This window comes from Miscanthus floridulus, chromosome 8 (genome assembly GCF_019320115.1).
Source record: "Miscanthus floridulus cultivar M001 chromosome 8, ASM1932011v1, whole genome shotgun sequence".
In the NCBI taxonomy this organism is placed as follows: Eukaryota; Viridiplantae; Streptophyta; class Magnoliopsida; order Poales; family Poaceae; genus Miscanthus; species Miscanthus floridulus.
The window spans coordinates 216373453-216443631 of NC_089587.1; the positions used below are offsets into that span (position 1 = coordinate 216373453).

Genomic DNA, 70179 nt, shown 5'->3' on the forward strand with positions numbered 1-70179 from the left:
GGGCACGGGTGCAGCGACATTGGCCAATTCTATGGTACGTGTGGGCGTCACAATACTCCAGCGGGCATGTTGGGCAGGTCGAGGGGTCCTCTAGGGCCTCCGGTGGCTTTGGCCACGGCGGCAGCCTTCCGATCACGTCGGCGGCATCGGTGTGGGGGCTAGGGCCTCGAAGGGGTGTCACAGTGGGGTGTGTAGGCTCTTACGGATCCATGTGGATGCGGCGAGGGTGTCCAGAGCTCAAGGCGAGACTTCCAGTTTCCAGGTGGCCGGTAGGGACTTTTCGGCGGCCACGGCGACATGGTGACGACGGCAAGGCGCGCGGGTCACTATGGGGCTCTAGCGGGGTGGTCACGACGTGCGTGTGAGTTACCCATGGCTTCAGTAAACAGGACGGGCGAGTCAAGGAGGCACCAGGTGCTCCCAGCAGTACTGGCCACAGTGGTCGGTGCTCTGGCCGGTGGTCTGGTGCTCGGACTGGTGGTCGGGTGCTCGGTCCAGTGGTCGGGTGCTCGGACTGGTGGTCTGGTGCTCGGAGGTGGTCTGGTGCTCGGAGGTGGTCTGGTGCTCGGGTGGTGGCTGCGCCATGGCGGCGGCGTCGTGAGCGTGGCATGCGTGCTCAGCTACGGCGTCCGTGGGACTTGGAGAGATCTACAACGTCTAAGGGCTCGGGGGTGGTCGCGACGTGCGTGTGTGCTGTGCTTGTGTGCCTAGAGATCGGAGATGGCCTTGGCCTACGCGCTCATGGTATGGAGCGCCATGGCCGGAGTAGCAAGGTCCAGCGGCGAGCAGGGGAAGAATCGGGGGCTCACCGTGGGTGCTGTGGAAGAGAGGATGGTGGTGCAGTGACGAGTTGCGGCCGTGTAGCTCCGGAAGCAGTGCCGTGCAGTGTCGTCCGCTCCGGCTTGATCCGCGGCAGTGCTCCGAACTCCGGCGTGCTCCCGGTCCTCTTCCCGGCAGTGGCTCCGTTCTCCTCTCTCGAACTCCTCCTCAGCCTTCTACTCTCGGTGAGAAGTGGTTGGCCACCAAGTGGCGGTGGGGCGATGGGACGAGCGCTAGGGCAACCAGGATCGGGGGCTCTTATAGCCGAGCTCGGCCATGGAGCCCGGTGTTCGACGGCTGGAGATTGAGGAGGATCGGAGGCGTGCATCCCATCCAACGGCCGTGCGTGGTTGCATGGGCGTGGCGCCAAGGGGACAAGGCCATGCCCCGGGCGTGACCCCCTGGCCCGCCCCTACCACCGCTGTTGGGCGCCGGTCGCGTAGGCGGTTGAGGCGTGGGTGAGGAAGACGACACTGTAGACGGGGGTGGCTGACATGCGGGGTCCAGCGGGCAGTGGCTGCGAGCGAGGCAGACGGGTGCGCGGGCGTGGGCGACGCGCTGGGCCGGCTCGTGGGCCGCGCGCGTGCTGGGAAGACAGGAAAAGTTGGCAGGCCGGTTGGGCTGGCTGGCTGGCACGGGCCGAGCAGGTCGAGGCGGCTTGCGAGGCCTACACCCTTTCTCTTCTTTTTCTATTTTGTTTTTCATTTCTTCACTTTTGTTTGAATTCGAATTTGATTCTAGAACTTGAATTCCCAGGTGGTGCACCTAATTTATTGGAGTTTTTAAGCATATCACAACTCAAATGGAAATCCAAATCATATTTTGAATTAACAATGTATGCAATACTTTATTTAAATAAACACAATTAACTAATGTCATGCCATGCTTATGTGTTAACTTGGGTTGGGGTTAGACCTAATGCATCTCTTAGGTTGGGTTACTATACATGACACTCATCATCACATGGGAGTTCTAAGAAAAATTTTGTAGTTGGTATTTTTGGGTGTATGGATTTTTGGGTTGTTACAGGTGCCGACGCTTGTACCGTCGACATCCCACAATGACTACAACGACGTCGATATCCCGAAGTTGTTAGCGGAGCAGATCTACTACCTCTACCTGCTACTAATCTGCACTGCATCGACATATACCGTCGTCATCAAGCAGATAGTTCTATGATAATGTCAAACGCCCTACGCGGTATGTATCTACTAGCCACTGTCCTATGTGGTATATGAGGTAAATTGAATTGGCATCCTCTAAGAGGTACGGAACAGATCTCGCAGATTGTTTGGTTACACCAGCCTTGGAGCTGGTCTATACTTTTCAATCCAAAATGCAGTAGAAAATAGAATATGTACACGCAGTACATATACATGCAAGAAGCATGCACATGTACGGAAGTCAGGAACACAGTGACTGAAGCGATCTGGTAGATGCTAGTGGATTAATCTATATATTTTTTTAAAAAAACAATCCTACCGAGAAGGCCCGAACGCCGTACTCATGCATGGATGGATTAATCTTTAATTTAATCTTGAAATCCTACCGAGAAGGCACGAAGACCATACTCATGCATGGGGATTAATTTTTAATTTAGTCTCACATACATGCCCACGAACATGAAGTACGTTATGTGATTTGTTCGTTATGATTTAATTTTTGTTAGTCATGATGTATTGAAGAACCTGTCATACGGTGCTACATATTCAGACCGGATGGTCGGGACGTCGGGCTGGTACTCTCGCGGGCAGGGTTCGAGCTCCCACAGGTGCGCTCGTTCGCCTGCTCGGAGTTAAAAAAATCCCCTCACCTGTCTCGAGTTTCTCAAAGTACAGGCAACGGACCGGCCCACTCACAGGGTAACGGGCCCCTATGTAAGGGCGGGATATGGTGTTCGGGGGTTTTCTCGGCCTGCGTGAGAAGGTCTTCTTCCTTAAGCACAAAGTTGCGGGGACTGTCTGCCCACCGTAGGCCGATTTTTTTTTTACATGTATGTACAGATACGCATGAACGACGTAGCATTGTACGTACTCGGCACATGTACATCATAATATATTGGAAGTTATTGCCGTCCTGAAGCCGGTGAATTTTCCGGACTTTATTAGCGAAACATGAAGTTGAAGTTATTGCCGTCCCGAAGTCGGAAAATTATCCGGACTTTATTATCGAAACACCAAGTTGCTGTCAACGTGACCAGTTAGATGTCATGCAACCATCGGATGAACCTTGATCCTGTAGATCGCAGCTTGCGCCGTCAAGCCGATCTAACCACCTTGAAATCGGCCGTACACGAAGTAGGTATGCATTTGAAATCGGCCATACAAGAAGTTGCATGTATATATGCTTAACCACGAACTTGAATGTTCACTAATCACAAAAAAAAAGAACTTGAATGTTCACTAGCTCAATAATCGCACGGCTAGTTTTTGAGTCTAGTTGATCGCCGCCGTCTGGAGCGGAGGCCCTAACGCAACACGCAGTTGCTCCGCATGCCGTCGTCGACAGGATCAACTTGTATCATCTCTATCTCTATCTCTATCTCTATCCCTATAATACAACACTTCAAATTATTTTACAGCCACCAAACAAATCTCACATCTACAGTCACGACCTAAACTACGTCCACCTCATAAAACGCACATAAAAAAGATGACATTAAAAACGTACGCACCAAATTAACTCTCACGCATTCTCTCTTCTTACTCAGCCACATCCGACGGCCGATATTGTTTGATCTCCCACCCTCAATCTCCCCACTTCACCGCTCCACCCCCACCCACGCGCGCAGACGCCGCTGCCTTCTCTTGCTTTTTCGTTCCCCCCTTCAGCCCTCCGGTCCCGATCCACGCCGCCACCCCAACCCAGGCCTCCGAGCTCGTCCTCTACTTCACCAGGCAACTTGCACCCGTCGTCGCCGGGGAGGGCGCCCCCAGTTCCGCCGTCGAACTCTCCTACCACCACATCGACCACGACCGGAACCCGCTCCCCCACGGCAAGCACCGCGTCGCCGTCAAAAACCTGGTGCACTTCAAATCCTCTGTCGATTGTCCCGTCCGAGAAGAACCGCAGAAACCAGAAATCTGCCGCCGCTTGTTTCATTCACCGTCGGCGCCGTGCGAACGGCAATAATCCCCACCCCGTGGATCCGCCGCCCCCACCCCCACACCCCAAATCCTGTGGTCTCGTGGCTTGTCAGATCCACCATGGCGATGCGATAGCAGGGGACGAGGACGATGGCGCAATGAGACTCCAGGCGGTGAGGCTCTAACTTCTGGTGCCTCCCATCCGATTTAATCAGTAGTATCTAATCCCCTATTTGTGTTGTCGCCTTTTGAATCTAAATACAACAGAAAATCCTCGATCCGTTCGCAGGCTCAGACTCGAACCAGGTGGGGATTCATCCATCCACCATCGGCAAGGAACATCCTGGTTCCGCGGGCGGCCCTTGCCATCCATTTACCAGTGCATGGCGTTGCATCTGCTCATCATTCGAGCCAGTGGATACTGGATCCAAAGGTGAGCAACCGCTCAAATCCACCTGACTAATGGCTGAATACGAGTCTTTCTTTCTATCCCCGTACATGGATATGGTATTTATTTGCTCCCAGTTTCCTACTTTCAGCCTGATTCATTGGTGAGATCCAACAAATATGTTTAGATCTTTTTTGTTTGAACGAACACCTTTGTTTCAGATCTGATCGTGATATAGCTCATCATAATATTTTGGCTAGATTGATGAGTAAAAATTGTTATTGCATATCTTGAGATGATAGTTCATTTTAGATCCAACACAATACATGCACCTGTACATGCTATTTAATTATTGTAAATTTGTTTGTCGTAAATCAGAGAGAAATTTACGATTTTTATTAATTTGCTTTGGGTTCTGTATCTCTAATAGGTTCTTTTATCAGAGCCGGCGACTAATTAAACTGTATGTGATCGGAATGGAATCTTGATTTTGTAGGAGGCTAACCTGAAATTTTCCTCCGCTTCACTTGGTCAGCAGCAGTGGATCCTCTGTTGGTAAGTAGTAGTACTCCTTCTCATGGAGTGATTTTTTTTATTCCTCACACTTTCGTGGGTATTGAAAATTGATTCCTCATCAACAAGAGTAGTATGGATTTTTAGTCCATTTCAGTTGACTCATACATATTATTGCTTCACTGTAGATCAACTTTATTAGTGTTTTTTGCTGCTCTGGTTAGGCGTGAAGATTTGGGAATTGTTGCAGTGACCATACCATCTTAACAATTTTATGCCATGACAGGATATATGATTTTCATCTATTCATAATATAAAATTCTCGTAAATATTATTAGCTCAAATTTTTGTAAATATTATTAGTATTGTTGACGCCCTTCGGGGAGGCGAGGAGGAAGCCATGGTGTCTGCTGTCAGCGTCCCAATCGCCCGCGCCCACGCCCTTCGCGGAGGCGAGGAGGAAGCCATGGTGCCTGCTGTTAGCGTCCCGATCGCCTTGATCGCCCACGCTCACGCCCTTCGTGGAGGCGAGGAGGAAGCCGTGGTGCAAAAGTGTTTTCCGGATTGTATACATGCTCAAATACAATTATGTAAAAGTTGAACTATGAAAAAAAACATTGGTTGTTTTCATGTACATTTTTAAAATAAAACCGTGGCGTTAGCACGGGCATTATACTAGTATCCATGTAGTACGTTGCTGCCGCAATGTGGCTCACTAATTCGATTTATTTGGCAAATAAATCCTCAAGAAATTTCCTGCAGAAAATTGTGTACACGTAAAACAGCATCTATTTTATATATTTCGTAATATCTATTTGCTGATGATGTATATATGCCATGTGATATTTTGTTTTATGCTCGATCATTTAAATGCATTTATCACACATAATGAAATTTATATAATGTAATTATAAGAATGAAATCCTGAATGATTACACTAGAAAGATTGTATAAGGCATATGAGCTCTCTATAAATCCTGCAGATCTTAGACTTATCACCTTTGAGAGGCTCATATTTGTTTTTCCTAGCATAATAAATTTTTGGGATGAATGAATGGTTGGTATTAATTCTGAAAATTTGCATATATCGTAATCCTGAAAAATGCTAGGATGCTTCTAAGAGTATTTTGTATAACCACTAGATTTATCCTGAATGACAGAATTATATAACATGGTCATTTATTAAATCTTAATAGGATATTCTACAACCACTGAAGTGGAGTTGACCTTAAGCATTATAGTTCCTTATATTACTCTCAAAGAATGAGTATGTGACCAAGCTAAATCCCGAAGGTCATATGGGACTCACTGAATGAGAAATTCTAAAAGATATCCTACATTATGATTGCATAATGCCAGAAATATTGAAAATTGAATTTTAAAGCTATATGACCATATGGGATATAATGCTGCTCTATAAACAAATACAATAAGCTTGAAGCTTTGTGATTAAAAAGTCATAGGAGACGAGATGGTAAATAAGACTTTGTCTAATTCCAAAAAAAAATATTTCTTGAAATAGAAAGACCGAGAGCATTGAAGTACTAGAAGTATTCAAATTTATCATTCATAATTACTCAATATCAAATAGAAATTGAGTTAGAATTTTTGGACAGCATTATGAATCGGGATATATGACTTGAATATGTTGTGTTCCTAGAAGGATCATGATTACATATCACAACTATGAAGTAAAGCATGCATGAAGCTGCTAAATATCAAGCATAGAAGCTAAGACATGTAAGAATGGATAAGAATTAGAATATTTAAAGGTTCTCTTGAAAAAGAGCTTAGCCATGTGCTTATAGACTTGTATGTCTTTTGTGGCAGAACAGTTCAAAATAGCACGCTTCCGGAGGCGCTCGTCTTTCACCAGACACTAAGCACCCCGAAAGCTAGCTATATTGAACGGTTCCGTCGAGCATATCCCATGGAAGAACTCGAACAATCCATATTTTTCCTCCAGGATCCAATAATGAGAATGAGTTTACAATACTTAGTCCATTTCATACAACAAGAGTTCTTAGAAATATATTATTACAATACCAAGTTCAGAGTGCAGAATTTAAACAGCGGGATTAAAATAAATATCTAACGATAAGATACAAGGATCCGTCTGTGCCCACCAGAAGAATCCTCCACACAACAGCTACTCCTCAAGCTGCACCTACAACAGGGGTAAATAAACCCTGAGTACATAATGTACTCGCAAGACTTACCCAACTAGTGAAAATAATTTCCCGACTCCAAGGATATGATAAGCTTTATGGCTTGTAGGGTTTCCTTTTACAAAAAGCATTACTAGTAGTGAATCCTTATGTATGTATTTTATTAGCAGTCATGATTAGTTCATTAGCTAATCATTCTATGTAAGCACTTGTTCTACTTTCAAACAAGAGTTGAGCAATCAGATCCTTTTCACATCTTTCATCTTTCAGTTCTTACTACGGTGCTAGATCGTAGACAAGTCGTACCGTATTACACAGCGATTCGTGAATCAATATAGCCCAGTTGGGGAATCAATATAGCCCAGCTGGGTACCCCAAAACACATGCCCCGCTTATACCTCAGGCACAAATAGGACCAACCCACCACTCTCCTGTCAAAGGGATCCAGGTCCCCATCAAAACTTAGACTCCAAGCCCCCACCCCTGAGTCCCGGACTCAGTGTGGTGCTTCGACCTCCACCATGCCCGCCTCCAATCAATTAGTCTAGAAAAAGCCGGACCCACGACAAGAGAGCAACGAACCTTTCCGCTCCCATAAGCAAGTATGTGCTCAGGATAATAAGTCTGTGACCTGACTAGAATCTAATGCAACGGCCGGTCCTTAACCGACACGGACAGGAAAAATAGTATAATCAAGCTATGTCCCATTGGCCGTGGGACACAACCTATTACACCCACCAATACCCATACCATATCCTTGCCCGGTCTCTATTTTTCTTTCACCATTTTATCATGAGAGTGATAATAATAATCATCCATTGTGAGTAACGGTAGGTTACTCATGCTACCGAAAAACCTAAGCATAGCAACTACTCGACCTAAGCTAGTAGGACTCATAGGTAGGTATATCTATGCATTAGTTTTAACAATAAGCCTGTAACATAAATGCACATCACACACACACACACACACACACACACATATATATATATATATATATATATATATATATATATATATATATATATATATATATATATATATATATATATATTCAGTGATTATTAAAAATAAGGGTTATGTATCGGGGCTTGTCTTGGGCAGGCGGGGTGCCTGCCCAGTCAGTCAGTGGTGGCTCTAGGACCTTCTCCTCCACGAGGATCTCTTTCTCGTACTCCTCGATCACCTTCTCAAAGTCGTGGTCTCTGATGGTCACGATATCTGCCAATTCGTTCTCTACATGTATGCGATGATGATGCAACACTTAGTATTTTAGTAACAGCAACTCTTAAAATAAGAATACACATGTTAAGCTACTAAGCTAGCTCTAATGACTAAGATACTAAGCTAATCATTATCTCTATCAAATAGATTCCAAGCTCACCCTACAAGTGCTTAATTTTTATAAACCAATATCATGCCATTATTTATTTAGCCTTAATGGGTATTTAGCTACCATATTAAATAGTCTATTTTAGGGCTACAAAAATTACAGTGAGCACATAATAATACAATGAAGCTACTTTAAAATTTTAGGGTTTTTGCTATTACCAATCTACCACAAAAATTGCTACAATATTTAACCTAATAATATTGAGCATTCTCAAATAATTTAATAGCTTCTGGTATCAATAAGTATATATATGAACTAAATACACTAACAGATAGAGCACAATTTTAGGAACTTAACAAAATTGGTTTCATAATTTTGGGATACCTACATGATTTTATATTAATTACTAAAGTTCAGCTCATAATTAAAAATGAAAAGCTATTTCAATTCTCCACTAAAAAGCTAAACTGATTTCGGCCCAATGCGGCCCACACGGCCCAACACGCGCGCGCGAGCGCGTGGTGGCCCACAGGCGTGGCCCATGCGAGGCCAGCCTACAGCGTGAGGCTGCCCGCGGTGGGAGGGATCCCACGCGTGCCGGTACATTAGCAAAAATACTCCTGAACTATGAGCAAAACAACCCACAGTCCATGTTACTATTTCTATAGACAACGACTTTACAATGGAACCCTCGGATATTTCTCCTCTTTACAACAACAAGGCCCTCGGCCATCCCCCGCACGCTCCGGCGCGGTGAGTGGTGGCATTGGCACTTGTGCCAGCCACACAGGACCCACGCTGACCTATCTACGAGGTCGACGCTCACCTAGGGTTCGACGCGAGATGATGGGCGGCGGTTGCACGAGCCGGGGCGCCATAGAAGGACCTCTCCACGACTGCGGGCACCCTGCGGCAATGATAATGGCGTTCAGGTGAGCCACAGCAACAACAAGGCAGTAGGGGTAGTAGGTGAGCAATGACAACTCACCAGTGACCTTACCGAGAAGCCGGCTCGGCCGGAGATGACCCAAGCGAGGCTAGCCACATGCACGCTACGAGGTGAACGGCGGACCGTAAAGACACGACCGTGGCAGCGATGAGGTGGCACTAGAGCTGTGACTAGTATGCGCACGATGAAGAGGGAACCAAGGCGAGCTAGTGGTGCAGAGGAATTAGCGTGGGGTGAAGTGGTTGAGGGTGGCCACGGTGCGGCGATGAGGGGCCTTAACGGCACGGCGGCGGGCAAAGCTCCAAAATTAGAGCTCGGCCGAGCCGCAATAAAGGCAGGGTGGGGTCAGCTGGAGAGAGGGCATGAAGGCGAAGACGCGAGCACGAGAAATTAATGAGAGGTGCTCGCTCTCTAGATTCACCATGACGCAACATGACGGCAACGAAAAATAGAGGGAGAAAGAGGGAAAGAGAGAGACGGAGCGGCAGGTGGGCTCGGCTCGTAAATGCCTTGGCGGGATGCGAGCGGCGAGCACGAGAGGTCCACGCACTGGCACTATGGACAACGTGTGTGCGCGTCCGACCGGCATGGCCCATGCGCCGTAGTGCCATAAATGCCATGGCGACGACGGCTTGCCCACGTGCGCACGGTAGAGGCAGCACGCATAGGGGCAGCAACAATGCAGAGGTGCAGTGGACCGGCGTGGACGCGACGACGATGCAACGGACGATGCGACGGCAGCGGCAGCATCACGACGTGAGGAGCGTCGGCAGTGCGGACGTGACGACAACGCAACATGGCCGCGACAACACCCAAAATGACAGCGTGAGGCAGAGCAGCAGAGTGCGGGGCTAGTGGCTCGCTGCGGCCAGCCTCGGCCATGCCCAGGCGGCCAGCCTCAGCCATGCCCAGGCGGCCCGACCGGCCAAGCGCGGTAGCACAGTTGACCGCACGAGACGTGGCCATGTGCGTGGCATGAGAAGGTCGCGTGGTGACCGTGCACCCGACGCCAACCAACCCGAGATAATGACACACACGAATTTTAAAGCGTCCAACATGACCAAACGATTGCTTTAGAACCTAAACCATCCTCACCATGCTCAAGATGGCACATGACACTACCAAATCGAGCTATAATACTACACCACCCTTTAATCCAATCTCTCACAATAAATTGCTAAACATAGCAATATCTAGCTGTTGGCAGACTTGAAAATTTCTAAATTTTTTAGCTGAATTTGATTTCCATTTGTGATTTCTAAGCTAGTGGAAAAATTAGCTAGTAATATCATTTTTTGACCGCAAGTATTTCATTGTCATCTACAAAGTTTTTACTTCAAACTTTACTTAAGTATCACATATATGTTCTATAGTATTTTTGCTTAATAAAATTGGTTTTAAACCCTAAGTGATATAACATGACTATCGAATCAACTTTCATTTTGCATTTTAGTTGATCGTTTTAAGTTATAGAAATTGATCTACACACTTTATTATATGCATTAACACATAAACATGATGCTCATGACATGCTTTAGTAAATGATTTACGGTGTAACACCGAGAGTGTTACATCTTTAAAGTTACTATCCTAAAGTATTAGTAGTAGTGGTGATGGTGCTTTAAGTTTTAGTTCCCGTTGAATTAAGTGGACTATATGTAAACTCATACAAGAGCTAATGATTACTTTATTAGCTTGAAGACTAATATGAAGCATTTATATATTCTTAGTTGTAATTCTTACTTGTAATAATATGTGTCAATCTTGCATGGAACAAATAAGTTTTATATGTTTTGCATATAAATAATTGTCTATTTTTGCCCATCTAAATAAGTTTGCAATGATTTATCCACAAAGAAGCCTCAATTAACCATGAAGGTTATAGTTCTTTGTGCACTACTATCATGTATGTAGAAGGAAAACTAGATTTCCTAGAAGCACATGAACAATTGGACTATACTAGCATATTAACTGATCTTGGAAAGATCGATTTAGCCAAGAAATAGTATAATCCTAGAACTAAGTATTTAATACGTTAGCCTAAAAACTAGAAGTTTATGTTCTACCCTAAATATAAAGTTGTACACTAAATAGTACACTGTATATATGAATTTTATGCCATAATCATTGAATACTAGAAGTATGATTGAATTATTTGAAACATTAGGAATGATTATTCATAGATGATGCATGAAGTATATTACTACTTGAAGTAATTATGGCATGAAAAGGAGGAGCAATTTTTGATAAATGCATAAGAAAATATGGGTAATATATATTTAATAGGCATAGCCTTCCTAAATCTATCTTTAAGTGCGTGTATCAGGACTTGAAGTCCTAGCCACGTCCTCTCCGGCCGAGTTAACTTTCTCTACATTGCACGAATTGCAAGCAAGCTTGTAGCTTTGTATTTCGTTGTTATCTATTACGTTGGATTGAATACCAACATTTCACATTACATATGAATGTGTATCACTATGTTGTGCTCTCCTTAGTTGCAACTTCTCCACCCCTGCATGAGTATTAGCATAGAAGCTATATTCATAGCTTGTAGCTACTACCTTTTCCCTTCATAATTAAATTGGCTAGCTAGCACGCTAGTTCTCATTGAACTAAGAAATATTTTGTTTTCAATGCGTTGCATGCATAAGCAATCCATTGGTCTATGGCCAAGTAGCCTAAGATCAGGGAAAGTTGGTTAATCTGAAATTAGCTAAATGGAGAAGTGACACAATTGATGGGGTGAATAATTATGGAATTAAGATGGTGGATAACACACTTAGATGATTTGGGATTTTTTGAAGAAAAGGCATCTGGGAAATTTTGCATTAATGTCAATTAGAAAATTCTAGAAAAAGTTTCATGTGGGTTTGAATGTTGCTTATTTTATATATTTAAAGTTATGGTCCATATTTTTTATGTATGAGTACTTGGATCAAAATTTTGGGCTAAACAATAATGAAGCTAGACAATAAAATAGTTTTTGTAAACTATGATATGTGCAAATCAGGGGGAGAACATCCCTGAGTTTATAGGAATGCTGAACATTCTTAAGTGCACTTTATGTATTATATTCTAGCTTGCTGCATTTAATGAACATTAACCTCGTGTTTAAATATGTGCATGAATATTTCTCATAAAAACTCATCATAGCATACATGAATGGGCACTCACTTGTAGTTGGAGATATATGAATTTTAACTATTTTAAGCCCATGATATGGGATATCTTTTGAAGTATGCTATTAAAGATCTAATATTGGTATTAGGGGAGAGAAAGTCTATTTTGAATGCCAAATATTATTTCCATAGAAGAAAAATGATCTTAAGAGAAAAATATTCCTTGAAGGTTGAAGTGGGAATATTATCATGCACTAAATCAAACAATAGCTTGACTAATGCTCTTGTGAAGCATGAAGCGGAGCATATGCCAGATATTTTTAAAAATGAGAGGAGTAACTTGAAGTTATAAACTAGAAATTATGTTTACTTATAGTAAACTAAATGTTATATACTATCAAGCTAAAATCTATGGGGACGCCTATAGGTTCTAGTTTAGTGTATATTTGTTAAATGAAATAAAGAACAAACTCCTCAATTCTCATGAAGAGAACACCTCACGAAGAAGGTTAAGCACCTCATGAAGAGGATCATCGTGAAGATGAAATCCAATACACTAAGCGTGCACATCATAGTGTTGGGTACGCAGAACAATAAATTATCTCTTGTTTGGGAAATGACAAAGAGATAGAATAATCTCATATTGTGAGAATATTAGGAGAAAATAATAGTTGTCGACAACGCTAACTCTATAAATGTAAATGTTTCTCTTACAAGAATCCGGATCCGGAAAACAAAGTCTATGGCAAAGTTTCTTGTAGCGATTATATCGGGTCAATGAAGAAAGCAATTGAGGTTGAATCTCCTACTAAGAAGATATACAAGTTCTGCTTTGTCTCTAGCAAATGAAATGAGTGAATATGAAATATGCAGTTAGTAAGTGGATTCTGAAAATCCATATAGTTCCTAAAGAATAGAAATAGCAACATATGGAAATTAAATCTCATACTACGTATTAAGAAGTCTAAGGTAGAATATATATTCCTGTATGAATATTGAAGTCTCAAGAAGAGCATGTCCTAGAAGGAATAGAGTCATCGAATGACTTTATAGTGAATAACACTATCTCATTGTGTATATCTCAGAATAATCCCTCATGCAGTAGAGAATATATCTCGTGGAAGAGAAATGTAATTCACCAAAAATAAAAACATCCTTGAAGGAACTAATCCATGAAGGATTTACCGATCGATTCTTGAATAAACACCATTGATCCCTGAAGTGAATATAGACCCGAGAAAAAGAAAATGAGGAATCTTAAACATCATGAAGGTGTCATATAAACACTCAGAAAATGCATATCAAAAGCTAGCAAATGAAGTGTTGATATCCTCTAAACACCATAGAAGGTATAAGAATAGTGGTGATCTTGGCAATTGAATTATCCTCTAAATGTCAAATGTAAGACTGAATTTATTATTTAGTGGTATAATTAAAATCTTGAAGATTTGAAGAACATATAATTTAAAAATCCACTAAGGAAAGAATTATAAGTATTCAAACTCTAGTATAAGTTTGATACACTATCTAGAAGATATTGAATATTATAACTTATTTACCTCCATAATCCTTTGAAAGGATTTTACCCTAAAGGATAAATTTTATTTATTTTGCACAACTAATAAGTGGTCATTATGCATGAAGCATATTGCTCTTGTTTATACTTGTATTATAATTCATAGAAGAATTAGGAGCCATCTTTTGAAAGATATAGTATTATGGTACTGCATACCATTAGTTAACCACACAATTATAAAAAGTGATATTTGAACAATGAAGTTCAAACTATGGCTTCATGAGGGGGAGCATATCTGATTAAATCTACCTTGAAGTAAACCACTAAAATTACAAATATCAAGTACATCATATTTGCTAAAATATTGAAGTTTATGCATAGATCTTGAAGATAAATATCTATTCATGAAGAATAGAATATCCTGAAGAATACATGATCAAGAAGGTTAAATGTTGTACTCTTTTTTTCTATGTGAGTTTTTACTTGAAGGTTTCTCACACAAATTTTTAATGAGACAACATGTGCAATGCAATTAACGAATACGATATACTCTTTTCTCCAAGAACCGTTTTTCCCACTGAATTTTCGGATGAAGTTTTTAATAAGGCATATGCATATCGTAGTAATCGTCCAAGGGGAAGTGTTGTAAAACATACGAACTCTATCCTAGAAATAAAGGAGAAGGTGAAATCCTAATCCTAGTCCATTTGTATGTGGGCTCTTACCAAACTCTTAGACCTTGGTAGGACTATATATATATATATATATATATATATATATATATATATATATATATATATATATATATATATATATATGGGAGCTCTATGTTGTAATGACTAATATTCAGAGAAATAAAGAATAAACTCCCTATCTTTTGTGTCTATATGTTCTATTTTCATCTACTATGTTAATCACGAGAGACAGAGAGAAAAAGATTCTAACCAGTGACAACATGTTTTATAACAAGCACTGCTTGTCGTCCAAAACATACGTGCCTTCTCGTGAGTCGTGACCCGCAACGTTGCATCGTGCAAGATTCATCCCAACCAAATCGTCCAAACCCTCATGTGTATGTACGTGCTGCGCCGACTTGTTCAAGAAGATGCATTGCACGTTTCACTAAAAAAAGGGGCGCGGTGGTTGCCCGGGCAGGGAAACATCTGTTCGTGGCTTGGATTGGGGTGACATCGGCACGTTGTGTTTGACCCGGGAGAGAGGAATGGAATGTCAGGGCAGGCAGTCAAATAATTCTGCGAATGTAATCCGATTCAGGTGGTCACACTGCCGCATCATTAGCGGTTAAGACGTGTGATCTGTGTCTGTGAAGTGATCTGCATGTTAATTATCTGTGTGGTGATGCAGACGTGCACAGGTTCAGAACATGACCAGCACTTTCCTCAACAAGTCTCGTATGGCTTATTGTTGGTCGGCTTGAAGATAATTGCCGTACACGTAGGATGACCAAAGATCACAACATGATTTATCAGCGAATAGCACTAACGATCAAATTGACTTTACAGCGATGTTTACACCTAATGAAAGTTACGTGTGTGTGTGTGACACACACACACACACACTAATTATGTATGATAGTTAACAGATTAGATCCCTGATTCATTGCACGACGACACAAATTTGCTCGACTACTGTCGGTAAGAACAACCGGTTGGCATCTCAGCGTGTTCAAACCACGTCGTCAATCGAGTCACCTGACAACAATTATGTCGTGGAGTGGCGGACGGGGCCACCAGTGCCGACGAACTCACCTCCGCCCGGTGATTTCTGCACCAGGCTTGCTCACAGCTCTCGCTGCAGGAAGACACCGGACACGGACTGCCGGACTCAGCAGGGGCCGGCGCTGGTTTTCTCCATAAAATGAAGCACGTCTCAAGCAATCCAAGTGACAGTTGTAGTAGTATTGCATAATCTCTTCTATCATTGTCGTTTAATAATACATCCCGGTAGAGAGTAAACCGAAGCCCAAACAGAACACTGAAAAAAAAACGAACCGAATTGTACACGGTACACTGGGTAGCAAATGGCGCAATGCCACAACGAAAAATGGCTATCGTTGTTCCAAGAAACGTTTACCCTTTCACGTCGCCGACCTGGCGGCGCCGCGGCCGCCGAGGTGCTCCGGGTGGGCGTGGAACCCTTTGGCCAGCCGGTGAAGGCCCGGGTGCAGCCGGACGCAACCCATTAGGTTCTGCCGCTGCGGCATCGGCATGCCGCCCTCTGCTGCCGCCGCCTTCTTGCTCCGCTTCTTGTTCTTGCCGGCCGAGGCGTGGCCATCGGCAGCCGCGGGTCCTGCGCTCGCCGCCTTCACCGGCTGTTGCACTTGCACCGGCGCGTACTTGAATACCGGGTCCTTGCTAATGTTGCCGGCGGTCCGGCCTTTGGTTGCCCTCCGGAAGAGGAGCAGGTCTCTGAGCCGCCACATCTTCCTGCCGCCGCCATTGCTGGTGGCCGGAGGAGTGGAGGGCGGGGGCGTGGCAGCGTCGGGATCCATGCGAGAAGAGGCTGAGTCGACGCCGCCCGCGTCGTGTTTGGCGCCAGCGCCAGGAGGGGAGGGGGCATTGGCCGCCTTGGCCAGCGCGGCGGCGAACGGGTCGAAGTTGGCATTGGCACTGCCAGGCCCTGTCAGGCGGGCCCGGAGCCGGGGAGACCACATCACGGACCTCGCCGATCGTGGCGAGGACCCCACACTTCCGCTTTCGAGTAAACGCGGCGGAGGCTTCAGAGGTCGGATCTTGCCCTCGTCGAAGAGCTCGTCCGCCGTCGTCAGTTCTTGCGCCTGCGCGGAGGCCTTGTCGAGGAGGACGCCGAAGTCGAAGTCCGCGTCGTCCATCTCGCCCGCTTCCACAGTCGTCGCGGCCACGCTGGCGAACTCGGCCTTCGGCTTCCCTGGCTTCTCTTCCCAATCGAATGGCACGGTGGAGGTGACCATTGGCTTAGACATAGAGTAAGACACGCGGGGCTGGAAACCCACGTCGTCGTCGTCGTCCTTGTCGCCGCCGCCGTTGACGCTGTCGAACTGCGCGTATATGGCGGCGGCCCGCGCCGGGCTGGTGGGAGCGCTGGTGAAGTGCTGGAAGAGGTCGAAGGGGTCGGCGCCGGAGGCGCCGGGAGGGAGTTGCTCGAACGGGTTGGGCGACGGGGGCGCCGTCACCGCCGTGGTGGCCAGGAAGGGGTTGCCCGCCGCCACGTCGTCGGTGGAGGCGAACGGGTTGATCGCGGACTTTGGGGTGTAGGCGCCGGCGGCCGCGTTGTCGAGCAGGAACTCCTGCGGCGGCCGCGGTGACATGATCTCCATCGCGTTGGGTATGGTCTACGGAGATGCACGTCGCGGCGAGGAGCGAGGAGGTTTTGAGGCGGAAAAGAAAGGCGCAAGAGGTGGATACAAACGTGGCGTAGACTAATGTAAACGAGCAAGTGTTGCCTTCTTGGGTTGGGGGGGCTCCACCTCATAGCAAATTTATGCGGTTTCAGTTAAACAGGCGGAAGGGCATTTGCCTGCCCATGGGCCTACACTATGGATTTGGCGGTGTACCGAGGCTGGAAGGCCCAACTTGAGTTTTATTTTTTTTAGAAAAAATATGCTTCGAAGAGAGCCAAAATTGTAGCCATGCCAATGAAATGAAATAAAAATAAAAATGGTAATTGGAATTCTATAAAAGATCCTTTTATTCGGAAAAAGGTACAGTAGAATTCAAAACACCGAAGACAAACTTGCAAAACTCTACATCCCTTCAATGTCCACGCTGAAGACACGTCCAAAAGACGCCAAAATTCCCAAACACTTTGCGTGTACCACAATTCACACCAACTCACCATCAGCCAAACGAAATTCCATAGATCAATCCCAGCCATAAAAAAATCCACCAGAAAAAAACTCAAGATTTTTCTCCTCTCCTCGTCAGCTTCTTTAAGCCCAAGCAAAAACCTCGCCGCCGGGACAGCCCAGGAAACGAACCGAAAGCCTAATCGCAGTCCCACTCCCAGCAACAACCTACGCCGCCCGTAACTCCAATCCAGAACTCCAGAGTCCAGAGGCAGACCGGCAAGCTGGACACCGGCGGCATGGAGCGGGTGGCGTTGCTCCGCACTTCAGGCCGCCGCCTCCTACACCGCTGCCGCAGGGGCAGGTCCGTCGTCGTGCCCGCCGCCGCGGCCTCATCCTTGGCACGCCGGGCGTCCTCGTTCTCACTCCCGGCGCGCGGCTACTCGGCTCTGCCCCGCGGCGGCGCGCGATTCCTGACCGCGGCGGCGCCGCTGCACTGCTCCGGCCGATACTGGCCGGTCGCTGCGCCCCAGCTCGCGCGGAGGCTGTCCGCCCCCGCTGTATCTACCTCGCCCTCTCCTGTGCCCTATGGTGAGAACAGAACTGCTTCTGTTTGGAACGATCTGTAGCGGAACAAGTGGTTGTGAGGTGTGCTATTTTACTTGCAATTGCCGAAGCAAAAGGAGGCAATGTGTTGAATCGCTGCGAACTGTATAGTTGGTTTGGAATGAAAATGATGGCTAGTGTATGGTGGGGTTTCCCTTTGTGTACTGTTTTAGGTCTCATGATTGATTCTTCATTTCTTTGGCACATAAATCATGCATTTGCCCTGTGATTTTTGCTCATAGTGTTGACATGAGGCTGCTGGAGCTGATAGGGCACCACCAATGGAGGCTAACACTCTTAGTGGTTCTAGTACAAATAAAGTGATCCACATAGACTAGGAAATGTTGAGACTACTATTTACACAATGCAAACTATCACTACTTGTGGTTTGCAAAGAAACTTTTCCTTTGATCATGCTTACCTTTATTTCCTCTCCCTCTTCTTTTTTAGCATGGACCACCTTCTCTCTCCCCAAGCATACGTAGCTTTTGCAAGCCACTATGACAAGTGCAGAGCACATACTTTTTTTATCCGATCCTACATGGCTCTTGGGGCTACTAGTAAAAAAGCAGCGTTGGGGAAGGCCAATTTATATGCTACTTGAAAAGAAGCCATCATTCAGCCTGCATCCTTTTGTTATTTGAAAAAATTAAGGCCATATGTTCATCAAATGTGTGATCTCTTTCTTCTGACATAAGCAGATACAGATGACGTACATGAGTATGCCGCAAAGCTTGGATTTGAAAAGGTCTCTGAACAGACTATAGATGAGTGCAAATCAACTGCTGTTCTTTACAAGCACAAGAAGACGGGGGCTGAAGTGATGTCTGTGTCAAATGATGATGAGAATAAAGTGTTTGGCATTGTTTTCCGTACCCCTCCGTAAGTGCAGTTAATCCTTGCTTCTTTGTTTTGTCTATGGTAAATTAGTATTCCGATGTCCATTACACATAGGATTTGCTGTACAAAAAAATGAGGAGGCACATATAGTGAAAGAATGAATCATCGCATGTAAGCTTATTTTCGTGTTTTAAAGAAGATTATTTTTGTGACCAGGAAAAATTCGACTGGCATACCCCACATCCTTGAACATAGTGTTCTCTGTGGATCGAGAAAATACCCTTTAAAAGAACCATTTGTGGAGCTCCTAAAGGGTAGTCTGCATACATTCCTGAATGCATTCACATATCCAGATCGGACATGTTATCCGGTTGCATCAACAAACACTAAGGTAAGACCTAATGACCACAAATGTGCTTGCATCATTTGTTCAGCAACTCTTTGTTTAACATTATCATCGTACACTTGGTTGCTTTCCAGGATTTTTACAACTTGGTAGACGTATACCTTGATGCAGTCTTTTTCCCTAAATGTGTTGACGACTTCCAAACATTTCAACAAGAAGGTTGGCACTATGAGCTTGACAACCCTGAAGAAGAGATAACATACAAAGGTTTGTTTGTTCAATCTAACTTAATAGAGCAAGCAAATTTACATGTGATATTACTTGTCATTCAAAATGCATTCGAATATAAACCTTTAACAATTTTAGGTGTCGTCTTCAATGAGATGAAAGGAGTTTACTCTCAACCTGATAACATAATGGGACGTGTATCCCAACAGGTAAATTAGTGTTCTGTTTCAGGTGTTAAATTTCTTGGCATCTTGTTCGATTTTACTAGCCTTTAGGAGAATGCAATGCGATTGCATATCTTATTATCCTTTACACGATATTGCCCTGATATCTCCTTGTCAAAGGGCATAACATGATCAGGCCCTTCTACTACCTTAATCTATTGCTGAGATTGAACTTTGATGGTTTGACCATATAATTAGTTGAATTTTGGTTAATTTATGTACTATCATTACCAGATGAGACCAGGTCCAGGCCTATAGGTTGGTATATTGCTCTTTTTTTCTGATGAGTTGCTTGACTAAGCATTACAATGAACCTGGGTCCAGAGATGTTGCATTTCACCTGTATTCATTCTGCTTTCTTGTTTAAAGTTTATACTGGGTTTATTCTAGGCTTTAGTACAGTAGGTTGCAGTAACTTTATTAGTATATGCTTCCTTGATAGATTCTTTTCCAATTTATCTGTTTGTGCTAATATACCTGGGTGCTTTTTTTTTTTCTGTTCGTAGGCATTTTTTATGGCCTCTCTTTTCATGATCTTATTTTTCCAGTTGTTACAAGTACAAGGACTAACTTTTCAGAACATTCTGCAGGCACTTTCCCCTGATAACACATATGGTGTTGATAGTGGTGGGGACCCAAATGAAATCCCAAAGCTTACTTTTGAAGAATTCAAGGTTTGTTATCAATCTGGATCCAAATTTTGGATCCTCACTTATTGGTACTTACCATGTCATTTGCTTGTATATACTTTGTACCAGCAATGCAGTGCTTCATGATGTAGTTTCCTTTGAGCTGTTAGCTATTGCTTGGGCCCTTTACTCTTCAGAGTTAATTTTAATAATTGGTGGTTTTCATTGTGATGTATAAAAAAACAAGTGCTAGATCACCTCACCAGATTTCATTCTAGCACCAACAAAAATTATCTTTATCTTTTGGAGTATCACTAAGCTAATATTGGTTGCTTAGTTAGCTGTTAATTACTTGTATGTCTTGCTCGTCTGCAGGAGTTCCATAGTAAGTATTATCATCCAAGCAATGCTAGGATCTGGTTCTATGGTGATGATGACCCAAAAGAGCGTCTACGCGTTCTAAGTGGTAAGTTGCAAATCTAAAAGCAAATACTGATTGTACTCGCATGGCTGCTGTTTTTTTAACCACCTTTTTCATGATCCTCCAAGTTTCCTGTTTCTTATCTCTTGTAAAATGTCTATCCTTTTCTTTCCCCTTTCTTCTGTAGAATACCTTGACCAGTTTGAAGCCAGCCCTGCTCCTAATGAATCAAAGGTTTGGCCACAGAGGCTATTCAAAGAACCTGTGAGGATCATAGAGAAGTATCCTGCTGGTCAAGAAGGTGATTTGACAAAGAAATATATGGTGTGCATCAATTGGCTTTTGTCAGAGGAGCCATTAGATGTAGAAACTGAGCTTGCACTTGGTTTCCTGGATCATCTATTGCTGGGGACTCCAGCTTCACCACTTAGAAGGATTCTTCTTGAAAGTGGTCTAGGAGAAGCTATTGTGGGAGGTGGTGTTGAGGATGAGCTCCTTCAACCACAATTTAGCATAGGCCTGAAAGGTGTATCAGAGGATAATATTCAAAAAGTTGAAGAGTTGGTTATGGAAACTTTGAAGAATTTGGCAGAGGAAGGATTTGCAACAGAAGCGGTGGAGGCTTCCATGAACACGATCGAATTTTCTCTTAGGGAGAACAACACAGGGTCATTCCCTCGAGGCTTGTCACTGATGCTTCGTTCAATTGTATGAATAACTATCTCATGATTTTCATTTTAAGAAAATCCATATGTTTGAAGATATTCATGTAATGTCTTCACAAAAAAAATGCAGGGGAAATGGATATATGATATGGACCCTTTTGAGCCTCTGAAATATGAACAGCCACTGCAGCAATTAAAAGCACGAATTGCAGAGGAGGGATCAAAAGCTGTGTTCTCACCGCTCATTGAGAAATTTATTTTGAAGAATTCACATCGTGTCACAGTTGAAATGCAGGTCAGTAGAGAACTTCTCCCTTCATATTGTGTACACCGAACTAGCTTTTTTATGGCTCAGATATACTTCAAATTTAAACCTTCAATGTGCAGCCTGATCCAGAGAAAGCATCACGTGATGAAGCAGCTGAGAAAGAAATCCTAAAACAAGTGAAAGCTAGCATGACTCAGGAAGATCTTGCGGAGTTGGCACGTGCTACAAAGGAGCTAAAGGAAAAACAAGAAACACCAGATCCTCCAGAAGCTCTCAAGGCTGTTCCTAGTCTGTCATTGCAAGATATCCCAAAAAAGCCTACTCATGTACCAATTGAGGTAGTTCTTTGGCTCGCAATTGTGACATATTTGGCCAATGTTCTGCATTTTTTTTATAAAAAAAATAAATAAATCATGAAATCTAGCCTAGTGTTCTATTTGAATTGTTCCTAGTTCTTAGTTTTCCAAGTAGTTTATGAAGAAATCAGCAGTCTGCCCAGCTTAGTGCTAAGCTAAATATAAACTTGTTATGAAAAATCTAGCCTTGATGGGAGTTACATGTATTGGGCTGCTGGCCAGAAGTTATTACTACAACTTGGTAACGAGGAAAATTATTTAGGAGCCAATATGTGTGTGACGTAGATTTTTCAGATTCCCTATTTTCTGAAACTTTCACCTAAATAAAGAGTTAATGTGACATTGGTGAACTTAAAAGTCTTTTTAGCGGATAGCACAAAATTTCTAAGACAATCTAACTTCTGTGTACCATATGCCTCCTTACCCTGCACAGTAAGAAATTCTGTGCCACTTATTGGTGCAGGCTGAATGCTTCGCTATCTATCAGCAAAAGTTACCAATCGAGTATATCATAAATATTTTTCTCAGGATATGTATTGGGCAGTTGATAATCTTCGAATTATAAACTTTTAAAATTTTAAGATAATGAGTAGTGTTACCTTTCTTTTCCTGGGTAGGTTATATTTCTTTATCTTCTTCATTTTGCTGTTTTATATGTAGACTACAAATTGATGGTAAATGACAAACACATGTAGGTTGGAGAGATAAACGGTGTCAAGGTTTTGCAACATGATCTCTTCACCAATGATGTCGTCTACTCTGAGGTTGTATTTGATATGGGTTCAATGAAGAAAGAACATCTGCAATTGTTGCCATTGTTCTGGTGAGCTGGTTGACTGATGCACTGCTGTTGATCTATCATGAAGATATTCCTGCATATTATATGGCTTTTGAACTAATTATGAGCATGTGTACCAGCCAATCCTTACTGGAGATGGGCACAAAAGACATGGACTTTGTGCAACTTAATCAATTAATTGGTAGAAAAACTGGAGGCATATCAGTTTACCCATTCACGTCATCGGTTAGGGGAAAAGAAGATCCTCTTACTCGCATCATCGTTCGGGGAAAGGCAATGGCGCCACGAGTAGAAGATTTGTTTAATCTGGTATGTGTTTGATAATGTTGTATGTGGACCATATTGGCAAAGGGAATGCCAGGTGTAGAAGACATTCTTGCTGGTTAATTTGTTGACTTGCATGAGAACTGATCTTGTCAGACAATTGCTGCTATCATATTTACATAATGAAAATAAATGACTTTTCTGTTATTTCAGATGTACATCATTCTTCAAGATGTTCAATTCACAGAACAGCAGAGGTTCAAGCAGTTTGTTTCTCAAAGTAAAGCAAGAATGGAGGTAATAAACTGGCATCTTTGTGCTATATAATGTCTGGTTATTTAATACTTTGTCCAATACAGAATCGATTGAGGGGCAGTGGCCATGGCATAGCAGCTGCTAGAATGGATGCTAAGTTAAATGCAGCTGGATGGATTTCTGAACAAATGGGTGGTGTTAGGTAAGATTCTTTGTGTTATATGCACATATGTGGATTGTCAGGTCGGCTGGTTCCCAGAATGGAATTTATCATTACCACCCTGTATGCATATACCCGGAGTGCTCTGTGCTAGACTACTGTAGCTTACATCTATGATTTGGTTTCTTGGTTTATTCTTCTTTTTCCTTTCTTTTGTGTGATGGATTTTGCTTTCAGTGCTTTGAGAAGCCATTTATAAGAAGTGCAGTTGTCTTCAAGTAGCCATAATTCTTATCAACATGCTGCCATGTGAGATATTCGTTTATCTATATGTTGCTGTTGGCAGTTATCTTGAGTATCTGCGGGACCTGGAAACTAAGATTGATCAAGACTGGGTCAGCATATCATCTTCACTCGAGGAAATGAGAAAATCACTCTTTTCCAAGAATGGTTGCTTGATCAACCTAACAAGTGACTGGAAAAATCTTGAAAAATCAAGCCAACATATTGCCAAATTTCTTGATTCACTCCCAAGTAGCCCATCCCTTGGAAGTGATCCATGGCTTTCTCGGCTACCTTCTGTGAATGAAGCCATTGTTGTCCCAACTCAGGTAATGGCTAGTTGTCTGAATGCTTTCAGCAATCACGGAGAGATTATTACTCATTGGCAATTTGGCATATTGAAAATTTTCAATATCATTTTATCCGTTGTTGAAGGTTAATTATGTTGGAAAAGCTGGAAACCTTTACCAAAGTGGATACCAGCTCAATGGAAGCGCCTATGTCATCTCAAAGCACATAAGCAATACATGGCTATGGGATCGTGTTCGAGTTAGCGGTGGTGCATATGGAGGATTTTGTGATTTTGACACCCATTCAGGTTCTATTCTAGCTCTGTTTGATGATTTGTTATTTCAACATTTTCTATATAACTAGTAAAACAATAAGAAAAATGTTCCGTTGCCCATTCATATTTATTATTATAGTTATGTGTTACGCTTTCTGCATGGTAAACTATTCACACATTGCTAAATATTGTTTACTGTTTCAGGAGTGTTCTCATATTTATCATATCGTGATCCAAACTTACTGAAAACACTAGAGGTCTATGACGAGACAGCAAGATTCCTCAGAGAGCTAGAAATGGATGATGATGCACTCACAAAAGCTATTATTGGAACCATAGGCGATGTTGACGCCTACCAGCTACCAGATGCTAAAGGTTACAGCAGGTATGCAAGCCTCCATTTATGCTGCATCCTCTTGTCCAGCACAAATCAACCAGCAATTGATGATACAAATTAACCAACAATTGATGATACCAATTAACCAACAATTGATGATACCAATTAACCAACAATTGATGATACCAATTAACCAACAATTGATGATATGCCTTATCATTGGTGGTTTTGATCGAAACATCTACTCTGATCAGAGCTGACAGTGATGTACTGTAAACTGGCATCTTGTCACTCGTAGGCCTGTTCATGGACAGTGCAGTAGGCCAAAGCTTTAAAATGATTATTAGAATAACTAAAGTTTAGTAAATTGGTAATTTGTTTTGGGGAAATGGGTCCTGCGGCTTGTGCGCCCTGATCGCCGAACACATCTTGCTGCTGGTTGTGATATTGGTTGGGTCGGAAGTTATCATCTTAGTAGATACAGCAACATTTGTTCTGATACATTTTGTTATAGATTGGCTGTTTTATGAAAATACGATGATCAAACATGCATGAACTAGTTCCATAGTCACAAAGTTCTAGGACGATTGAGTCGTGGAACAAGAATCGAGAAATGTGCTATGCTTCTTAAGAAAGGTTTTCCCACTGCGGGGACCAGATTGTTTCCGGAACAGGAATGGTGTTCCCGGGACGAGGAACGTGGCACCGTACCACATTCCCAATGACGACTAGCTCTTTCTTTAGTGTGGGGTCATAGCACATAAATATTATGTAGCTGTGCTAAACATGCATGATGGCTTTTTTTCAGCCTAATGAGATATTTACTGGGCATCACGGATGAGGAACGCCAGCAAAGACGTGCAGAGATACTATCAACAAGGTAGGCAAATCCATGATCCAATCGGCATACCTTTTTATTTTCCAGCATATTGGATTGTCACACTGGATTTAAACTGTATTGCTTTTTTTTCTTCATGTGACAGTCCGAAGGATTTCAAGGAGTTTGCTGATGCTGTTGAAACCATCAAGGACAACGGGGTCGTGGTTGCCGTTGCGTCACCAGATGATGTTGAAGCTGCGAATAAGGAAAACCCGGTATTCCCTGAAGTAAAGAAGTGCCTGTGAGGTCCACCGCTCCTTAATAAGGATTTTAGTTGGGAGGTGTTTTTTCGACAGGTCTTCACCCGACACCAGTGAATGCCAAGTCTGACAATGTATGTTACATATTGCGAGAGCACCATCTCTACGATCATTGTTATAGCCGAATCTTGGCTTTCTCTTTTCCCATGCAATTTTGGGAGTCAATAATTAGTTCAGAGGTAGGAGCGAAGCACATAGATGTATGCTAGATTGCTAGCGTCTTCCCATGTTAACTCCCCTCAGAGTTCAAAGTCGGATGTACACAATGGTTCAGACAAAATAGAAACAGATGATGAGATTTCCACAAATTGTTCAGGATTTCCATATTGAATACACCCCGTGCAAGGATAACAAACTGTTTAGAAAACACTTTTTGGATTGGGTCACACTTTTCCAACGAATTTGCTAGTATCTATGTTTACTCTTGTCCTTGCGAAGCCGGACAAAGGATGATTTTTTTCGAGTCTATAATCATGTAAATGGAAATGCATCTTGTTATACATCTACAGTACTGTTATTTGATAAACTTGTCCAAACAGAGCATCTGGTTGATCATGAAGTGGCTTCCTGCTCTGCTGGTGGTGCGCTGTGCTGCTGAGCGGAGAAGCCATGGCCGCGGCCACGGATCGCGCCTCCCACCGTCCCACGCTGCTCAGTACGCTACGTCTGCGACTGGCGGCCCTCGCTTTGTGTTGTGCACGCTGCTGAGAAGGGCGTCTTCAGCGGGAACGTGGGTGGATCGTCCTTTGCATCGCTATGTCTGAATTCTGATCATCCTTTGCATCACGTTGGGAAGGTAGGCGAACATGACCAGGGTTTTCCTAGCACATGCTACATAGGACAAACTGCCGAGATTGAGCTTTAACCCCTGTAAGTTAGCTGAACTTTGGTATATTTCTGCTTGATACTGCTCTCCTTTTCCTGACGAGTTGCTTAAGGGATTGTCCACCCTGGATGTTTTCTGAAGAGATACATTAATAATGTTGGTTTTGATGTGGCAGTCTGAAGGATTTTAAGGAGTTTGCTCATGCGGTATGGTTGCCGTGTCCATGGTTTCTCTTTCACCATGCAACATTGGGGGCAAGAACTGTGTGTGGCCAGCTAAGCAGAGTGTCACTGTATGCAAGATTGCTACCGATGCTGTGTTTCCCCTTGTAGATTCAGTGCTCAGACGATTCATGTAATTCTGACAGAATATACTGAAGAGATGATGAGATTTTGCTAAGATGATCAAGTACATCCTGTGCAACTAATGCTAGCGAATTGTTTATTAGATGCGCAGATGGCAGTGGCAATACACAGAATACCCTTTCCATGATATTGGGCCACATACATGGCTGCAAATGGAACAGGATGCATTAACCTGAACGATTAGTGCATCTGATCATGGCCGAATGAGATATCGCAGTCAGTAATTACATCAACAGGTTGCAGCTATGACGAAGTAGGACGACCTCGCTGGCTCACTTCCTGCTCTGCTGCTGGGCCTGGTGCTGCTGCTTGTGCAGCTGCGCTGACGCGATGGCCAGCATGGACCTCACCTTGGCCACGGCCGCGGTCTTGTCCGGCGGGCAGCTCGCCAGCGCCGCCCGCAGCGACCGCACGGCGGCGTCGGGCCGTCCCGCCCCCAGCGCCGCGCACGCCGCGCGGTACGCCTCGTCCGCGACCCTCGCGTCGTAGCAGGCAGGAGGGGCGGCTCCCCGGTCCCCCTGACCCTCGGGCCCCGTCTCCGTCTGCGCCGGCGGCTGTGAGGAGGCTGAGGCTGGGGCGGGGTCGAGGAGGGCGCAGGCGCGTGCGTACTCGGTGGAAGCGATGGCCGCGTCGATCTGCGACATGAGCGACTCGGGTGTAGATGGGAAGCTGCGGATCGCGTCGAACGGGCTCCACCCTCGCCGTCCGCCGCCGCCGACCCCGCTCGACATGGTTTGGTGGATCGCGACTAGCGTAAGCGATGAGGAACCACGCGAGAGAGGAGCTGTTGGGATTTGGGAAGTGGGGACCACACAAATGACAAACCGACCACACAGGCGTCGGAACTCAGGGGCGTATGGACTATGGAGCTTCTTCAGGAGCATCGCCGCAAACTGATAACATCAATATTAATCAGAGGAAAATTGGAAGATCACCAATAGGTGAATCACTGAATTCAATTAACCACCACCAAATCCAATTGTGTTTACCCCAACAAGCATCGCTCAAAAACTTTCGCTGCCAGGTCGACTAAGCTAAGTTTTACTTTTACATCGTATATACCAGGGCAGAAAGAAGAAAAGGAAAAGAGTATAGTCACGAAAGGAAAAGAAAAACTGTATGGTTGTCTGTTGAAGTTGGATCAGGACTGAGTCTCAACTGAGCTGCTGGGGGACTGGTAGCTCATGCACTGATGACACCAGACATCCACGGCACCACAACAGGAGCAGTGGGATGAGCATCTCTGTAAGGCTCCGAATACTTGTCTTTGAAGTTCAGTTTGGGGTGGTCAGCCTGCAGGTATCAGCGAAAACCATCATAAGTGAGATATATTTGCGAGGGAAATGGAAATGCCTTTTGCATGTACTCCCACATGACAAATTCAAAAACAAGTGACCAGAGGTTTGAACAAATAGTAGTCTTGTATTATAGACAAAAACCTAACATGAAGGAACCTTCAGCTTTGTCTAACTATTTATTAGTAATGTAGCAAGACAAATCAGCTTGCCCAATTATCATCATGCCATCATAAACCAGACTTATGCAATAACAGACACATTTACATCCACTAAAAAAAAAGGCGTACCCAGTGCAGAGAGCTCCCACTCTGTGCGGGGTCTGGGGAAGGGTGTCAGTGGCGAGCCTTACCCTCGCCTGTGCAATGCGAGGAGACCGCTACATCCACTATAATAAGAAAATTGATAGTTTGTTACCAGGACTAATGATTTTTTTTACAAAGAATACAAGCTTAAATAAATCTAAGAATGTAAACCAATACTCCCTCCGGTTCTCTAAAGCAAGTCGTTTTAAAGTTTTCTTAAGTCCAACATTTTAAACTTTGACTATAAATAATTTCTTTTGGGTTGAGTTTGAAAATATGAAAGTGATGTAAGTAGATTCATCTCGAAATGTAGTTTCATAAAAGTATATATGGACTATATTTTATAAATATTTTATAGCAAAAAGTTACAGTCAAAGTTGTTTCTTAAAGACCGTGTCGATGTCCAAAACGACTTGCTTTAGAGAACCGGAGGGAGTATACCACTAACTTGTCCATGCACCATCCTAACTCATTATTCAGATTAGGTAAAAATTGCTACAAAATGCATATCTCAGCTAACAATGAGATAAACTGCACTTCATCCACAAGCTTCAACAAGTTGCAAACTTGCGAAAAATAAGATTACTTTGCAATCATAGCCAAAAACAACTGTAATGGCTATATGAAAGTATGGTACAGTAAATGTGCAACAGCACCATGTTTTTATCTTGCTTCTACTATACAAATCCCTACAGCAAGTTAGAGACTTAAAGGAAACTACAGTGGTTTTGAACTTGGAAATAATATACAATATCACCTCATTTCCATACTATTAATAACAATTAACCTGTGTGATACACACAAAATGCATAAAACACTGAGGTCTTTAGTTAGGAATCATGAAGAATCAAGCATTGCCGACAATTATCCAAAAATCAAAGGGCTGCACTGGTTGCCAAAACACATATAGAACAGACATGCGCTACCTGTTTCAACCAGCACTCCTGATGTTTATGCTCATATTTGTCTGGTGAGAAGCATCCAAATTCCGATGGGCAATAAACCCATATATTGCACTTCAATTCCCCTGGCTTGGCATTCTTAGCTTGATCAAGACAAGCTTGACAACAATCAGCAGCAGATTCTTTGTGGTGTGTTAAACCCCATCTAACAGCGGCACCATCATAATCTGTATGTAGCTCAGCATTACATTGTGGGGACAAGGGTGGACCTGCTACTATCTCTTCTTCTGCAACAGTAGAGAACATTGGAAATCATAAATTAACTCATCAAGTAAGTACACAAAGGATCCAACTTGACACCAAGTGCTCTAAACATCATAAATCAACACAAACACATTGCATCACCATATAAGAACAAACCTTCTGGTTCATTTTCAGGTTTATCATCATGTACAGTATGTGTGACTTCGTCTGGTATCCAAAGGCCAATATCCTCCATAAGCATATGCCAGTTGAACTCCAGGGCTCGTTTTAACATTCCTACAGGGTAAGACCAAACTCAAGTTTTACAGTTGAGGAAACAAAATATATAGAAGCACCAAAGGTACCAAAACAGAAAGTTATGGTCACATACTGGTTTCCTCACTAGATAGGTCCAAATTTGATTGATTCCGAGTGGATGCAACTTTGATGTCTTTTAACTTCTCAACACGCCATGATTCCACCACTTCTGCCATATGCCCATATATATTAATAAAAGAGAGAGATATACTTCAAGCTCTGTATAATAATAGAAGACTGGTTTGGTAATAAATCAATCTAGATCTTGCATGCTGCAAAAGCAAGAAGGAAGCATGCATAGCACAAAGCCAGAAGGATCACGTTTAGAGTAAATTTTTAAAGTGATGGAGAACATAGTGGAAACAGACTAAGCAGAGACTGAAGGAACGCTCGTGCCAAACGACTAAGACCATTAGCTCATTGGGCTTCCTATCTCATCATTTTTCTTTACAGATTAATTCATACTTTCATTATGCTCAAAGAACCACTCAGGCAACAGCATTTAGCACGGGTCATAAGTGCAACTTGAACTGATAAGCACTGAGAAATTTAAAAACACTTCTCTTCAGGTCTCCGGTGGATGTGTCAAAATAGGCCCATAGCACAAATGCATGCCAAGTGGGCATCCGATAATGAGATAAGATAAACATAGAGGGCCGAGTTATGCACAGGTGATATAAAAAAAGAGCGCAATCTCATTGTACATAAAACAGCAGCCCTACACAGAATACCTCTTTGTTGCGTAAGGCTACTGTTATCTCCCAAGTTGTGCAGCCGCCGCACAATATCATAAGAAACCTTCTGCTTCAGCACCTGAGGCAGCTCCTCCCGCCGCTTCAACTCCTGGGCGAATTTCTTCCGCAGCTTCTTTACCTTTGCATTCAGAATTTCAGTGGACTAGATCGTAAGTACTATTAGGTACTAATCTATCAACACAAAGAACATACGAAATTTTTTAAAAGAGTTGTCCATTGGAAGTACCGCCCGAACGAGCTCAACGGGCTCCAACTCGCGGCGAATCCGGATCGACTCCTCCACCCTCCTAATCTGCTCCTCCGTATACTGCACCACTTCCCCTCCTGAAGAAAAGATCAAATAACACCTAGTCAGATCAAAGAAAGTAGGGGTAAACCGAAGGTGTAAACATGGCAAGGGATTCCACTCACGGTTGGGAACGGTGGGTGCGAAGGAAGCGGGGGCGGTGAGGGAGCGGAGCACGAGCAGCGCGGCGACGAGGTTGCCGAGGCAGACGGCCACGGTGACGCGCCGGTAGGCGCACCACCCCGTGGTGGCGCGGCCCCCGAACGACGCCGCCCGCGCTATGCCCCTCGCCATGGCGCCGCCTCCGCCATCCCTACCGACGCGGCATTGCGCCCCGCGGCCTCCGATTCGCGAGCTCCCCGCCTCGATCTCGCACGACCGCGCACCCCACGACTCGACCGACGCCGACGACCAGACCAATGCGCAGGCTAGACACGATCGTCACGCCGATGGAAACTTCTGGAATCGGACGGCGCCTCCGACTTCGCAATTCGTTTGGGCGCTCTCGTTTCCGCAAACGAAGAAGGGGGGAACTACTAGGAATATGAAGCAAATCCCTTTGTTGGGGCTTTCAGGCTGCCTCTGTCACGTGGGGGCTCTGTTGATGCTAGCATTGTGGCCCACTTGTCAGATTAGGTTTTTCTGTGGTGTACAGGACTGTGGCCGAAGCACAGAGTGACAGGAGGAATGCAGCGAAGGGATTTCACTGTATTTGATTACGAGGGTAAGTACTTTTGTGCAATCATTAGCAACCGTGATTAGTGAGGGTGCATTCTCTATTGCAAATTGGTGCCTTGTTTAATCAGCCTGTTCGTTTGTTGGTTTCAGCCAGGGCTTATCAGCCAGCCAACTATGTTTTTCTCTCACACCAAACCAGCACTAGTCGAGCTTATCAGTCCAAAAACCAACCAGCGAACAGGCCGAATATACAAAGCTTCAGTTAACCTACCGCAGATGTCAGAAGGTAACAGAATCTCAGATACAGGCTCGTCATACAGTAATACGGAATAAAGCTAATACTACTAGGGTTGTACGAGCAACATCACAAACCAACCTGTACCCTGTTCATTTGGTCGTAAATGATCGTGGATTATAAGCCAGAACAATATTTTTCTCTTACACCAAACCAGCCAGCAGTAATAATCCACGATCGTTTCAGCCGAAACGAACGGACTTCTGATCTGTCATTTTGAGCGACTGACCTGATCAATCACTCGCGGAAAAGTGTAAGCCAAGCAAAGGTCCTGTGCTTGGCCTAACCAATGAGGCGAGATATGACTGTCGGCAATCCAGCGACCAACCAACTCAAATCAGAACTGTCAGGCCTACTTGCAACCACTCGGCCGCTTGATGACATCTCAACCAAACACCAACATACACTCAGATTTAACGCCAAAATAGTACAATTTCTATACATATGTCATTGTAACGATGAACCGAGATTACAATGTGAGTTTGCCATTATGCATCAGAGTTTAGGTTGGACCAATTAGTCCCCGAAAAAATGCAGGATCTCGCCAGCCAGACTATCAGTTGTTCATTGTTATTTGGCCTTCCATTAACACTGGGTCAATATTTCCGGGCCATCTTCAGTAATGAGTATCGTGAGCTCGAACTGTGCTGACAAGCTGCCGTCTTCTGTCACTGCGGTCCAGTCATCGGACCACATGACAGGGTTTATGCTCCCTATGGTTAGCATGGGCTCTGATGACATAGAACGATAGAAAAGGGCGATGGAGTGAGTTAGCTTCATATGCTTTACCTTGCTTAGTGAATATCAGTTAAACTAAGAGTTCTATTCTACTATTATATGTTTACTAGCCAAAAAAACCCATCACATGGCAGTAGTGTAAAAAATATGCTCAAGACTAAAAAAAGCTAGTACCTATGTGCAGAAAGATGGCAGTGACAAAATGCAATGATCTTAGATCAGGGCTGAAAGAACTGCAAAATAATGTACCTGACTTTTTTTAAAAAAAATGTTATCTCTAGGTTACACAGTGTGTGAAATTTTAATCACAGGTCGATAGAACAAGGGCAGCAATTTTAATCACAGGTCAATAGAACACAGGCAAGCTGTGGAAAGGTGTACCTATAGTAAATGTTTGATTCAACATCATACGGCCCCATTCATTGTTTCCTGCAAATTTCAAAGTCATTGGCACAGATATCACATCCTAATATGGTGCAGAATGCAACTAGAACCTTGAGATAGTCGGGAGACGAGACAACAATTAGTAAAAAGATGTTTTGTTAAAGTGGGGAACTCACTGAAATGAAGCACAACAGGCTCAGCATGAAAAACTTTGCCAACCCCATGGCCGACAAACTGTCGATCTACACCAAACTTGAACTTGTCTGCATGATCCCTTCAAAGATTAAGTGTCTAAGTATGGTAGTTGTCAGTTTGAAATCATGGCAAAAAAACATGTCAATGAATCGATGACACAAGTCTACAGAAGGAATAAGAGTTCATTTTTATTATCAGATCTGTTACGCATACAATTTAAGACAATACAACTTATCGATACACTGTATATTGTTTTTTAAGATAAAGATAATAGAAGTATTCCGTGCATCTGTTAAAGAGCATTGGTTATTCAGAAATAATCTCTAGCCTAACCCACTTGCTTAGGCCTAAAAGGTTTTATTGTTGCTGCTGCTGTCCATTATTGTCAAAATTCAAGTTATGTTCTGCGATTGATGCACCATAACCAAAACTGTGGCAACATGTAGATTTTATTTGCAGAAAGTTTGAAAAACTTATTCAGAATCTAATAAAATAATTCAAGAATCAGCACCGTAGAAAAGTAATGATGAAAAGAAACAAGCACATATGTAAATCCAGTGATACAGCTTCTCATTTACATACTGTATAGTTCTACCAATTTGTTTGATCTCCACCCCAGGTGCACAAATTGATATAGCCTTGTCAAGACATTCTCTTGTCACCTGATTGAGAAAAAATACATAAAACTTAGAATGAATCATCATAGCAAACATTTTTTTTTTTTGCTAAGAGAACCTTCTGCAAGAATTGCCTTGGTCAAACATTCTATCTCAATTAGATCTCTTAAATTTAGATTCACATTCTTCACAATCAGTATTCTCAATTCGATGGTACTTGATTACAAATTGATCACCAGACACCATTGAGATCACCTTAACTAATTTCCTAGCTTCATCATCAACATCACCACAAAGAAATGTAGCAGATGTATCGCCATGGTAGCCCTGGAATGTTGAACATAAATATTATAAAATTGCAATGGAGCATTTCACAAATGCACCGGCCATAAGTGCATATGCATTAAAAGAACAAACTTGCAGCAATCCATATCAATAAACAGATGGGACTGAACTGATATGAACATATGTGAAAATTTTGTGTGCCGTGAAAATGGAGGCATATGCATGACTGTACAATGAATCAGAAGAACAATATATCTCTTAAGGAAGTCATTACAAAGGTTGTCCAGAAAAAAAAATCTAAAGCATTGATGACAGTCAAGTGTGCCTGAACCGTGACTGGAGGCTCATGTTGGGTTTCAACTCTAGCCTACCCCAACTTGCTTAAAAGGCTTTGTTGTTGTATTGATGACAGTCAAGTAAGCACAGATATTTGTTATGACCGGCGTCCAGTATCAAAGGCGTCGGCCCATTAGGGCTAATGGCTGATAGCAGCCGGATGGGTTAGGGGGGCCTAAAGGCCCATAGTATTATTTCTATTATTTCCATTAGCTATAAATATCAATTGTGAGACACTTGGATAATTAAGCAAGAGTAATATACTTACTCGGCTTCCTTTGGGAGCCGGGAGTTGCCCTAGCCGCCCCCTGTTCTTCTCCTTCCCCTCGCGATCACGGCGCCCCGCCGCCGTGTCCTGCATCCGGCCTCCCCGCACACCTACAACCTCCGATCAACCAAGGGGAGGGTACAGGTTCGTATCAACCTGGTATCAGCCATGTCGATCCAACCCTCCACCGCCGCCGTTCCGCCCTCATCCACGCCGGCGCCTTCCGCCTCCGGCGTCCTGCCCCAGGCGGCCGCATCGACGTCGGCCCTAGTGCCGACCTCCTCACAGCCGCTGGCACAGGGCGCGCCAAGGGGGCCGCGCGCCGTCTTCACGCTCGAACAGACGACAGACGCGATCGTCGACCTCAGCCACGGGTTGGCCGAGCTGCGGCTGACGATGAACACCATGCTCCAGCTCTTCAACACCTCGCCGCCGCAGTATGGCGCACCGCAGCTGCAGTATGGTGCGCCGCCGCATCAGCCGCTCCTGCCTCCGCCGCCCCCGTCGGTCGCGTTTCAGCACTCGCCGCCGGTCTCCTACCCCTACGGGATGCCCTCCGACGCCGGGCTCTCGACGGCACCGTCGCCTACTTCGTCGTCCGTCCCGCTCCATCAGATCCGTTTTCCGCCGTCGCCGTCCCAGATTCCGCCATGGGCGCTGAACGCCTCCGGCCCGGTCTACACGTCGGTGCCCCCCCCCGGTCACACGTGCCCGATCATGGCGCACCGACGGTGTCGGGAACCCTCTACGGCGGCACGGACGGCCTCCTCATCCCTGGCAGCAGCGGGGCGCCATCGCCTCTAGCCTACCACGCGCCCGCCTACGGGGGGGGGGGGGGGGTGTCCCTGACTCGGCGCAGGGCAACGGGCCGCCCAAGTTCCACAAGATCGAGTTCACGACGTACGATGGCTCCGTCGATCCGCTGAACTGGCTCACGCACTGTGAGCAATTCTTCCGAGGCCAACTCACTCCGGCATCGCAGCGCACCTGGATGGCGTCCTATCACCTCACGGGCGACGCCCAGACGTGGTACTATGCCCTCGAGCAGGACGAGGGCCAGCCGCCATGGGATCGGTTCAAGGACTTGTGTCGCCTTCGCTTCGGACCGCCCATTCGCGGCACTCACCTGGCAGAGCTGGGCCGGCTGCCCTTCCACTCCACGGTGGACGAGTTCGCAGGCCGTTTTCAAGCGGTCCTGGCTCACGCCCGGGACATCTCCACCCGCCAGAAAGCGGAACTCTTCGTGGGCGGCCTGCCTGACCACATCCGCGTGGACGTGGAGATGCACGACCCCGGTGACCTCCAGATGGCCATGTACCTGGCGCGCACTTTCGAACGCAAGGCCACGGCCCTCGCGGCACCAGTACAGCGTGGCGCTCGCCCTCCCCAGTGGCAGACTCCTTCGGCTCGCGCAACCGCTGGGGGCGGGACTCCAGCCGGGGCGCCCGCTCCTACTGCGAAAAACCCGACCGGCCCCGCTACACCCGCCCGCACTTTCCGTCGCTTGACACCGGCAGAGATGCTCGAGCGCCGTCGCCAGGGGCTTTGCTACAACTGCGATGAGCAGTACGTGCGCGGCCACATCTGCCCGCGTGTTTTCTACCTGGAGTCCTCCGACTACATCGACGACGACGCCTTCACCGGGGCGGAGGACGCCGCGGACGCCGCTGCCAAGGACCCCACGGCACCACTAGACGGAGCTACTGCTAATGCCTTGGTGGTCTCCGTGTACGCTCTTGCAGGGATCCGCACCTACCACACCATGCTGCTGCCCGTCATCATCAACGGGAAACGTCTCCTCGCCCTGCTGGACACCGGCTCCACACACACTTTCCTCCAGGGTACGGTCATGCGCCGCCTGGGGATTGTTCCGCATGGCGCCAACAACCTCCGTGTCACTGTCGCGAACGGGGAGCGTTTGCCGTGCGAAGGGATCGCCCGTGATCTGCCCGTCCTCATCGGTGGCGAGTCCTTCCCCGTCACGTGTGTGGGGCTCGCCCTCGGCTGCTTCGACTTCATCCTCGGCGTCGACTTCCTGGGAGCTTTGGGGCCCCTCCTGTGGGACTTTGAGGGCCTCACCGTCTCCTTCCAGCGAGGCGACCAACGCGTCACGTGGCAGTGCATGGGCGCTCCGGGTGCTTCGACACACCAGCAGCACCTGGCCGCGACCACGCCTGACCAGCAGCGGCCACTGCTGGATCAGCTCCTGCAGCAACACGGGGCCATCTTCGACGAGCCGCGTGGTCTTCCGCCCAGGCGCACCTACGACCACCGCATCCACCTCCTACCGGGGACCGCGCCAGTGGCGGTGCGGCCCTACCGGTACCCGCAGCTCCAGAAGGATGAGCTGGAGCGGCAATGCGCCGCCATGTTGGAGCAGGGCATCATTCGGCCGAGCTCGTCACCATTCTCCGCCCCTGTGCTGCTCGTCAAGAAGGCGGATGGGTCGTGGCGTTTCTGCATTGACTATCGCGCGCTCAACGACAAGACATCCAAGGACAAGTTCCCGATCCCGGTGGTCGACGAGCTCCACGGGGCACGCTTCTTCACCAAGCTCGACCTCCACTCGGGCTATCACCAAGTGCGCATGCACCCGGCGGACATCGAGAAGACCGCTTTCCGCACCCACCACGGCCACTTCGAGTTCTTGGTGATGCCGTTTGGGCTGTCCAATGCCCCGGCAACTTTCCAAGCCCTGATGAACGACGTCCTCCGGCCCTTTCTTCGCAGGTTCGTGCTGGTCTTCTTCGATGACATCTTGATCTACAGCTCTTCGTGGTCCGAGCACCTCCAGCACGTCGGCCTCGTCTTCTCCGCCTTGAAGGCTCACGGCCTCTACCTAAAGAGGTCCAAGTGCTCCTTTGGGACGCTCTCCATCAACTACCTCGGGCACGTCATCTCCGCCGACGGCGTCGCGATGGACAGCGACAAGGTGGCTGCGGTCTCCTCGTGGCCAACGCCGCGTTCACCCCAGGGCGTCCGAGGCTTTCTCGGGCTCGCGGGCTACTACCGCAAGTTCATCTGCGACTTTGGCTCCATCGCAGCTCCACTCACTCGTCTCCTGCGCAAGGAGGCGTTCGCCTGGACGCCGGAGGCGGCGGAGGCCTTCGATGCCCTCAAGAGGGCCTTGTCATCAGCCCCTGTTTTGCAGATGCCGGATTTCACTCGCGAGTTCGTCGTCGACTGCGACGCCTCAGGCGCAGGCTTCGGCGCCGTCCTCCACCAGGGGTCGGGCCCCCTGGCGTTCTTCAGCAGACCCTTCGTCGCGCGCCACGTCAAGCTCGCGGCTTACGAGCGCGAGCTCATCGAACTTGTGCAGGCGGTCCGGCACTGGCGGCCGTACTTGTGGGGACGCCGTTTCCTCGTCCGCACCGACCACTACAGTTTGAAGTTCCTACTCGACCAACGGCTTTCCACTCTTCCGCAACACCAGTGGGTTAGCAAGCTGCTCGGGTTCGACTTCGCGGTGGAATACCGCCCCGGACGACTCAACTCGGTGGCGGATGCACTGTCCCGCCGCGACGAGGACGCAGTGGCAGCATTCCCCTTGTCTGGGCCGTCCTTCGCCATCTACGACGACATCCGGGCAGCCACCCGGGAGGATCCAGTGGCTCGCGGCCTCCTGCAGCAGCAGGACGCGGGGACGCTGGAGGCGCCCTGGACCACCGCGGACGGCTTCCTCCTTCATGGCAAACGTGTCTACGTTCCCGACCTACAGGACTTGCGCCATCAGGTGGTGACCTTGGCGCATACCACGGGGCATGAGGGCGTCCAGAAGACCCTCGTGCGTCTGCGCAGCGACTTCTACATTCCCGGCGACCGCAAGCTTGTACAAGACTACGTCCGCATGTGTGGTGTGTGTCAGCGCAACAAAACGCCCACGACACAACCGGCCGGTCTACTGCAGCCCTTGGATGTGCCGTCCCAAGTGTGGGCCGACATCTCCATGGATTTCATTGAAGCCCTCCCCAAGGTCCATGGTAAATATGTGATCCTAACGGTGGTGGATCGCTTCTCCAAGTACGCGCACTTCATCGCCCTCAGCCACCCTTACACGGCCGAGTCGGTGGCTCGCGCCTTCTTCGACGGGATCGTGCGGCTTCATGGCTTCCCCACTTCCATCGTCAGCGACCGCGATCCGGTCTTCACCAGCCACTTGTGGAGGGATTTGTTTCGCCTTGCAGGTGTGAAGCAGCGGCTCAGCACGGCCTTTCACCCTCAGACGGACGGCCAGTCTGAGATCGTCAACAAGGTGATCGCCATGTACTTGCGCTGTGCGACCGGTGACAGGCCGCGCTCATGGGTCGACTGGCTACCATGGGCCGAGTACTGCTACAACACGTCGTACCACACGGCGCTTCGTGCGACTCCGTTCGAGATTGTCTACGGCCGCCCACCGCCTTCCCTGCTGCCCCACCAGGAGGGGGCGGCTGAGACGGAGGACGCGGACGCCATGTTCCGGGACCGCGACGTGTTCCTGGTCGAGGTCCGGGAGCGTCTCCTCCAGGCGCAACAACACGCCAAGGAGCGCTACGACGAGCACCACCGGGCTGTGGACTTCGCTGTGGGCGATTGGGTGCTGCTTCGACTTCTTCACCGCCCCACCCACACACTCGCGACGCCGGCCAAGGGAAAGCTTCGTCCTCGCTACGCTGGCCCGTTCCGCGTACTGGAACGCATTGGGCGGGTGGCCTATCGTCTACAGCTGCCCGAGACTGCACGCCTCCATGATGTCTTCCACGTCGAGCTGCTCAAGCAGTGGCGGGGTGCTCCTCCGGTGACGCCGGCGGTGGTGCCACCCGTTTCCGAGGGGCGTCTGCTACTGGCCCCGGAGCAGGTCGTGCGCGCTGAGCTGCGCCGCGGTCATTGGAAGCTGTTGGTCAAGTGGCACGGCCTTCCGACTGATGCTGCGACATGGGAAGCGCTCGATGACTTCAAAGCCCTCTACCCCGATGTACAGCTCGAGGACGAGCTGTTTGTCGACGCGGGGAGAGATGTTATGACCGGCGTCCAGTATCAAAGGCGCCGGCCCATTAGGGCTAATGGCTGATAGCAGCCGGATGGGTTAGGGGGGCCTAAAGGCCCATAGTATTATTTCTATTATTTCCATTAGCTATAAATATCAATTGTGAGACACTTGGATAATTAAGCAAGAGTAATATACTTACTCGGCTTCCTTTGGGAGCCGGGAGTTGCCCTAGCCGCCCCCTGTTCTTCTCCTTCCCCTCGCGATCACGGCGCCCCGCCGCCGTGTCCTGCATCCGGCCTCCCCGCACACCTACAACCTCCGATCAACCAAGGGGAGGGTACAGGTTCGTATCATATTTCTTTCTTTTTTCTTGTGATGGAAGCACAAAAGTTTAGCCGACCCCAACTTGCTTGGGACTAAGGGCTGTTTACTTTCAAGCCCTGGTCTGGGGCTCTGGGGCAGGCAGGTCCATCCAACCATAGGCGTCTAAAATCCGATGTCTGGGATGGGATGGATGCCTGCGCCATTGATTGCCAGGCTTTAAAGCAAACATGCCCTAAGGATTTGCTGGTTTTGTTGTTGTTGTTGATTTGTTGTTTGATGGAAGCAAAGAAGTTTCAAAGAAAAAAAACAATCGTTTCAGTTTGTAGACATAAGTTTTGAGTGACTTACATTGAGGTAGACAGTAACATCAATATTGATGATATCTCCATCCTGCCATGAAGATTAATTGTAAGTTTCTCTATTTACTCGAAGTTGTCATCTCTGGATTTTGGATTGCTTACCTCAAGGGGACGAGAATCTGGTATCCCATGACAGATGCAGTCATTCACTGAAGTGCAGACATTCTTTGGGTATCCACAATAACCAAGAGGTGAAGGATATGCTCCATTATCAATTATCATTTGGTGCACTGCTTTATCAATCTCATCAGTCGTTATGCCTGGCTGTCAATAAGATAAAATCATTCTCTGGTATTTAATCTTAGATCTCCAAGTATATACTAAGTTGAAGAATAGCAAAGAATCATACATCTGATGGAAAGAAAACCAACTGTCTTGCTTCCTTCCTATAGTGCTACCTATTTCAATATTTCCAGATATAAACGACACTAAGAAACAAATGACACAACAAGACTTAATTATTGCCCATACTAGAGAAGATGAGAGTGATAATTTAGAAGAAAAAAACGAGAGTTATTGTTCATAATTTCGTTCTGTTCAAAGCCTTAACACTACGGAGGAAACATCAAACAGTAAACTACTTTAAAAACTGTAGAATGAATGAGGTTTATCTAGTGGAAACAATAGTTTACTGATTGATAAGATCAAGCTTTTGTAGCAACATGACATTACCTTTACAAGAGTCCCAGAAAACTTCAAAACCTGTGCAGCAAGCTTTCCAGAAGCTCTCACGCACTCGATCCCTTTCTCATCATGTATTTCAGGTCCATTATACATACCAGGTCTTTGTTGACGAGAATTGACATATGGAGGCCGTTGTATATGATTGGGAACACTAGGCGTGGAGATACTTTCCCAGGACGCAGGCGTCTAGGGTTGTTTTCCGGTGCATCGTCCCGACTTCTGTGAAAGTTATGTCACAGTAATACATTTAATTGTGGACCCACATGTGCAATTCAAACATAAATGACACTTAGGCCATAATGTACGCATAATTTTTGCAGCAGATTTAAGACATGGTCCACATTCCATAAGGTCAGTAGCTTTTTGAAATTTCATAGTGCTAAATTAATCTCAATCTCTGGAAGTACTGTGTATCTAATTCTATCAACTGTGTAAGCATTAAATCACTCCAAGTGTAAACTGAAAACAACACAAAGATATTTGTAGAAAGAAAGTCAGCCAGTCACATTAATCAGTGAGGCATGACTAGACCTGTTCAGCCTTCAGCTGCAAAATAATTCCATAAACCAGAGTTCATGTAATTTGAGTGATAAGTAAAACTAGGAGAAAATTATTGATTTCATATGCCCAGGAGCTACACTTCAGAGCAGCTTAGATGCTGTACTAGTTATGCAACAAACCAGTAGCAGAAATATGACGCGTGTGCGGGAAACTAAAGCTCACCTCCTGTTAAATAGGATATCCACCAATTTGCATAGCGTTCTCGTCGCTTGATACGTCACCCGCCTGCTGCCTGCAAGCAAGAGCCGTCTCAGCGAACTTCTGCTCTGGGCCAACGCGATGAAACCAGGGGCACAGCCGCGGAGTGGCAGTGCGGTAGATGGGGGCGGGCAGGTACCTGGGACAGCGGAGCGGAGGAGGAGCGGCCTGCCGGAGAGCGCGAGGCGGTCGCCGAGGAAGGAGGACAGGAGACGCGGCGACGACAGGCTCGCCATGGGCGGCGGGGCGGAAAGCAAAGCGAGAGCTGCTCCCTGTTTGTGGCGTGCGGCTTGTGTGGTTTGGGGCGGGGTGAGGCGGCGAAGCGCCTGGCGGGCTGCCGCGCCGGCCTGCGGCCTGCCTGCCTCTAGGGCGCGGCGGTTCTCACTAGCGTAGTAGGCCGTGGGCTGAGTCGGGCCAAGTTTTTTTTCCGATACTAAAACGTGGAAGCCAAGTAAGCCCACATTTAAATTGATTCGGGGGGCCGAACCTGCGACTTGCCGAGACGACCCCTTCCCCTTTTGTCATCTGACTATCGGAGCCTCGGCCGCCGCTACCACCTCCTTGCGCCATGGCGGAGAAGTCGCCGGCGGCCGACGTGGAGGCCGGTCTCCTCGCCCACCTCAACTCCGCGGGTGAGGTCCCCGACTCCCGTTCCTTCGCCTCCTCCCTCGGCGTCTCCCACCTCGAGCTCGTGGGCGTCATCAAGAGCCTCTCAGCTTTCCGCATCGTCGAAAGCAAAGTACTATCCTCCCGCCCTTTCCACTGTCGGACACCAGGCTTTGTAGCCAACTATCAAACTCCGAGACTTGACAGCGGGGCTCTTGCTTGCCTTCACGCAGGACATCATCAAGGAGGCATGGGTGCTCACCGAAGAGGCCAAGGGCTACGTCGCCAAGGGCTCCCCCGAGGCACAGCTCGTCTCCGCAATCCCACCTGAGGGCACCTCCAAGGACGCTCTCAAGGTGAGGTTTTTGTTTCAAGGGATTTGTTGTTAGACTTCACTGGAGTGTTTTGCTTTTGCCGGGTACTGATGTGTAGATTTGATGTGCTTAGGCAAAATTGGGAGATGCTTTCGATGTTGGCATGAAGGCAGCTGCTAGGAACAAGTGGATAGGGTTCGAGAAGGGGAACAAGGACTTAGTCCTTAGGAAGGTATGGATTTGAATTTGTTGTGAATGTGCAATGTGGGTATGTAGACAGCTGCAGCAAGCAACTTTATAAGATATATTGTTTGCCGTAGTGATTTTTCTCGAATTTCTGTCCATATCTAATACCCAAACGATTGAAATATTGTTGTACTATAAGGGCATGTTTGGACACATGGCTAGTTACTAGTTGGGGCTAACAATTAGCCCAAATTAGATATGGTTGGCTATCTAGTTGACTAACAACTAGTTGAAGACTTGGCTATAGAATTAGTCCACCTATTAGCTCTTCTGTTTGAATGCACTAGAGCTAATTTTTAGCTAGCTAGCAATTAGTTCATGTATCAAACAGACCCTAAATTTTACTGCACATAATAAGGGCCTGCTTGATACAAGTGTGTCGGGGACCAATACTGGGGTACCTGAAGAGGAGGAGCTAATGGTCATCAACATTGATTCATCCGAGCAGTCAAGAGCGCGACTATAGCTCCAACCGACCCCCAGGTGCGCGGGCTACGTCTCGCCCGACCTCTGGGGGTGGGCTCCGCCTCGCCCGCCTCGCCCGACCCCGAGGCCGTGGGCTCCGCCTCGCCCGACCCCGAGGCCGCGGGCTCCGTCTCGCCCGATCCTTGGGTTTGTGCTCCGTCTCGCCCGACCCCTTGGGTGCGGGCTCCGTCTCGCCCGCCGGGGATCCATACCGCTGACAACCACTCCAGGTCCAAGCGTATGGGCCTGGGTCAAAACTCTGACACCAAGGAAGAGACCGGCACGCCCCGATGTAACCCGTGGCCATGACGGGCCATATCTAAGGATTCACATCAGAACAGCGTCGGGCGTGCCAGTGCTATTCTGCCTAACCCTCGTACAAACGCTGACATGCGCGTCAGTTCACCACGACGCCCGCCTGGACGGAATGGGACGTCATGACCGGCAGATGACGCCTGCGCATGGCGCCAGTGACGAACAGGGCCGCGACGTGGAGCTGTCCCTGTTGACATCTACAGGATCGGTGGGACCCTCATGAAGGAGAAGAAGGATCCGGCTATCCTGGAAGTCCTCCTCTCTCTCGTTTCTTCTCCTTTTCCTCCACTGTAACCCGCACTTTCCCTTCGCCTATAAAAGGGGAAGCAGAGCACCCCATGAGGGGGACCCGATCCATCTAGAGCCGCACGAAACCGAACCACGAGATAAAAACACAAGAGCACGACACGAACACACGGCTGAGCAGCGATCGAGCTCTCAGCACCCGTTCGCTCCTTCCATCAGAGACTTGGGATCATTTCCCTCTCTCGTCTGTTTGTAACCCCTACTGCAAACCAAGTGCCGGTAACACGAGCAGCAGCAAACTGGACGCAGGGACGTTCCGCCCGAACCAGTATAAACCCTTGTGTCCTCCGAGCACACCATCCGAGCCAGACGCGCAAATACAAATTTACTCGTCGGTGGTCCGAAAATACCGACAAAGTGCTAATTGCTAGCTAGCTAAAGTTAGCTCTAATACATCTAAACAGGGGGGCTAATAGGTGGGCTATTTTTTTAGCTAAGTCTTTAACTCATTGTTAGCCAGCTAGCTAGCCAACCTTAGCTAATTTGAGCTAATTTTTAGCCCAACTAGTAACTAGCCCGAGCTCATCCAACAGGTCCTAAGTATATTGGCTCGAGTTGGCTTGTCCCTGTGTGTTGTGCTTTTATCTGTGGTTAAGCTTCTATCTTAAGATAAGATTTCACATGCGGCACTTGTGCTTCATTTTTTTATTCAGGTTGAGAGCGTAATGGATGAGTTGCAAGAGCAGCTTAGAAGACTAGAGAATGGGGAGGTTTGTGTACTCTTGGCTCATCATTTGACCCCCTATCCCCACCCTCTCAGCTGCATTGTCAATAGGAATCATTTCATTAACTGTTTGGCCACCGCGCAATTATTTGTTATACAACTCACTGTGTGATCCTTTTTAGCACATTGGAGCATCGGCATTTACTTCCAAGTATTGTGTACAAATGCAGTTTATATTGTACTAAAAATATTCCTTAAAAAATATATATTATACTAAAAATACTTTTTGCTATTTTGCCCCTTCATTTTGCTCTGCGTTTTTCCCCTTATAAAAAGGAAAAGCATTTTGATGTAGGCTGTTCCTGATAAAGTGATCGATGATTTGAAGAGAAGGAAACTTATTACGAAAGAGTAAGTACATTGGGTCTGAGGAGATGGGTTCCTTTTTGTACTATGTACTAATGTGGTAGTACAGATTTGTTCATATACCTTGATGCTTAACAGGAAATCAATTTGGCACTCTCTAAAGAAGGGGCCTGAGTTTGTTTTAAAGAGAAAAACTTTGGCTACTGATGTGACAACAGAACACCTTAGGAGGTAATTTTATACCATTTTTTCCAAGTTAGTTTGGTGACTGTTTGATCAAATTACTAGTTTGATGTATCTACATATAAAATTAAACATTTCAGGTTGCACTTTAGTTTGCCTGCCTGGTATTATTTGTTCATCATGTTAATTTGTTATTTTCAATGTGCATTTTTGCAAATCATTGCAATACCACGTGATCTGCTTCTGAATGTTTTTATTTGGATCTGGAATGTCTGCTTCATTATCTGGGGAAGTTGTGATATTTAAATTTTTTATTTCGGAACAACTTTCTGCCTTTTAGTGGTGACTGGAAGGACCTTGAATTCAAAGACTATAATTATGGAGCTCAAGGGCAACCTATAGCGAAAGGTTATGTGCAGCCTTTGATGGAGGTATCTCCTACAGTTTCTGCAATTTTCCATACCACTTTACTGATAAATTGAGAAATTCCATAATATTACTTGTGATTTACTTTCAGGTTCGTGAGGCAATTGAGAACATCTTTATTATGATGGGGTAAATAAAAAACAATTTGTTTGTCATATTTGTATTCAACAAAGTGTTTAAAAAATTATTAATTCATGCATTGTCGGTGCAGATTCACTGAGATGCCAACCAACAATTTTGTTGAAAGCAGGTGTGTTCTTCTAACATTCAAAGAAAACAACCATATACATATAGCACAGCATATGATGACAATGTGCTGCTTTAAGATAAGATGGCAATGTGCTTGTTTTAAGATTTGACCAGGGGGAGAGATGTCCCCCTGATTTTCGTCTTAAGAAGCTGATGCCGTGACTCGAACCCGGGCTGGCTCAGCCAACCGCTTCTTTGGCGTGTTGTGCTGACCAGTTGCACCGTGAGAGTGTTGGCAATGTGCTTGTTTTAAGATAAGACAAGAAATGCAGCTTTCTACGTGCCACATTTTATAAGTATTACTAATTACTAATACTTGTTATCTTTTTCAACAAACTTCTATTTGACATATCGGCGTGAATTTCTGGGCCAATATAACATATAGATTATATTATAGCTTGCTGGTTTAAGGGTCCCTATATTCCTAATTTTGCATGTTTTTGCTGCTTTGCCAGCTTCTGGAATTTTGATGCACTGTTTCAGCCTCAACAGCATCCTGCTCGGGATTCACATGATACATTTTTCCTGAAAGGTATGTTTGAGATACTATACAATCTCATAATCAAAGTTGGATGTAGATCTTAGTTGTACATCAAATTTTGCAGCCCCAGCAACTACACAACAGTTGCCTGAGGACTATCTTGAGAAAGTAAAGCAAGTTCATCAGTCTGGTGGTTATGGCTCCAAAGGGTACGACAGATATTATTTAGGCACATTATTAGCTTAAAAAAGTTTTGGTTATATAAGATTGTTGTCTGCAGATATGTTTATGACTGGAAACGGGATGAAGCGGAGAAGAATCTTCTCCGTACTCATACAACTGCTGTTTCCACAAGAATGTTATACAAGCTTGCTCAGGAGGTAATTCAGTCAATGTTGTTTACTGTAATTGGAACTTTGGTGATCTTAGTTTGTCCAACTTATTGGCAATGGCATTACATTTTTTTCATTTCCTATTGAATGGTTCATGATATTTATCTTTTTATTATGGTTGCCATTGATCAGAAACCTTTTGCTCCAAAGAGATATTACTCTATTGATCGGGTTTTTCGCAATGAAGCTGTTGACCGGACTCATCTTGCTGAATTCCACCAGATAGAGGGTAGTTTTCTGTTTCCTTGCTTATATGTAGTAGTGTATTTGTTATCCCAACACAAAAGGAGTAAATTTTTCTTTCATTGAATGTAGCTAATTTTGCATTTCTCATATATCTTGTAGGTGCACAAAATTATATTGGTGAACATATGCACAAACTCAATCTCGTCCCTTGAATCGAACCGTGGCCCATGTGGGAGGTGGGAATTAACTCATCCCTCTTAAGCTGACATAAGCACAATTGGATTTAGTCCAATTAAAAGGTGGACGAAGGGGATGAGGTGATTCCACCTTTTACTTGGGCCATTAAGATTGGATAGGAGATTGAGTTTGTGCATATCTTCACCAATACTCTTGTGCACCTGATATTTCCTCTATTTTGTATTATGTAACCATTTTGCCATGCAATGCTTCTTTTTTTAAGGACTTATCTGTGATTATGGTTTGACGCTTGGTGATCTGATTGGTGTATTGGAGGATTTCTTCTCGAGTCTAGGTGATAATTAGTCTGTTTTATCACAATTCATAATATATCATGCAAAGATTATCCCCTAATTGTTGTCATCCCTTTTCTTGTTCTTAGGCATGTCCAAGCTGCGTTTCAAGCCTGCCTACAATCCATATACTGAACCCAGCATGGAAATTTTCAGGTCAGATACAACTCTTGCTCTGCTGGTAGTTTCATTTTGTGATCAAACTAGACTCATTTTGCACTTTTTTCAGTTACCATGATGGTTTGAAGAAATGGGTGGAGGTTGGTAATTCAGGCATGTTCAGGCCAGAGATGTTGCTTCCCATGGGACTGCCAGAAGGTGTTAATGTTATTGCATGGGGTCTTTCACTTGAAAGGTAGAACAGTGCTTTCTCACTTTCAGGTTGTGATTTGTCAGATTAAATTGCTTTGCAATATTGTTGATGAACTAAGCAGAATCTATAGTTTGATTTATTTTGTGAAATGCCATGCTTCTTTTGAAGTCTTGGACATAATATGTTTTTTTTTGTCCCTTTTCTCCGGAGATCGTAAATTATATAATTATTGCAAAGAGTAAAATGTATGGATGGTCCCTAAACTTGTCCTGGGGTATCATCGAGGGCTCTGAACTCTCAAAATGCATTTTTAGGTCCCCAAACTTGTCCTCGGGTGTCATCCAGTTCCAAAACTGTCATAGTGCGGAGCAGGTCAGGGCCCATTTGGATCTGGATTGCATTTTAAGAGTTTGAGACCTAGATGACACTTAAGAACAAGTTTAGGAACCTAAAAATGCATTTTGAGAGTTGTACCTAAACCCCTTGATAAGTTCAAGAACTGCTCATGTATTTTACTCTATTGCAAATATGTACTCACAATATTCTATTTCTGAATCCAGGCCAACGATGATCCTTTATGGTATTGACAACATAAGGGACCTGTTTGGACCAAAGGTACCTGTGCTATACTGTTGTGACGAAACATTTCCTGTTAATGAGCCTAACCCATGTTTTGTTCTTTCCAGGTTGATTTCAACCTCATCAAGAGCAACCCACTATGCCGGTTGGGACTGTAGTGACTAGTGCGGTAGAGGGACTCTGAAGCTTGGTCACAATGGGCCAAAGATTTTGTTTTCCATTTTTGTTGTTGTACTCCCTTGAAGTTTAAACACCGATTCATGTACTCTTTAACAGAGAATCCAAAATGCAATGTAGTATTGTATGAGATCATAGGGGAATGTTTATAGCAAACTTTTGTTTTGTATATCCCAGTTTATTATTGCTAGCAAAATAGAATGCTAAATGTTTTTCTAATTGTTATACCATGAATCTCTTTTTTATTGTCCACTTACATCGGCAGGTTTCAAATCGTGGTGTTCAGGGATTGGGAATATTAATTGTTCAGGGATTTTTAATTGTTATACCGTTGCTAACTGTTGCAGCATGCCCATGGGGATGAGGCCCCACTCCATTTTTATTTGCTCCTTTAACTCTGGATAATATTTTTTTGAAATGGATCAAAATACGAGGAAACTAAACTGCATCTAAGCTGGTGTAATGCTGAAGGTGCCTTTCTTTAGCATTTTTTCCTTACTAATCTTCCAAAATTAAAACTTTGAAATGAAACAAATAAAGGCCTGTTTAGATTCTATGAATTGAAACCAATATCTAAAAAGTGCACCTATTTGTGAACCGCCCAAAAGACATCTAAATGACACCCAGTAATGGTCAATAATCTGTTCTAGTAGCCATCGTCTGGAAAACTTTAGAAAACCCACTGCCATCAAAATGGAAGTGTTGTCTTGTGACCGAGCTTATGTATTTCCCAAAGCATGGCAGTTTTCGGGATTAAAGCAGACTAAAGATGGCGTCAAAATTGCGGCCAGACAAATTCTTTTGGTTCACGACTGCAGATTGAAGTCGGATAAAACAATGACTAGAAGAAAATCCACTTAATGACCAATGACTATCAAAATTTATTACAATTTTGGAGCAGAATAGCAGTAGAGATCTAGAACTCGAAGTTCCCATGTTTCCCTTGTAGACTCGATGTATTCCTCTCTGAACGTTTGATGCGCTGCTTACCATCACTATCGGCTCCAGCACCTGCTTTGGTCCTTCCAATGCCTAGTTTCGGCAAGCCTCGATTCAATCCATCCAGCAAGACGCATGCTTTGCATAATTTCTAACCCAACAGAAGTTCATCAAATTCAGTTACTTCCACAGAAAATGTTAAGGATTTGTAAGATATATAACAAGGGCAAAATCATGCAGTTCGAATTATTGGGTAAACAATTAGTAAATGCCGTGCATACAAAGCTAAGGACCCATGGCACATTGTCGTGTTTCGAATAGGTTAGGGAGTAAACAAGGCGCCTTGAAGCATTAATGCATGTGTAAGCTATTTCAATGGAATTAGTCTTCACTGTGTGGGCTGTTCTTCAAATATACTAATTGCTTATGAAGTACCTTAGCAGAAGCAGAGTGTTTGACTATTCATGTTCCATATGCATAAAAAGAATTCTATTGATTTCATGACAATACCTGACTAGAAATGTAGCCACATCGTTCACATGTTCCTTGCTCGGGCATCCTTGTTGCTGTGGAGATTCTGAAATTTTCGCCAGATTTTATGATGTCTAGTATAGCTCTAGGCCTGCAACATTGATTGTCTACTGAGCCAAGGCTACTGAAAGAACATGCAGACATCAATTGAATATATGGAGAAATTTCTTTATTTACCTCATTCTTTCTAAATCTTTAATAAATTCACGAGCAAAACCACGGTATGCATTTGGTGAATAGATGCCTGGATCATGATATAACCAAATTAACCCATTCTCAATTCTAACAGAATCGTGGCACAGGTCAATAAAATTAATAGATTTGTGGTATATGTTACATCAAGTTTGGAGAATGAAGTTGAGCAGAAGTGTACTTAAGCGTATAGTATTCGTGTAAGAAAAACACAGCATAACGTATAGATGCTAGAGCAGACAGTGATGATTGACCTATATTTTGATTTAACTACCATCCTAGCATCTTCTGATATTGGAATAAAGTGATCTCCTTCAATGTGGAAAAAAATTAAAAGAATTGAACAGAAAAGGAACCAGACATTACATTCTGTGGAAAAGTAATCCAGCTTTTTGAAGTATGCATACGTGTCATACAGTTAAGGATTTAAAATATACTTGAATAAAGTCAGTGTAGTAAAAAAACGAAAATATAAGATATTTCATAGACAGGATATATGACAATCTCCTTTTCATAGGTGTATTTGAAAGGCTTGCATCTTGGTATTGGCCCATCTTCACCAGTAGTTATAAAGGTACATCTACTTAACCTATAAAGGAGCAACACATCATCACAAAATCAACCACAAAAACTAAACTCTGGAAACAGCATGTCCTACAACCAACATATACCTTGCAATATCACCACGCAGAATGTTCAGCAAGACAGTTTCTGCAATGTCATCTGCATTATGCCCAGTTACAATCTTATCGGCTTTCAGGAGAGCAGCACCTCGATCTAATGCCTACAGAGAAAAGGATTGTCTGTGAAGATGGAGTAAAGAACTAAAGATAGATGCTTAAGGCTTGCAGGTAAAGACTACCTGACGTCGAAAAACTCCACAGAAAGTACAATTGTTTTTTAGACCAATTGCTTTCACAATATCATCCATTGTCCAGCCATACAAATCTTTATAGGAAACAATCTTCAGTGGCAAGCCATACTGTAACAAGGTAATAGTAGAACTCACTGAATTTAAATAGAACACAGTAAAATATTGACAGTCAAAGGTTCCAGAAAACTGAGCGAGTGTTTCTGTGAGCGGCGGACCTGTATTTCATTCCTTTTAACAGTTTCTAGTGAGTCGTCTCTATATCCTGTGATTCCTTCATCGACGGATAAAAGAAACAGATCAAGACCATAGTTGTGATGACGGTTTAACTCCGATAACACATATGCAAGCACGGTTGAATCTGCATTACAGAAATAAAAGAAATTTTGGAATCTGCAGGGAGATCAAGCATATTTAAACAAGAAGCATGTGGACATGTGGTATTTAACTAAAAATGCATTAGAAAAACTCTCCTTTGTACTGTGGCTAAACTCAAATGGCACAGTAATAACTACTATGGATGGTTTAATAATGCTCATGAATCATGATAGAATGGCACTTAACCTATGAAACCTTATACTGAATCGATCAAAGACACAGCCATAAGCCCATAAGGCTCCAAAGAAGACGGTAACCACCTTCCATATTGCTATGTAGTTTAGTAGTTATTTCCAGAAGAGATTAGACATGTATTATGAAACATATGTATATATTTAAGAATTTAAAATGTACAGAAGTGAAAAGTAAGATGTGCATTGCTATAAATAGTACTATCTGCTACTTCTTTACCAACTGATGGCATGTACAAATCTGGACTTACCTTTTCCACCAGAAGCTCCGATTGCCACCCGCTCACCAGCTTTAAACAAAGAATTCTCGACAATAGTTTGATGAATTTCGTCCTCAAAGACGATATAGAAGCATTCCCTACAGATCTAAAAGAAAGAATCTAAGCAATGTTTTAAATAAACATAATTATGTAATCATAAGGACATCCATGGCATCCACATAAGCACCCCTTTAAAGAAATCTAAGCTCATCACTGTATTCACTAACATCCACAAAACGAGATGTCACCATAAGGATAGAATGTACACGTTCAAAGGAACACAAATATGCAGTAATCACACAAGCTGTGTAAATAAAACATCATATAAACAAAAATCTTCACAAAAAACTCATAACAATTATACCAAAAGGACACCATTTCTTCACCCCCACTTTGCAGAACTACAGCAGAAACCGGTGACCTAACCTTAAATTATTACAATTAAGCTACCCCGAGTAAATTGAAATTCACTATAACATCACAACAAATTACAACGGAAGCGTGAAGATGGCGAGGGCAGGCGCACCTGTTCTAGGGTTTTGGGCCGCTTCAGCGCGGCCTTCCTCTCGCCGCACCTCACGCAGAGGCGACTCCCCGCCCTAGGCGGCGGCGGCCTCGCGCCATCAGCGGCGGGGCCGTCCATGGAGTGGGGTTGAAACCGAGGTCGCCGCGCCTGCGAGAACCTTCCGGAGGAGACAAGCAAACGCACCGTTGATTTCCGATCGGAGGGATGAAGATAGCTCGACACGTAGATGTGCGCGCTACGGCGCAGGCGATTGGTCGTGCTACGCGGCTGGATGCTGAGGTGGTCTTGGTCGTGCTACGTCGAACTGAGACGGGAGCTTCGGACTGGTTCGAAGATACGGGCAGCGGCGAAGTGGCGGCGCCGCCGGGAGGGAGAGGGGAGGTGATCCGAGCGGCGGTTTGGGGAAAGGCGCGAACAGTTAAGTGGGCTCCGGCTTTGGGCTTTTCACCCAACTAGAACCGATTTGTGAGGGCCAAGATTGAGCTGGATTCCGGCTTGCCCTGAATCCCTGATGGGCTGATGGGTCTTCATGGGCTAGATTGCGACCCAGTCTAATTTTCGAGAAAATTCCTTGGTTGCCGCTAAAAATTATAACCATCCCTTCGTTGCCATTGAAAAAAATGATCGTCCCTTCATTGTCATTGATTTATGTTTTCCTTTCCCTTGGCTACCATTCCGTCAATTTCATGGTCACGGTGTGAATCAGTCGCACATACTGCCTAGTCCTGTGAATCGGCGCCAGCGACACACCGCGAGTCTGCGACGCATCGGCGGCCCAGGCAAATCAACTCCGGCGGCACAGCACGAATTAGCGCCATGATGTGTCCCCGCGCGCGTCCCCTTGCTCACTGACGGGCGAATCGCTCGCACACATGCGCATGTAGAAGAAAGAGCGAGCTAGTCGTCGAGCGCGTGTGCCAGAGATGTGGCCATATCATGCGCCGATCGAACTCGTGCCGCCGCCGCCCCGCATCTCGCGTTGTCTACATCTCGTCTCTTCATGTCTTTTTTCCGGCGACACGCTTCTCTCTTTTCGCCTTTGTGGACGATGGGTGAGCCCAGGCCCGGCTCTGAGCCTAGGCGGCCGGGGCGACGGCCAAGGGCCCAAGCCGTTAGGTGCCCAAAAAAGTTCATGTATATTAGTATATATGTATTACTATATTGTATATATTCTTTTGGCCCACACGTCTAAGCCCATGGGAAAAGGAGTGTGTATTGAAGTCTGAGCACCGAAACGTCGCGCCGTGTAGACTCGCGGCCACGTCTTCGTGTAATCGCGTTCTGGCCGACAGCTGACTCGCCCTCAAACTCAAAATGGCAACGGGTACCCGAAACCCGAGTACCTGATGGGTTTTACCCGATAAGGAGGCGGGTATGGAAGACATTTTGCACCCGCGGGTACGTTATTGGACGAATTCTTGTACCCATCGGGTATGCGGGTACGGGTGTGGGTGTATACTACCCATACCCGCATACCCGCGGGTAAACAAAAACCCGCATAAATAGATAGCTAAGTTGTGACATGTTTATGCTAATGTAGGAACTCACCATCCGAGGACAAATGAACTGGCCATGAGATGGCGCCCTTTTAATCACAGGAACAAGACAAATGATGCAAGAATTGGATGACGTGCATGTGCTTCCTTTTGATGTCTTATCTGTAATTGCATTTGTGAACTTGTAACCTGTGTGGTCTCTCTTTAATTCATGGTAGATGAATCCATGTGAACTTGTAATATTTAGTATGTGCTGCAACTGTTGGAACTGGTGGCTGAACTTGAAAAGTGGGAAGGCTGGTGTGTGTGTGCTATTTTTAAGCACACATTTAATTTATAGTTTGCTGGAATGAACCAATGAGGCATCTGATCTATAACTAGCTTGACCTGGATATATTTCTGTTTTGCTGCTCTATTGTTGATTTGTTTTGCTGGAAGCTATTATATTTTGGTGTGTGAACTCGGGTATATTGTTGGGTGCGGGTTACCCATCGGGTAAGAATTACCCGTCGGGTGCGGGTATGGAATGAATTTTCTACCCGCTTACGGGTACGGGTAACCCGACAAGTAAGATTTTGATCTGGCGGGTGCGGGTACGGGTGGCCAGTACCCATCGGGTACGTACCCGTTGCCAACTTTACCTGAAACCCTCTCCTAGCAGACTTGCAGATTGCAGTCTTGCACTCAGCGCCGCCACCGCGTCGACGGCGTCGCTGCCGTGGGCGTCGGCCACTCCGCCCTCTGCCTGAATTGCCACATACGCATACAGGTAATACATGATCTGAATTCTGATACGTTAGGCCATGATCTAAATTCTGAAATTTTTATCTATCTATCTCTGAATTTTTTATCTATATATATCTAATTTGTAAATTCTAATCATATGTAATTACTTTTCGTCACAATTTTAGGTCTACAAATATTGCCTAAGAAGCATTTGTGGAGAAAAGAAAAAAAAGGAAACAGCGGGATGAGTTCATTGAATCACAAAGGGATGCTTTACATTTTTTCAGCAAGCCCTGAAGTATTATTTTCTTATTTAGGTAATCATATTTGTTAGAAATTTAGGTATTTTTATGGTCAATTTAATCCAAAAATATAACATCAGTAGGTTTGTGATTACATATATATGCATGTGTACATCATTAACGAACGCTACAGCATGCAGACATGACATACAGATTGATACAGTAAAAACACAAAGTACAGTAATCACTGAGATTAGATTGTACCCAGCGGGGGGTCCCATGCCAAGGGCATCGAAGGCTCCATCGCACTAGTCGACATAGTACGATGCTCAAAGTTGTGGACCGCAGTCAATGCAGGAAGATGTTCGCAGTGCAGTCCAACGAACGGTCACCAGGAAGAAGAAGACTTGCCGTTCCGCAGGCAATCACCGGAAAGAAGACGAGATCCGAGAGCGATCACCACCAGGAAGAAGACGTACGTGGACAAGCAGTCGCGGATTGCTCCCCAAAAACCTAATCGTCGCTCACCCCGTGCAAGGTTCTCAGATGGACGAGGGTTCCGGAGGCACCTGCTCTCCCACTACTCGATGCGCGCAGAAGTACGTGACGGGGAAGCCAGAGGGCTGCTGAGATGTGGTTTCTCTCGGGTGTAGTTGCAGATCAGGAAAGGACTGACGGAGGACTACAGATATATGGCTGCGACGGGAAGGGAGAAAGGCTACGGAGAATCCCAGGAGACAGAAAGCGGAAGGTACGGTAACTGGCGCAATCAATTCGCCTCCACCATCAAGGAGAGAAACTCCCGTGATTATGTGGATTTGAGTGGCAAAAGACTGGCCACGCCCGCTCGCTCGCCGCCCGCCCGCCGCCTGCCTGCCTGCCTCGCCTCGGCCTCGGCCCGGTCGGCCGGCGGCAGCATGCGCGCGCACGTGGCACTCCTTTGTCCTTTTCTCAGCTTCTCAATTAAGATGGATAATTTCCAACGATATAAGCTGAGTAAATGTTCAGTCAAAATCCCATACGGTATTAAACCATACAACGCTTAATATTACATACCATAGAGTTTTATTTGATTTATTAAATATTATACGGGTCAAGCCCATAATATATCCAACAATCCCCACCAAACTCTAGTGTTTGTAACAAAGTAGTCTCAGAACCATATTTCTTTTATGTACCAGTGTTTCGATGGAGACTGTTAAGTTGAACATCCATCTAGAGTAATAGTTTCACTCAGTCACAACTAAACAATGGACTAAGTCTTGAATTGACAGTTTTCTGTGAGGTGAATATCACTAAAGTCCTTAGCTGATACGGCTGCAAAAGACATCCCCTCTATTTGATGTATATAAGTCATACTCTAGTGTCTTTCATGAGTATTTAGAGATCATCCAAATCTCATAGACTGTGACCAGCAGTCTGACTCATATAGCTGTGCTCCTCAAAAGATGTTCTGTAGGACAACATATTTGCTTTAGCAAGCCAGTTGGAACGCATTAAGGTAAAAACCAACATGCCTTACAGAAAGGAAAGATATGCATCAGAAATGAGTCTTACTAAGGATATTTCCTCACAATTTACTACTAGCTCGTTTTACCATCCTACTTCACGGGATCTCCGATCACATAGAACAGGTTACCACTATAGTAATTTCAAGTGGGTCTCAAACTCATCTCTCTCGATGCACTTTCTATCACATTGCGTGACAGACCCTTAGTGAACTAATCTAGCAGATTGTTAGACATGTGAACATAGTCCAACGCTATTACTCCGGAGTTTCTCAATTTTTGATAGATTTTAGTCATCTCTTAACATGCCTTGTGGACTTCATGTTATCCTTAGAACTGTTAACCTTCGTAATCACAGTCTGGTTATCACAGTTCATAGAAATAGCCGGTATGAGTTTTTCAACAACCGATAAATCCATAAGGAGATCATGAAGCTACTCGGCCTCAGAGCCAGCGGTGTATAATGCTGTGAGTTCTGCTTCTATTGTAGACTTCGTTAAGATTGTCTGCTTACAAGACTTCCAGGAAACAACACCACCTCCAAGCGAAAACACATATCCACTTGTGGCATAAAGCTCATCAACACCAGAGATCCAGTTGGCATCATAATAGTCTTCCAACACCTTTGGGTGTCTAGTATAACAAATACCATAGCTTATGGTGCCCTTTAGGTAGCGCATCACTCTCTTAAGAGCACGCTAGTGTTCACTTCCTGGTTTGACACAAACCGACTCAGCTTGCACACAACAAATGAGATGTCAGGCCTTGTTGCACTAGCAAGATACATGAGCGAACCAATGATCTGGGAATATCTCAACTGATCCCTTGCTATTCTTCGATTTTTCCTCAATAGCACACTAGGGTCATAAGGTGTAGGAGTAGGTGCACAGTCATTAAACCCAAAGCGACTCAGCACCTTTTCCACATAGTGGGATTGTAACAGAGTTACCCCACCATCACCTTCTCTTAGAAGCTTAATATTAAGAATAACATCAGCCTCTCCCAAATCTTTCATCTCAAAATTTTTAGATAAAAATTCCTTCACCTCCTCGATCACTTTGAGGCTAGATACAAAGATCAGTATGTCATCAACATATAAGCACAAAATAACTCCTTCACCCCACCAAACCAATAGTATACACATTTGTCAGCTTCATTCACAACAAAGCCAGCAGATGTTAAAGTTCTGTCGAACTTCTCATGCCACTGCTTAGGAGCTTGTTTTAGGCCATATAATGACTTTAATAATTTACACACCTTGCCTTCTTGACCATTTGCTACAAACCCATCCGACTGATCCATATAGATCTCCTCCTCTAACTCTCCGTTTAGGAAAGCTATCTTAACGTCCATTTGATGAACGATGAGACCATAAGAGGCTGCCAAGGAAAGCAAAACTCGAATTGTGGTCAATCGGGCAACTGGTGAATAAGTATCAAAGAAATCCTCACCTTCCTTTTGAGTATAACCCTTGGCCACAAGCCTTGCCTTGTACCTCTTGATAGTACCATTAGGCCTAAGCTTTTTCTTGAACACCCATTTGCACCCTATAGGCTTGCACCCATAGAGACGATCAACTATTTTCCAAGTTTTGTTAGACATAATAGAATCCATCTCACTCCGTACTGCTTCTTTTCATAAGTCAGCATCAGAAGAGGAATATGCCTCTTCAATGGTCGTTGGTGTATCATCCACAAGGTACATAATATAGTCATCACCAAAAGACTTTGTAGTCCTCTATCTCTTACTTTTCCTTGTGACTATAGTGTCATCCTCCTCAGGATTTTGCATATAGGGTTCCTCAGTTTGTTCTATCGAAGTAAAATTTTTATGCTCATGGGGAATTATAAATTCATGACCAGTCGTGCTAGGTGTATTTTTCATGAGAAAATCATTCTCAAAAAATGTAGCGTTTTTAGATTCCATGATTGTATCAACAGCCATCTCACGAACACTAGAATTTATAATTAAAAATCTATAACCCACACTGTGAATAGCATAACCAAGAAAAACACAATCAACAGTCTTTGGTCCAAGCTTTCACTTTTTGTTTATTGGCACATTCACCTTTGCCAAACAACCCCAAGTTCGTAGGTAAGAGAGATTTAATCTCTTCTTCTCTCGTTCCTCGAATGGTGTAATTTATTTGTTCTTTGTGGGCACTCTATTCAGGACATGACATGTTGTCAATATAGCCTCACCCCACCATTCCTTAGATAGCCCCATAGTCTCTAACATGGCATTAACCAAATCAGTTAGAGTGCAGTTCTTTCTCTTTGTAATCCTATTGGACTATGGTGAGTATGGTGGTGTCCTCTCATGAATAATTCTATGCATCGCGCAAAACTTAGAAAATTCATTTGAGAAATATTCTCCCCGCGATCGGACCGCAAACACTTGATTTTCTTCTCAAGTTGATTTTCTACCTCAGCTTTATAGACTTTAAAATAATGCAATGCTTCATCTTTAGTTTTTAATAAATACACATAGTAAAATCTAGTACAATCATCTATAAATGTCATGAAGTATCGTCTACCGCCTTTAGTCAATTCGCCATTCATTTCGTATAAATCAGAATGAACGAGTTCTAATGGTGCCAAGTTCCTCGCCTCAGCAGCCTTGTGAGGCTTACGCGGTTGCTTCGATTGCACACACACCTAACACTTAGAATCTTTGACTAAGTTAAATTTTGGGATTAAATTCAGATTTGCAAGCCGCGTGAGACAACCAAAATTAATGTGACAAAGTCGTGAATGCCAAATATTTGACTCATCCGAAACATTAACATTGTTCACTACTTTATTACACACATCATCAAGCAAAGATAAGCGGAACAAGCCTCCACAGTCATAACCTTTTCCAACAAATGTTCCATGTCTCGACACAACACACTTATTGGACTCAAGCACAATTTTAAAATCATCGCGACACATTAGAGAACCGCTAACAAGATTCTTCTTGATGGAGGGGACATGCTGCACGTTCTTTAATAGCACCGTCTTTCCCGAAGTAAACTTTAGAATGACCGTACCAACATCAAGAACACGCGCATGCGAACTGTTTCCCATCAGCAAGGCTCCAGTCCTGCCGGCCTGATAGGAAGTAAACAAAGAAACATCAGCACACATATGAATGTTAGCACTGTTGTCCATTCACCACTTAGGTGAAATACAAACTGAAAAGAACAAAAGATAAAGAATTACCATACCCAGATGTTCCTCCTCCAGTCTCGCTAATCACCACATTTGCTGATTTCTTTTCTTTCTTATATTTGCGGTCTGGGCACGCACTTGCCAAATGCTCATCACTCCTGCAAACAAAGCAACCTCCACCTTTCTTGTTATTTTTCTTCTTAAACTGTGCAGTTTGCTTATGCTTTGCATTGTTGTTCTCTTGCATGTTCTTCTTCTTTTTATTACAAGATGCAAATGAGTTTTTCTTCTGCACCATATTGGCGGCGGAAGACTCAACTCCTTTTCCACGGTTGTCTTTTGCTCTTGCCCTCTCCTCAATATCAAGAGATCCAATAAGCTCAGCCACGCTAAACTCTTGTCTCTTGTGTTTTAGAGAAGTAGCAAAATCCCTCTAAGAAGGTGGCAGCTTAGCGATTATACCGCCGGCCACACACTTGTTGGGCAACAAACATGGGAAATGTTCTAGTTCCTTTGCTAGCGTCTGTATCTCATGAGCCTGTTCGACTATAGACCGATTTTCAACTATTTTATAGTCATACAACTGCTCCATAAGGTACAACTTACTACCAGCATCAGAAACTCCAAACTTTACCTCAAGAGCATCCCATAACTCTTTGCCTGATGTGCAAGATATGTAGTTTTTCTCATACTTGGGATGAAGTGCACTAATCACGGCGTCTCGAAACAGGTTATCGGCAGCCAAGAACTTTTGCTCCTCCTTAGGAGTAAATTGTTCAGGCTTCCCCTACGCGGCGTGATAGCAGTTCATCGCAGTCAACCACAATACCATCTTGGCACGCCATATCATGAAATTTTTGCCATCAAAATTATTCGGCTTCAAAGCGGTAGCAAAACCACTGACAGAAAATTGCCTAACATTAGGTTTTTGGAATGTTAGAAATTTAGGCATTTTCACGGTCAATTTAATCTAGAAATATAACATCAGCAGGTTTGTGATTACATATATGTGCATGTGTATATCACTAACGAACGCTACAACATGCAGACATGATGTAAGCTCTAGTTTAGTTTTGGTGAATTGATGAAACCCTAAGTGCTAACCTAGTTTATCAAGTGATCATGAGATAGGTAGCACATTCCAAGTGGTGAAGCAAATGAAGATCATGACATGATGATGGTGATGCCATGGTGATGATCAAGTGCTTGGACTTGAAAAGAAGAAAGAGAAAAACAAAAGGCTCAAGGCAAAGGTATAAATGGTAGGAGCTATTTTGTTTTGGTGATCAAGACACTTAGAGAGTGTGGTCACATTTAGGTTTGATAGCCATACTATTAAGAGGGGTGAAACTCGTATCGAAATGCGGTTATCAAAGTGCCACTAGATGCTCTAACTCATTGCATATGCATTTATGATCTAGTGGAGTGCTAACACCCTTGAAAATGTTTGTGAAAATATACTAACACATGTGCACAAAGTGATACACTTGGATAGTCCGACAGTGCCACCGGTGCCCTAGACAGAAAAGACAGAGGTCACTGTAAGTGACTGGAGGCTGGTCTCCATTGGATCGGAGCATCCGGTCAGTGGCAGCAGAGGGCGCGCAGCGTCGGTCTCTGACCGGACGCTGGGTCACTTAGTGACTGGACGTTGGAGGGTTGTGTCCGGTCCTACTGACGTGGTAGTGAACAGAGGAGTCGTCGAGTGACCGGACATTGGGTGTGTCCGGTCAAGCACGACCAGACACGTCCGGTCGTGAAAAGTCGTCTCTGGATGCTTACTGGAAACGACCGAACGCTAGGGTTCAGCGTCCGGTCACTTTGAGCTGCTGCGTCCGGTCGTCACTTGACCGTTGAGATCGAGCGATCAACATTTGAAGAGAGGGGACAGGTGGCACGCATCGCGTGACCGGACGCTGAGGTCCAGCGTCTAGTCAATATGATCAGAGCATCCGGTCATCCCGTGTTGTGCCCAATGAAAGGGTACAACGGCTCTATTTCATGGGGGCTTCTATTTAAACCCCATGGTTGGCTCAAGCTCACCCTCTTGGCCATTTTGCATTGACATAGCAACCTTGTGAGCTTAGCCAAAGCCCTTCCACTCATCTCCATCATTGATTCATCATCTTTGTGAGATTGGGAGAGAATCCAAGTGCATTGCTTGAGTGTTTGCATCTAGAGGCACTTGGTGTTCATGTTTTGCTGTGGGATTCGCTTGTTACTCTTGGTGGTTGCCGCCACATAGACAGCTTGGAGCAGCGAGGATCGTCGAGCGGAGGTTGGTGATTGTCTCCGGCTCTGATCATGGTGATTATGAGGAGCTCTTGACATTTCCCCGGTGAAGAGCCAAAAGGTACTCTAGTGGATTCCTCGTGGCTTGTGTGATCCTCATCTTGTGTTGGTTGTGCGGCATCCTATTGAGGGTTTGGCGTGTGATGCCAATTAGCGCGTAAACCTCTAAGTGAGTGAATCACCACAACAAGGAGTAGCTTGCCAGCAAGCAAGTGAACTGATGTAGACTAGGCCCGATCTTCCGAAAGGTATGATAGCGTCGATTGGTGGAGACTCGATGTTCATGATCTAGGCTTCGAACCAAGATTGATTCGGACCCCACAACCGTTACACCACTGCTCCATTGGTTATCAACCTCGCGAACGCGATTGACCTCGCCGAGAAGGCTTTCCTGCAAGTGAATCGAGAACACAAGCAAGAACGGGATGAACGCAATATGAAATTGCAAATAAATATGAGGCTTATGATAACGAGAAGGAGTTCAAGTCTTTATTTGAAAGGACTAATTGCCACAAGTGAACAAGATCAAGAACTGGGGCCCTAGTTCACAGTAAGCGGCCTTGGCGACGACAGTTGCAGCAAAATAATGTCTGTTTTACGAGGAAATCAAGAACTAAACAAAACCCAAACCCTAAGGAGAGCGATGGCTGGTGTTTATAGAGTCTTGGATGTCACCCCCCCCTAGATGTGCCCCCTAATGGGCCCAAACACGATACACGGTCCAACGGACCAAAAGACTGTGTCGCAGCACCCTGATAGATTCTAGATGCTGACTTGTTTCGACGATTCCCGTTAATTCCGAAGGGATTTTGACATGAGACCAATTGAGTTGGCTTCCTTATCCAATTAGCTTTCCATCCATATGTGGATCATCGAAAATGGAGTCTAGATGCATCCTGGGTGACCAGTTTAAGACAGACTGGTCCTGGAGGCCGAGATGGACTCGAACTTGATTTGGGCCTCCACCTTGGTGACTCAAACCGGATGAGCTTCGGGCCTCCTTCATACTTAGGACACCCTCGCTGATCTCCTTGGTCTCCATATGGTTCTCCAAGCATGGTCATATGTATGGAGATCATGTCCTCATCATCCTCTCTTTCTTGACGAAAAGCCGTCCTCGGTGTCGATTTTGTTTGAAGTCGATCTTGCACGACATGAGGACAAACGAGGTTTTCAAAATAATGGGAATGGACAATGTTGTGAGAAAGAATATGACCACATGTCTAGGTTTGTAGCATGTCTTATCCTATAGACATATAGTATGCTCGATTGAAATACATACGATCTTTGCCAATACTATCCTGTAAAAGATTAGTACTAACAAGAAATATATGCTCCCTTTCTTTGGATTCCACTTGTGTTCAAAAAGCAAAACTGGAGGAATATGGCATAACAACAGTGTTGATTTTACTGTCCTCTAGTTGATCATTAATTTGCACAACAAAATGAGAATTTGGATTTGTACAAATGTAAACTCGTTGTATCAAATATTGCCCTTGGTTGTTATATTTACCAAAAACATGATATGTATGTCTAGAGAACCATGGCAAATCAGCATATGCATAAAGTTTCTCCTCTAAAGAACTAAGATTACATGGAACATCAAATTCAATGTAACCCAAAGTATTTAAAGAAGACAATAATTTCAGCTCATCAACTTCACTAGCATTATGAATAACAAGTCTATTTTCAGCACAAGTTCTCATTTTCAGCACACATATAGCGTGATCATTCTTCAATGATTACATGGGTATAACATAAATATCATCATGCAAGTCATCTTCGTCACAAGAAACATCAAGCAAATCATCTTGTGACAAAGGTAAATCAAACAAATGCTCCACTAAAATTTGCTCTATCATAGCATGATTGGTGAAAAAATTCAGCACATCAAGAGAACTCTCACCTGCTGTGAGTTTAGCATCATGGGCATTACCTTTGCTCTCATGTTCAACAGGGGTAATAGTTGATGGTTCTGAATTTTCACATGAGGCTTTGAGCTTCTCATTTTCTATCACGTCATCCTCGCTCTTTTCTACATTGTCCTACAAAAGGTTAGGTATAGCAGGAGGAATAACAACAGACACTTCCTCTAAATGGTGCACCTCATCATATGAAGTCAAAACAGGAGGTGGATTAACAAAGGTTTCTCGCATAAGAAGTTTCATATCATTCCAAGTTTGAGGCTTATCAGAAGGATCTAAAGACTCCCACCAAGATAAAGCAGAATATCGCAAAACACTAACTGCATTTTTACCTTCCTCCTTGGACACATAAAGCGAGTAGCAAATATGTTATCGATGGTAATTTCCCACTCCATGTACTCATCAGCACCTATACCATCATAAGTCGGGGGATACGAACAACCTATCATTGTTAGAAGACAGCAAAAGACAACACAAAAATATTATCCCTGCCAACTACTTAGGTTGTGGACAAGAAAAAATAAGGCACTCAACTTTCAAGCGTCTTACCACCGTTTTACAAGTGTTCTTACCAAAGCAACAGGCGGCGCAATCGGTCGGTGACTGTGATACCGTTGTAGCTTGAGTGTAACAGTTACAAGGCGAACCTGTACTTGGTTAGAAGAAAGTGGATCTTGAACAAGCACAATATAGTAGCAAGGAATAGTAAAATTCACAACTGAATAGCAAAGCTGAATAAATATCCCAAGTACTTGTCTTAGTTGCTGGCCTACTCATGTTCTAAGTACTAGATGTATCAAGTGATGTGAATAGCAAGAATATGATTAGGAACAAGGTAGAAATCAGCACACGCAAACACAGCTCAAATGGCGCTCTCTATGTGCTCCTCTAGATATTGTTCCACTTTTGCCCCTCTCTTTTTTCTACTTTTTTGGGCTGTCGTTGTTTTTTTTGAGAAATTTCGACTTTTTCTTTTTATTTTTTTGATATTTTTTCTTCACTTAGGAGCACAAAATAAGTAACCACAGAAAATATGAGCTTAAACAAGTGAAAGACGTGGCCTGTGGAATTTTCAGAAGATGTGCTCGAAATCGACAAAAACCTTGTGACCACAAAAAGAGGATCTTGTGACCACTTTTTGACCAAAATAAAATTCTCCGACCCCGACATGGCGGGGGATGGACAGATCCAAAAAAATTTTGATCGATTTTGATATATGAAACATCAAAATCCGAGTTCGTATGCGAAAACTAGACCAGTTTTAAGAATGGACTCCAAATTAGAGGACAAAACGGGAATAATGCGCGCAAAATTGATCACGGCAGCAAGGATTTGATGGAAATAGTGAAGACAAGTGTAACAAATAAGATGGCGTGGACTAGGGTTTGATTAATACAAAGGAAACTCAACAAGACTTGGAGATGTTCATGGATTATGATGAAAAACAAAGGGGAAAACACAAACTGGACTAAAAACGATCTAAAACCAGCAACAAGAACTTGACCTTGGGCACAAACTCAACAACGCGAAACAGAGATGAACTTGCACGGCACAATGAGGATATAGGACAGGGAATATGTGATGATGCATATTTTTTGGCTTTTTGTGGACTATAGGTAATGCAAAAACAGTAACAATCTAAAGGGGAAAATAAAGTTATACCTAACGGGCAACAAGGTCTCTGATACCACTTGATGTAGACTAGGCCTGATCTTCCAAAAGGTATGATAGTGTCGATTGGTGGAGACTCGATGTTCATGATCTAGGCTTCGAACCAAGACTGATTCGGACCCCCGCAACCATTACACCACTGCTTCATTGGTTATCAACCACGCGAACGCGATTGACCTCGCCGAGAAGGCTTTTCTGCAAGCGAATCGAGAACACAAGCAAGAACGGGATGAATGCAATCTGAAATTGCAAATAAATATGAGGCTTATGATAACGAGAAGGAGTTCAAGTCTTTATTCGAAAGGACTAATCGCCACAGGCGAACAAGATCAAGAACTGGGGCCCTGGTTCACAGCAAGCGGCCTTGGTGGCGACAGCTGCAGCAAAACGACATCTGTTTCACGAGGAAATCAAGAACTAAACAAAACCCAAACCCTAAAGAGAGCGATGGCTGGTATTATAGTCTTGGACGTCACCCCCCTGGACGCTGTAACACCTCTGGTGTTTTAAACCCTAAAACATGCCATGTCATCATATGCATTGCACATCATTTTTGTGTTAGTGAAAATTTTGATATGCATCCACTAAAACAAGTTTATTTTTATGTTATATGTGTTGACTTGTATGGTTTGAATCAAGTTCAAAATCTTTGTATTGATTTGGAATTTCCGAAAACCCTAATTTTTAGTATTTAAATTCCACCCTGAAAACCTAATTCAAAATCTAAGCACATTTTGGGGTTGAGCCTAAAAGGAAAAGTGTAGAGCTTGTCAAGGTGTACAAAGTTGGTTTTTGGAGTTTTCAAAGTTGTTATATAAAATTTGAAGTAATTTGAAAAGGCGATATGTTCTTAAAGTGTCCCCTTTTGATTTCAAACTTGCATTTCAAAATGTAGACATAATTTGGGTATTCTTATTAAAGAAAAGTTGTAGAACTTTGAATTTGGAACAACTTTTATCTTTGGAGATTTTTAAGTTACCATATAAATTTGGGATTAATTTGGGAAATTAGGCGAGTGGCAATTCTGTAAATATTGTGAACAGTGTCTTCAGGCGACACCTCACCGTCGGCGACCTTCCGACGGCTTCCAGTCGCGCCTGTGGCCACCTCTGGCTTCATGCTAGCATGGGAAGGCCGCTGCGTGGCTTCTTCTTGCTTCTGAGCCGCGCTTTAAAGCCTGCGCCATCGCCGTTCTTCTCCTTTTCTTCTCCCCTGTTTTTTTCCGACGATGCCGTCGCTGCTCCGTCGAGCTTGCACCGTCGTCGTAGCGCCTTTCCAGTCTTGGCAAAGCATGTCATAGCTCCGCTTGCTCCTTGCGAACCTAGCTAGCCAATCCTTGAAGCCTGACCCCGCCAGGAAACGCCGAGCGTTGCCCTTCTTCCTCGCGGCCGGCAGCATCACCATCGAGCCCGCTTCTCTGTGGCCAGCAAGCTCCGGTAGCTTTCTCGATCTCTCAAGCTTGATTTCATCTTCACCATGTTGCCCTGGTGCTCTGTGGTCCTTTAATTGCTCCATTCCTCCACTGCAGACGCTGGAACACCGCCGTCGACGTTAGCTTCGCCGCCGTGTTTGCTGTGATCGTCGACCCGCTTCTTCGTTGCTCCTCCGGTCCATTTTTCAGCTCGAGTGTGTTTGGGGTGAGCTCCTGATTCTTCCTAGGCCTTTTGTTTAACTGCTACCGGCCTCCTTTCACCGGCGTGCCGCAGCCGCACCGTCGTGGCCGGCGTCGTGCTCGGTCCAGGCCATAATTGGTCTAGCTTGTGCCACCAACCGAAGCGTCGTGTGGTGGGGAATGTGGCAGTACCTTCGCCGTGGCCGGAGACCTCGTCGTCGGTGAGAAATCACCGGTCAGAGGGCTCACCGCCGTGGTCAGCAAAGACTGACGGGTGGGGTCACCCTGTCAGTGACTGTGTATTTAAAAAATGAATTTTTTTCTATTTTGCATAATTAAATGAATAGTACTATGATTTGTTATTTTTGTATAGAATTAATTAGACCTCCAAAAATTATGAATTTTTTTGTGTGACCTATTTGAGATGTAAACTATTAAGGAAAAATATTAAATGTTATTTTTCAGTACATTTTGAATGGGATAAAAATTGCTCAAATTAATTAATAAATGGGTTTCCATGATTTTTCTAGGCTTATACAATTATCCAAAAATTATGAAAATTGTTTTGCCACTTAGTTATCATATGATGAGTCTTCACAAAAAATTTGAACTCAATTAGAAGAAGTTGAATTATTTCATAATTTTGAATTAAATATTTAATTCATAAAAGCAAATAGTAAACCTTAATAACTTAGGTTTTGTTTGATTTTTGGATTGAGTGATGACCTTGGGTCATTAGTATCAAATAATTCTTAGTACTTAAAGTAATTGTTTGAATTTATGAAGTTGTTTAGTTAGTTGTTGGTTTGCAACTGTACCGCGAAGGAAAGTTGTATTCAAGTTTTTAACTTTTTGCATCCATCATCGAGCATCATGTTTTATATCTCGCATCATATTAAACATGGCATTGTTACTACGTGTAGTGAACAAAAATGAGAACGTGGTAGTCAATCAAGTTGTTGAGGAAGTTAATCCGTCTGTTGAGGTCGGATTTGATATCTGTGGAACGTCTCTGGAACCTGATTATTCCGACAATCAAGGCAAGCCCCAGATGCATTTAAACCTACCTTGTGTTTTACAAATTATATCACTTTTGCTTTTATATACTGCATTAAGTGATTAGGAGTTGAGTGAAAACCTAATTGGTGCATTACCAACCTTGTTTTTCAATATCAACCTTGTTACCCGTTTCAATCCGAGAATGCTTATTTATGCTTAGCCATGCTTAGAACGGTACAAGTCGGGTGATCACCGGTCACCTACGAGATATAAATGGTTTCTTGGTTACGATTGGTTATTTATGTGATCATGATATATGAGCATGTGGAGTAATAAATCTAGACCGGGCGGACTCGGTGTGTGAGAGCCACAAGACATGGAGGTCTTGTGAGCGGGTTCTTTCCGCCTGTGTCGATTAAGAAACCGTCCATTGTTGAATTGCATGAGGTGAGACTTTGTAGTAGTAGCCACATACTCTGGTAAGCCTTAACTTGGCTATTCTATTATGAGAATAGCTACTCGCGCACTGAGAGTGGAGAGATGGCGGGAGTAGCGTGTACCCACGTGGCCAAAGGCTGGATTGGTGGAGTACTGTATTCTCAAGTGACGCGGACCCATTCTTGTCTTAGAGGATCTAAGGGTAGATTGGTATATGTAGGTCGGGGACCTGCATATGTCATGTGGTTGGGAATCCCCGGCTGGGTTATAATCGGTTTGAATCGTCGTTGCTCCTCGGTTATGGAGACTCAACTCACTGTTCATCATCGTAGTTAATAACTGAAACTTGAGAAAGTTTTGAGAAAGAGTTTAATATGAGGTTTCATGATCTCAATATGGATCATGTCAGCTTTATATATGATTGATATGGAGATACAAATGTTGAAAGAAAGAATCTTGTTAGAAAGCTTTTACGCAAAAGAACCTTGTTTATTGCTAAAGCCATACCTTGAATCCCTGAGCCTGCATTCCTGAGTCTTATCAGTTTTTAATCTGGTTAAGTCTTGTTGAGTACTTTTGTACTCAGGGTTCGTTGACCCTTGTTGCAGGTGAGACTTATGCGCAGGTCTATCTTGGACCATGTTGCATGACTGCTGTTCAAATCGATGATGATAAGTAACTGTGTGACCCTTGGAAAGGGCACTTAAATTGCGTGTTTTGTTTTATGTTGCTAATGCCACTCCACTACTATGGTTTGTAATAATAATCGTACTTAGTTTGTGAAACAATTGTTTTGTAACTAAGTTATTGTAAGACTTCTGCTATTTCACTCTGATGTATATTAATGAATAAACTGTTGTAATACTGCAATGACTCTATAATGGGATCCTGCTCGGAAATCATGGATGATTCGGGGTTCTTCAAGGACACCCGATAGTCTTCTTAAGTTACTAGAAACATATGCATAGTCGTCAAAGGTCATTGGACAGTGATAGGTGCATGTGGGCCCTATAATTTAGGAGGTTCTGCCACAGAGTGGTATCAGAGTGACCATTACAAAGGTTTTTGTAGTATTGTTTTACAAAAATTTCAAAATAATTTGGGGTAAATAAATTTAACCTGTTAATTTGGTCCAAATTGCTTCCGACTTATCTTAATTCATTCTCACCATTCCTTATTTGATTAA

At 44.6% G+C, this 70179-nt stretch overlaps 6 protein-coding genes, 1 long non-coding RNA gene and 1 pseudogene across 12 annotated transcripts; 3 read left to right on the forward strand and 5 right to left on the reverse strand.

Moving 5' to 3' along the window:
- Window positions 1-3591: 3591 nt before the first annotated feature.
- Window positions 3592-5476, forward strand: LOC136474943 (uncharacterized). 5 transcript variants are annotated; one of them, XR_010763051.1, is made up of 4 exons: window positions 3592-4078; window positions 4173-4338; window positions 4790-4848; window positions 5170-5476. It is a non-coding gene; the product is annotated as an uncharacterized lncRNA (long non-coding RNA). The 5 variants fall into 5 exon arrangements; XR_010763052.1 differs by having other exon boundaries at window positions 4195-4338; window positions 4724-4848; window positions 4995-5476; XR_010763053.1 differs by having other exon boundaries at window positions 4195-4338; window positions 4724-4848.
- A 10451-nt stretch (window positions 5477-15927) lies between these two features.
- Window positions 15928-17215, reverse strand: LOC136474945 (uncharacterized). The gene has a single exon (XM_066472509.1). It carries the CDS (start codon window positions 17205-17207, stop codon window positions 15990-15992), a length of 1218 nt encoding a protein of 405 aa, XP_066328606.1. The 5' UTR covers window positions 17208-17215; the 3' UTR covers window positions 15928-15989.
- A 615-nt stretch (window positions 17216-17830) lies between these two features.
- LOC136478148 (presequence protease 1, chloroplastic/mitochondrial-like) lies at window positions 17831-26242 on the forward strand. The gene is made up of 19 exons (XM_066476490.1): window positions 17831-18266; window positions 18983-19163; window positions 19338-19512; window positions 19602-19734; window positions 19834-19904; window positions 20510-20593; window positions 20924-21014; window positions 21157-21677; window positions 21765-21929; window positions 22022-22240; window positions 22954-23081; window positions 23177-23366; window positions 23535-23618; window positions 23681-23778; window positions 24083-24347; window positions 24454-24616; window positions 24788-24968; window positions 25729-25800; window positions 25904-26242. Exons 1-19 carry the CDS (start codon window positions 17975-17977, stop codon window positions 26043-26045), a joined length of 3255 nt encoding a protein of 1084 aa, XP_066332587.1. The 5' UTR covers window positions 17831-17974; the 3' UTR covers window positions 26046-26242.
- Window positions 26243-26573: 331 nt separating this feature from the next.
- Window positions 26574-28135, reverse strand: LOC136478152 (uncharacterized). The gene has a single exon (XM_066476495.1). It carries the CDS (start codon window positions 28133-28135, stop codon window positions 27524-27526), a length of 612 nt encoding a protein of 203 aa, XP_066332592.1. The 3' UTR covers window positions 26574-27523.
- Window positions 28136-28407: 272 nt separating this feature from the next.
- Window positions 28408-32248, reverse strand: LOC136478151 (uncharacterized). Of its 2 annotated transcripts, none has more exons than XM_066476493.1 (7): window positions 31481-32248; window positions 31296-31393; window positions 31046-31211; window positions 30388-30483; window positions 30174-30293; window positions 29778-30040; window positions 28408-28544 (listed from the first exon to the last, which is right to left on the reverse strand). In XM_066476493.1, exons 1-7 carry the CDS (start codon window positions 31647-31649, stop codon window positions 28434-28436), a joined length of 1023 nt encoding a protein of 340 aa, XP_066332590.1. In that variant the 5' UTR covers window positions 31650-32248; the 3' UTR covers window positions 28408-28433. The 2 variants fall into 2 exon arrangements, with proteins under 2 accessions (XP_066332590.1, XP_066332591.1); XM_066476494.1 differs by having other exon boundaries at window positions 31046-31187; window positions 31481-32238.
- A 225-nt stretch (window positions 32249-32473) lies between these two features.
- On the reverse strand, window positions 32474-42518 carry LOC136478150 (methionine aminopeptidase 1D, chloroplastic/mitochondrial-like; annotated as a pseudogene).
- Window positions 42519-42701: 183 nt separating this feature from the next.
- Window positions 42702-49283, forward strand: LOC136478149 (phenylalanine--tRNA ligase alpha subunit, cytoplasmic-like). The gene is made up of 18 exons (XM_066476492.1): window positions 42702-42985; window positions 43086-43208; window positions 43300-43398; window positions 45152-45208; window positions 45518-45573; window positions 45667-45759; window positions 46052-46142; window positions 46229-46266; window positions 46349-46387; window positions 46842-46918; window positions 46992-47076; window positions 47148-47247; window positions 47392-47488; window positions 47906-47977; window positions 48065-48131; window positions 48205-48330; window positions 48849-48903; window positions 48975-49283. Exons 1-18 carry the CDS (start codon window positions 42815-42817, stop codon window positions 49023-49025), a joined length of 1497 nt encoding a protein of 498 aa, XP_066332589.1. The 5' UTR covers window positions 42702-42814; the 3' UTR covers window positions 49026-49283.
- Window positions 49284-49763: 480 nt separating this feature from the next.
- On the reverse strand, window positions 49764-53349 carry LOC136474946 (cytoplasmic tRNA 2-thiolation protein 1-like). Its single transcript, XM_066472510.1, has 10 exons — window positions 52933-53349; window positions 52398-52512; window positions 51796-51938; window positions 51569-51688; window positions 51378-51490; window positions 51203-51295; window positions 51073-51113; window positions 50692-50758; window positions 50494-50605; window positions 49764-50134 (listed from the first exon to the last, which is right to left on the reverse strand). Exons 1-10 carry the CDS (start codon window positions 53047-53049, stop codon window positions 49961-49963), a joined length of 1095 nt encoding a protein of 364 aa, XP_066328607.1. The 5' UTR covers window positions 53050-53349; the 3' UTR covers window positions 49764-49960.
- Between the last annotated feature and the right edge of the window lie 16830 nt (window positions 53350-70179).

Bases quoted from the DNA above. Each gene is read 5' to 3' on its own strand.
- LOC136474945 (XM_066472509.1), bottom strand. From the start codon at position 17,207: ATGGAGATCATGTCACCGCGGCCGCCGCAGGAGTTCCTGCTCGACAAC.
- LOC136478148 (XM_066476490.1), top strand. From the start codon at position 17,975: ATGGAGCGGGTGGCGTTGCTCCGCACTTCAGGCCGCCGCCTCCTACAC. The intron at 19,164-19,337 runs GTAAGTGCAGTT...TTTTGTGACCAG, and splicing joins ATTGTTTTCCGTACCCCTCC to GAAAAATTCGACTGGCATAC. The intron at 23,082-23,176 runs GTGAGCTGGTTG...CATGTGTACCAG, and splicing joins CAATTGTTGCCATTGTTCTG to CCAATCCTTACTGGAGATGG.
- LOC136478152 (XM_066476495.1), bottom strand. From the start codon at position 28,135: ATGCTCCTGAAGAAGCTCCATAGTCCATACGCCCCTGAGTTCCGACGC.
- LOC136478151 (XM_066476493.1), bottom strand. From the start codon at position 31,649: ATGGCGAGGGGCATAGCGCGGGCGGCGTCGTTCGGGGGCCGCGCCACC. The intron at 31,394-31,480 runs GTGAGTGGAATC...TCTTTTCTTCAG, and splicing joins CGCACCCACCGTTCCCAACC to GAGGGGAAGTGGTGCAGTAT. The intron at 28,545-29,777 runs GTAGCGCATGTC...TGATACCTGCAG, and splicing joins AGGAGTGCTGGTTGAAACAG to GCTGACCACCCCAAACTGAA.
- LOC136478149 (XM_066476492.1), top strand. From the start codon at position 42,815: ATGGCGGAGAAGTCGCCGGCGGCCGACGTGGAGGCCGGTCTCCTCGCC. The intron at 42,986-43,085 runs GTACTATCCTCC...GCCTTCACGCAG, and splicing joins TCCGCATCGTCGAAAGCAAA to GACATCATCAAGGAGGCATG. The intron at 46,388-46,841 runs GTGTGTTCTTCT...CTGCTTTGCCAG, and splicing joins AACAATTTTGTTGAAAGCAG to CTTCTGGAATTTTGATGCAC.
- LOC136474946 (XM_066472510.1), bottom strand. From the start codon at position 53,049: ATGGACGGCCCCGCCGCTGATGGCGCGAGGCCGCCGCCGCCTAGGGCG. The intron at 51,689-51,795 runs GTCCGCCGCTCA...ACCTTGTTACAG, and splicing joins TTAAAAGGAATGAAATACAG to TATGGCTTGCCACTGAAGAT. The intron at 50,606-50,691 runs GTAAATAAAGAA...TCAATGTTGCAG, and splicing joins AAAGATTTAGAAAGAATGAG to GCCTAGAGCTATACTAGACA.